Below are 72,089 nucleotides of genomic sequence, written 5' to 3'. Positions count from 1 at the left end.
AGAAATCTATTGACATAACATGAAGTAAGTGCTTGTGTTCCACTTAGAAGTGGAAACTATTCGTGTCTTTCTTATATTGTAAATAACATATCGTGAGCTAAGAATGCTTAACAAGTGCTAAACAATATAATATATAAGAAAGGAAACTGTGATTGGCAAGCCCAATTTCCTGGGTTTTATAACAATTTTTTAATTTGACCTTCATATTGTTACTGTAATGATTTTGTTTATTTTCTTTCTTTCTTTTTTTTGAACAAGAGAAAACAAGATTGACAGTGAGAATTACCATATGCAATGTTGTGTTGTTGTTACATTTCAGGGTTATAACTAAGTAAAAAGTGGCATAATTTGGCATCAAATGTCTCCCCAAGTAAACCTAGGATTTTCCACCGAGCTTTGTTCTCAGGAAATCATCACCATATCTCATTGTAGAAATATTTCCATGTATAATTAATTTAAATATAACATAAAAGAAACAGACTTAAGATGAAAAAGACAACAATCTTCCACCTGACATTCAAACACAAACCAAAGGCATATTTTGGGTTTGGCCCTTGTTTTGATGATCCCAGGATTTATCTTTATTTGTGTTTTACTTGGGCTATTTTCAATGCCTGGGGAGACATGATGTACATTGTAAAATAATGCAATAAAATAATTGAACATATTTCCCTTGTCTCTGGGAGTATTTATACTTGTATACACAGTCACATTAAAAGGACTGGGAACGCAGCAAGCTCAGCTGTAAATTATTATCATGACAGTGTTGGCATGCCACGGCTGCTCTTACACTGAGAAGTGGACTGGGTGTTCCAATGGGATGGAGTGCCCCAGAGTCAGCTGAGAAGTCAATGCAGCTCCCAGAGAGAAGTCCAGAGGACATAAAAGAAAAATGCCTGTGGAACAAAATAAACTAACATCTAATCCTCTGCCAGCAGAAGTTTTATAGAAAGAGCAAAATTAGTAACAGACTGAGAGGTTCTTCTGAGTCGAGAATCAGGGAACAAAGGCAGCCACGCTCATTCCACTGGTTCTCAGCAAAACAAACTTGGCTGCTTACCTTTGTTCTCATACCTTACATGAGACAGGTGATTCAAAAACTGGTAATTTCAACTCAGGAATCTTGGGTAAGTGAAATGAAATAGCTTTAGAATCAGAACATTAATTGGAAGCAAGTTCAATATGATTTCAGAGTCAGAGTTCGGAATTTGGAGCTTCAAACCAGAGCAGACGATTTTGAAGACAACACCGGAAACTTGAAAATGTGCATCCGAATCAGAAGCAGGGCCTCATCCACTTTTGAGGGGAGGCAGAAAATTTCCAACTTTCTGAATTCTCTGTTCGGATTACAAAGAGACCCTGAAACCAAATGGAAGTACTGTCTACTATAGCTGCCTGATGGCAGACAAGGCTGACCTGACTTACTTTCCCTGAGAAGTGGCTGTAAGAGCTTTCGTCAAGAGTGCAAAAGGCAGCCTTGGTTTGGGGGAAAGTGCGTCAGATGTAGGGTCAGAAAACCAAGGTCTGAATTCCAACTCCTTCACTCATCATTTTGGCTGTCAATTTGGTTATTTTGGAAATGTCACTTCATCTCTTTTGGCCTGAGTTTTCATTTTTTAAAATTTTATTGAGGTGACATTGGTTTATAATATCATACAAATTTCAGGTGTACCTCGTTATATTTTGGCTTCTGTACAGACTGCATTGTGTTCACCGCCAATAGTCTAGCTCCCATCTGTCACTGTACATATGTGTTCCTTTACCCCTTGGGTCCTCCCCCCGACCCCCTTCCCCACTGGTAACCACCAATGTGTTCTCTGGAACCATGTGTTTGTTTGTTTATCTCTACATAGGAGTGAAATCATACAGTATTTGTCTTTGTCTGTCTGACTTACTTCACCTAGCATAACACCCTCAAGGTCTACCCGTGTTGTCACAAATGGCCTTAGTTTTCTTTTACCTGGAAAATGGAAGATTGTCTCTCATCCCTACCTGAGGATGAGGTGAAGATGTTAGCTCTTGCCAAGAATTATCCTTACTTTAAAGCTGAGCTCCTTTCTCAGTAACAATCCTTAAAAAACCTCTTTTTGCAGTTGAGCTGGAAGTGTGTTTTTGGGGACTCAGTGTCCGATGAATGTAATTGGTTTGTTTCCAGCCTCTGAAGGTTTATATGTTGGGTAGAACTAGCCACAATACCAGATAAACCCAAAATTGCAGTGCCTTAACACAACAGTTTATTTCTTACAGATATAAAATAGGTATTCCTTACCAACAGGCTGTTATCCTCCAAGTGATAATTCAAGGACCAGGTTTCTTCTATGCTTTGGCCTCATCATCTTCAACACATGACTTTCAACACTGCTATGTATGAAGCTATTGGAAAGGAAGAGAACACAGAAGATATGGCATGAGAAGGTTTTTATGAGCCAGCCCTGGAAGTGGCACATATTCCTTCTGCTCACTTTCCACCAGCTAGGACTTAGGCTCACAGCCACACCTCTCTGTAAGGACAGCCGGGGATTGTAGTTGATTTTTTGCCAGGGGAGAAGATGAAACGGAATGGGTGAACCGCTAGCCAGGGTCTGCTAAAATTTAGGGTCAGAACAACAACTTACACAGTATCTGATCTATAACACAGCCACGTGGATCATTTTGACTAAAGTATCAGTTAATGAGAATAAAAAGGCCAAACTTTTCACAAATCCCCAAAGGACATTAGAAAAAGCTTGTGGCTCTCATTCAGACATGCTGTCTTTCCCCCTTGTCTTCTCACAGGGGCTGGCTGAGTTGCTTGGCTCTGTGTGGGAGGGAGGGCTCAGCTCTCCAGTGGTCAACACAAAAATGCTTCAATGACCCCTTGGCCAGCAATATTTTCTGGAGAATTGCCGCTCCAGGGATGTGGTAAAAAGGCATAGACGAAAGCACAGCAGCTGCTGATTGCCCTCTCTGGAGGAACTTTCCTAGATTTTGGGGAGAAATGTAAACCATAAAACCATTTATATGTGGGCAGCAGTCTGATGGTCGAAGATTCAGGCAAGAGAGATTTTGTGGTCAAGGGCTAGCCTCAGAAAATAAGTCATGTTCATGAATAAATGATTCTGTGGTTCCTGAAGGTATGTGGATATAAGGACTCATGATGTGGAGGGCCATGAATGAGGGAAACTAGCCCATTTGGTTGGCGGGGGGCACAAGAATGAAAGGCATCCAACCATTGAACTATAAGTCCCTCCAAGTACCACATAATTGCATTTCAACAAAGATTTTTATAAACAACTATAACAACGTTGACTACAAACTTGCTAGCTACAGGCTCCCACGTATTTTTATCCCTCATAATTTTTTTTTTAACAAAAAAACTTTATATGTGGTCAGAGAACGATCTTGTACATTGGGAAACTTTCAAATTAAATTCATTCCTCACTCAGTGAGTGACCTTCACTGAGCAGCAGTTCATAAACTTTAATGAAAATTAAAAGTCCATGGAAAACTGTGTTTTAATTCCAGATTCCTGGCTTCCCAGCCCATGCAAGAAATTCCGAATCAACAAGTCTGGAGTGAGGCCTGGGAATCTGGATTTTAATGCCAACCTCATACCCAACGATTTGGGTGTAGCTAGTCCTCACATTTTAGAAAATATAGGCTTAGTGATTTAATACAACCTGCTCATGTTTGTACAAAAGTACGCACAAAGAGTTTTCTGTGACTCTTAACATAATAAACTATCACACGATTATCATTGTCAAGAAGAACATTTGCTCCTTTTATTTATTTCAGTAAGTCAGCAAGGGTGTAACGGATTTAGATCAAATGGGTGAAATACCTTGTGGGCATTGGAAGAGATAATCTGACATAACCCCAGCTATTTTGTGTACTCCATTCCAGGCACTACACCAGGCACTTCACAGTTAGCATGTTGAAGTCTCACAACCATCCTGAGAGGGTGGTGGTATTGATTTCATTTTATAGTGGAGGAAACTGCAACTCAAAGAGGTTAAGCAACTTGCTAAAGTCAGAGAGCTAGTAAGCAGCAGAGTCCAGGTTTGGATCCTGCTGTGTTTGACTCCAGTGCCCTAGCCTTTCATTGGCTCTAGATTCAACCAGAGAGGCTTAGTCTGGGATAGTGGTAGCTAGACAGGAGGCAAGAGCAGGAGATGTGGGGAAGAGCCAAAGGGATGACAGAGGTAGCAGAGAAGGCTGGGGACAGCAAGAGAAAGATGGCCAAAGGCAGATGAGAAGACAAGTAATCTTCAATGAAATTCTGGTGACCAGAATGGTCAAAGGGGAGATTCCTTCAAGATAGATGGCTTTCTCAGGTTCTGGGTCTACTTCCTGTTCTGTTGAATAATGTGTTCATTGCTGTCCTCATTTTATAGATGAGGAGTCTGAGGATCAGTGCGTTTATGCTATCGACTGAGTCACGTAATCAGTTAACAAAAGAGTTGGGATTACAACACAAGTCAGTTTGATCTCAGAGCCCACTCTTTCCAATTCACGATACTCTTTCCCTAATAGAATCCAAATCAGTGTTTTCCAAACCGAATTATTCTGTGAGATTAAAGGAGGATAAGATTAGAAAACACCTGCAATAAATTTTGGTGGTGGCAGTAAATTAGAGCAAAAGTCAGAAAAGACCATGTAATTGAGCATGCGAAGGAAGGGGCTTTTTGCTAATGGGCTTTGTATTAGTAAAGGAAAGGCAGAGAGAAGATAATGAGGGCAAAGAAATGGACAAGGCAAGGAAAAGATAACAAGGGAAGCCAAAGCAATGTGAAAGGAGAAATAGAGATAATTTGTTATTTTTTTACATCAATTCTTTTACATCAGAAGATTTAAAAAATCATGACAGTAAAATTTTGGAAGGGATAGTGTGATAAAACTGCCTCCAAATATATATAATTTGTGATAAAAGCACAATCACAATTCAGTGATCCTTTCTTTCTTTCTTTTTTTTTTTTGAGGAAGATTAGCCCTCAGCTAACTACTGCCAGTACTCCTCATTTTGCTGAGGAAGCCTGGCTCTGAGCCTAACATCCGTGCCCATCTTCCTCTACTTTATATGTGGGACACCTACCACAGCATGGCTGCCAAGCGGTGCCATGTCTGCACCCGGGATCCGAACCAGTGAACCCCAGGCCGCCGAGAAGCAGAACGTGTGAACTTAACCGCTGCGCCACCAGGCCGGCCCCTCAGTGATCCTTTCTTATGTCACAAGCACTGCAAGTTTGACAAACTGGATGTTAGGACACCCTGGGTGAATGTGTATCTGTGGCGGGTGGTAAGGGTCCTTGTGGGTTGGATCTGCCTATTGGTGTGGATGAGGAAGCAAAGTCTGAATTGAGAACATCATCAAATTGAAATTGTATCTTATTTATGTGAATTAATAATAGGGACATAGAGCTGGTATTTATTTTAGTCCCTAAGGAGCTAGAAAAGAAGTCCTTTATTATGAAATAATTACTTTCTCAAGGCAAGAAGATAATAGTAATGTGATGTGTGAATGATTTCCTAATATTCAAAAATCAAATCCGAGGGAATTTCCAAAACCAAATAAAGATTATTTTTGGCTTTCAAACCACTTTGAATGGTCTGTATCCATATTCTCTAATTGGAATTAAAAAATCCAAAGTTGATTGTACGAGGGTCTCCAGAGGCAGGATTAAATGTGATTTTCTTCTCCTGCACGCCTTTGTTTTCTCATTGTTCTATAATTAACACAGATTAGTAAACAAATTAAAAGAGATAATTGTTGCTGAACAGATACAGCCAGTTCTCAGATTCTGAACAAGACTGATTCATGGGCAAATATGTTGATCGTAGATTAAACCAAGTTTTTAGATAAAGATGGCAATTTAAATTCTGTTTTGATTTGAGGTCAGCTCACAAAGACCTCTGTAATTTTGATTTAGTTGAGCTTTGGCCCTGATAAAGCAACCTCAAGTTTACTATCTTTTCTCCTATTATGTGATGTCTGAGACCGGAGAAGGAAGGGCGGAAATGGGGCTGCCTTAACTCATCTTGGACTTTAAAATAAAATATCTTTATTAAACTTTTTTCTAGAAAACATTTGAATTAAGCCATATCCTCACATCCTATTTCTCTATACTATCCCTATACTGTGTTCATTGCAAAGTAATATGTTAGATTGTGGGTAAAATAGATCTGTGGAGATAAGTTTCAAAAATTACCATTATTGATGCCCTTCTTTCTATATGAAAAAATATTCTAAATTCTGAAACATTGACTAACAGATATTTTTAACACATCTTGTTTGTGAGCTGAAAAGTAAATATCTTCCATTTGCCTATGGTGACCATTATCCTAACTGATATATTTGGTCTTCTCACTTATTCTGAATATTATATATGTTCTCATATATCATCAAACTCCCAATAAAGCCAAATTACTTAATGCTACATGAAAGAGCTTATTGAAGGGGGCACACTGTTGGCAATGATGTGACCCTGTAGGGAAGTGCCTCTAGAAAATGCCTCATTTCACATCCAGTGAGAAGATGTCCGAGTCGTAGATGCAAGCTTAGACCTGAGGTTTCTCTCTCTCCGCCCAGCCGTTTGTTCCTCTGAGCTTTGCTGCCTCTCCGCTTTACCTCCCCACTGCTAACTCCTGCTTGGAGGCATCCTCTTCTTTTCTGACTCAGAATCTAAAACTGTACCTAATAGTGAATTTTTCTAGCCTGAGCTGCAGCTCTGCTCAGCTCTGCTTTCCTCTTTGAAGTCCACTCTGCGTTATCTCTGTGGGGAGGAAAGAGAAACCTGCAGAGAGACACAAAGGTTAGCGTGAGAGTTACACACATGGGTGTTCAGGCGCCTGGACATGGGCGCACGTTCCCATCCTAGGGGCCCATTTTTGCCTTTATACAATGGGACTGTCACCCACCTGCCTTAAGATTAAAATTCCACAATACTTATAATTATTATTTTAATTATTATTAATTAAAATTTTAAGATTTAAAACCTACAAGGGTTTTAACGCTAAGAAGTTGTGTTTCTTAAAGCAAACAAGAAATAAAAAAATGTCTAAAAATTGATTCTATAACTACGTCTCAAATAACAGGATTGATAACTCAGTCTGATACTGACTTTGCAATATGATCACTACTCTTTTCATAGAAAATGCCTTTCACATGTAAGCAACAAAAACAATCCTATAATTTTATATTCCATTCGTATAACTCTTATAATTTTAGTCCCATTATAGCATTATGTGAATGACAGTGGTTATTACAATGTCACTGGAATTATCTTCATTTTCAATCAATATTAAATGTGATGGTAGGATTAGAGTTAATGTGTTTGATAGTTTGGCTACTTTGTCTTGAATTCTTGCGTTCCTTTTTCCCCAACAAGATTTTGGTGAAAGTAGATGAGAATGGACCTTGCCAGACCTTGTATTATAGGTGCTTTAAATGCATTTCCACATTCGATCTTTGCAGCAAGCTTGTGAACTAAGTACCATCGTTCTAAATTTACAGATAAGAACAGTGGTGCTCAGAGACCTCCATGATTTGATGAACACACAGAGTGACATCTGACTTTGCTCACACCTAAGTCGGCCTAGCTCCCTTCTCTTTGCACTGTGCTGCCTGTCTTGCTACAAAGTGCCCCAATTTGGCCATCAAAGATCTGGACTTTATTCTTAGGCACGTTACTAATTGTCATCTGAGCTAAGGCTCCTTGCTCTTCATTCGAGTGGGATTTAAATCATCAACCTAGAGATAATGTTTTCAAATGAAAAGCTGTCTCCTCCAATTCAAAAATCATAACCCTGAGTTTTAAGTGAGTATTTCCTCCACATTTCACGGCCGCTGGTCTCTTCTTGCTCTCGTGTCCCACTCGCCTGAAGCATTTGACATGTTCATTGCTAACACTGGTAAGTTTCACTATTCTCCTGCTCAAGTGAGAAAAACCTAGAAAGCTGTGTTGTTCTTTTAGTGTCAGACTCTATTCTGTTTCCTTCCCTAGCTCAACAAGGTGGAGATGAATGAAAGAGCATATGAAGAGAGGATTGAAATTAGAATCAAAGGCCTGGTAGGCTACAGGGGCATGAGATGTCCATTTAACTTACTTGACTTCAACCATATGTATCAGCAAAGGAAAAAATGAGAAAGAGAGGAAAACGTGATACTCTAAGTGACGCTGCAGGATGACAGTATGCTCCAGAGGGAGGTGCACTATGGAATGTGAATCTCCTGTTGCTTCCGCTGGACTCAGTTTCTGTTGCCTTGTCAGGATGTCAGCATCTTAGCATTTGGAGAGTGATTCTGGTGTTTGCAGATGTATTTTTTTGTGTGTGTGCATTTTTTTTTTTTTACTTTTTATTGAGATTATTTTAGTTTACAACCTTGTGAAATTTCAGTTGCACATTATTATTTGTCAGTTATATTATAGGTGCACCATTTCACCCTTTGTGCCCACCCCCCATCCCACTTTCCCCTGGTAACCACTAATCTGTTCTCTTTGTCCACATGTTTAACTTCCACATATGGGTGCAGTCGTACAGAGATTGTCTTTCTCTATCTGGCTTATTTCACTTAACATAATACCCTCAAGGTCCATCCGTGTTGTTGTGAATGGGGCGATTTTATCCTTTTTTATAGCTGAGTAGTATTCCATTGTATATATAAACCATATCTTCTTTATCCAATCGTGCAGATGTATTTTTTTATGTAGCATGGTACCTAAATGCCAACCAGCCATATCACCAGGCTTTCTACTAAGGAAGCAGCAGTGGGTTCCAGGCTGAGGAAACAATAGCAGGAGCAGCAACGTCTTAGACAACACCAGCAGCAAACCGTGTTGGACTAACTGAGTCATAGTATATCTGTATATTATATTTTGTGGATGTCTTGGTTAGCTCCAGCTGCTATAACAATACACCATAGACTGAGGGCTTAAACAAAAGACATTTGTTTCTCACAGTTCTGGAGGCCGGAAGTCTAAGATGAAGGTGCGGGCAGATTCGATTCTGAGGACTCACTTCCCAGCTTACAGATAGCTGCCTTCTCGCTGTGTGCTCACATGGCCTTTCCTCAGTCCCTGTGCGTGTAGGTAGAGAAAGCTCTGGAGTCTCTTCCTCTTCTACTAAGGGCTACTAATCCTATCCTTTCAGCTCCACTCTCATGGCCTCATTTAAACCTAGTTATCTCCCAAAGGCCCCATCTCCAAATACCAGCATGTGGGGATTAAGACTTCAACATACGAATTTTGCGGGACACAATCATTCAGTCAATAACAATAGATGACATGAGATTTTCATGGATAATTCTAATTGTTTATGATTTTTGCCATACATGCTAACTTTAGAAACTAAATCCTTTTAAGATGAAACAGAGTCTTATTTCTCCATTTACTAGAAGAATTTACTCAGATCATTTCAATTCTCTGAGCTACTATTTCTTCATCTGAAATGGTCACAGTTAGTAGTAATGTCCACTTTTCTGGGTCTCTCAGGATTATTTGAATATCCCACAAGATAGAACACGTGCAAGTAGTTTTTAAGTGCTTATACATTTAAGTTATATCAAAATAATTTCTAAAATAGGATAAAGCATTGGCATCTCTTTGAAATTGCCAAATCCCATGCTGAGTTAAAAACTTAGGAAGCTTTTGAAAGAATATTTTAAAGCTTTTATCCGACACTATTTACAAGTTCAGTCATATGTGTGTGTACATATACACATATGTGTTTGTGTATGTATATATACACACGTGTATATGTATACACTGTGTACACACACACATATATATATATTTCAACTCTAAGAAAGAGAAAGGTTAAAAATGACTTCAGTAATGGATTGATTAAGGTTTAGGTTAATTTCAGTTTGCCTGATAAGTTTGTTTATTCCTATTGCAAGTTGGCGTCGGAATTGCCATCCTGCAGCTGTACTCCACAATCTGAGCCCTCTCCACTTGTCTGTGTGTGTATGAGTGCACAGACATTCAAGAGCACTCTTAAGTGTAACTGCAAGTTTTCCTCTGAGTGCATAGTCCTGAAATCTTAATATGCTGCTTTTTTTCCTTCATAAACAATACAAAGAAGTTGACAGGTCTGAAAGGGGCTTATGTGAAAAGATAATTAAGAGCTTAAGAGAGTGTCAAGAGTCAATAGCTCCGCACTGTCAGCACTCGGCGGTGTTACAGGCTATAATTAGATGGCATGGAGGTGTAAGGCATGTTTGGCAGTCGATTTCTGCATGATCTCCAACCGAAAAACAAAGAGCAGCCTCCACGAGCTATCAGGCAAAGTGGGAAACAGACAGACGCACTGGAGTCAAACCTTCCAAGCGTCTCTCTCTGTTCCCAGGGTGCATCATTTGGTGAAGAGCTTCTTTACCTTTCGATTGGCATCTGCATGGGACATTTGGCCAGTGTTCATCATTCCCACAATCCTCTTGGCTTTGGGCTGCAGACCTCCCTTCCGCTCTACGAATTCAAGGCCACTACTGCAGTACCTGTGGGCATGGCTCACTCAACATTCCTGTACTGACTTTGGACTTCAGAAAGTTTGAAATGATATAAGGCAGAGCTAGTTGATTCCTGCTAAGAGGACATTTTCCAAAGAGCTCTGGAAAAGTCCAGAAGAGTCTCTCCGTAAGTGGAGTTGAAAAGTCAAAAGGCATTGCAGGACTGGATCAAAATGCCCTAAATGCTGAAAAGATTGTGGGGAAAAAACCAACCACATGAGGTTCAAAATTAAAAAACAAACAAAAAACTAATTGTAAAATATGTATTTCCAAACAATGTTGTGATTTTCTCCATTATGATGATTTCCATGATTTTTAAAATACATATATACAAAATTCTTCACAGATGCCAGTGCTTCGTGCTTTTATTTGGTTGACGCTTTATGTGTCCATTTGCTTTCTTGGCGTGTTTTTCATTTGAGAGCACAATATGCCTTGATTTTACTGGCAAAACTCCATTTCCATAATGTTAAAAGATAAACTGGGGCTTATTAAAAATTTTAAGAGTTTATTTGAGCAAAAATCAATTCAGATCAGGCAGCATCGAATCTAGCAGATAGAAAAGAGCTCCGAGGAGCCGTACAAACTGAAAGACTTTTATAGGCAGAAGGGGGTGGGATGAATTACTAGAAGAAAAAGCTGGTTGGTTATTGCAAGGTCAGTTTCCTTTAGGGGAGAGCAGGGTTCTATCAGGCGGATGACCTCACCAGTCCTGATTAGATGATTCCTGATTGGCTGATTTAAGATTTCATTTCTGGGAGTCAAAAGTGTAACTAAGTCTTGGTTTGGTGGTGTGGGGCTTAGCATCAGCGACTCCATTTTGTACCTGTTCTCTTGTTTTTGACAATAGATTCCAAAGCACTGATTATATTATTGAGCCAAACTGCAAAGTTCTAGGTAAATACTTCTGCTCGAAAATTGGTCTTATACGTTTCGTATTACACGAAAGTTTTAGTTGAACAACAATATTTAATCATAAAAAGTTTTAATCAATAATATTTTAAGTAAAATATGTGAATTATAATGACATAAATTGAATAAATACAAAGTTAGAGAACACACTACATGAAGTTGGCATGATATCTACCTGTGCAGCCTTAAAACATAACTATTTTTTATTTATTTATTTTCTTTTTGAGAAAGATTGGCCTTGAGCTAACATCTGCTGCAATCCTCCTCTTTTTGCTGAGGAAGACTGGCCCTGAGCTAACATCCGTGCTCATCTCCCTCTCCTTTGTATGTGGGATGCCTGCCACAGCATGGCTAGCCCAGCAGTGCCATGTCCACAGTCGGGGTCTGAACCCGAGAACCCGGGGCTGCCAAAGTGGAACGTGCGCACTTAACTGCTGCGCCACGAGGCCACTCCCTAAAGCATAACTACTTTTTAAATGGTTAGTAATGTATTTCTTGCCTCAAAGAACTCCACGATCAAAAAATAATCCCACAGAGAGTTGCAAATTTTTTAACATTTTCTTCAAATCTTATTAGAATAAAGTTACAAGATACTACAGGTGAAGTTGAAGTCCTCATCAATCTTATTCCCTTCTCTTGTTCCAAAAGGAATTGCTTTCATAAATTTTAAATAATTTACATACATTTTCATGTATGTCTGAATAACAATAGAGTTATTGTTTTTTGAAAGTCATATAAATGGTGTCAAATAAAATGCATCATTTTGTGATTTCTTTTTTCTTTAGTGCTATGTTTTTTTGAGATCTATCCAGGTTGATAGACATCTGGTTTATGTCTTTTAATTACTGTATATTATTTGTTTTTATGAGTAATGACAGTGAGCCTGGAAAGGTAGTTTGGACTGCATTGTGGAGGTCCTCAAGTGCCATATTAAAGACTTCGGACTTTATCTGTGGTGACTGGTGTGGGATAAAGTGGAGGATCACAGAATGTTCCTAAGCATTAAATGGCATGGCAAGATCTGAATATCAGAAGATGAGTATGGGGACAACAAGGAAAGTAGCTTGAAGGAGCAGGACTTTGTGGGATTAGAAGTTAAGACCACAATTCAGAGTGTAAAATAATAGCCCTGTAAGATGTAATGATGGCTCCTGTTGATTAAAATTTAGGTAGTTTCTAATTTTTCTCTTTAGAAAACAAAGCTTCTATGAACATTCATGTATATATGTTTACACAGGAGAGAGTTTCCCCCTATATTTGTAGAATATGAATTATACCCATTTTGGCCAATTTTGCATGTTAATGTAACAGTTTGGGCTTTTTAGCTCACAGAGAACAAAGAGAAGAAATAACAATAATCTGATGCTGTGAATAGATGCGATCAATAAACAGTACTTGAATTCAAATCTGTCGAAACCGAATATCGTATCACTTTCTTAAATCGTTTTCCATAGTTTACCATTCCAGTTGCATTACTTTTCCGAAGTGAGAAATTTTATCAATGATTCACAGCCATCTTTATCATACTTTCAGAGCTCAACAGCCACTCAGAGCCTGAAGAAACTTAAAGATGAGTGTCTACAAAACCAGGTGCCAGGGTCCTTTCTGTAGCTAACCTTAGGATCCAGTGACCCCGGACCTGGTGGCTCTCTCCTCAGCTGGCAAGAGTACCTAATAGGTTTTTTATTTGTTTTTTTTGGAAAGGGAAAGGGGGTGAAGACACACTTAGGTATATTTTGAAAGAATGCAAACATATTAAAAATGGGTGGCTTATATTAACTTTGTGACTCTCTCTCCCGCTCCCAATCAGACTTGAAAGAAGGTGTGTTAGGTTTTGTACCTGTCATTTACTCTTTCCTCATTTTCTCTCACTGAAATCTAACAATTAGTGTGATATGACAGCTGAACTCAAGTGAGAGCATTAGATAGACTGATCAGATCAAGGGGAGTTGCTTTAGACTAAGATCTTCTAAGCTTCTTCTAGAAGGAACCCCTAAAAGCCATCTCTTTCTTCATAACCCTGGACAGAGAGCTGGTTCAGCCCTCATTATATCTTATAGGGTTACTATATGATGCTCTGAATTGTGGTCTTAACCTCTAGTCCCACAAAGCCCTGCTCCTCCAAACTACTTTCCATACTCTCCCCACACTCATCTTCTGACACTCAGATTGCCATTTAATGCTTGGAAACATTCTATGATCCTCCACTTTCTTTCACAGCAATCACCACAGATAAAGTCCAAAGTCTTTAACAAGGCAACTGAGAACCTCTACAATGCAGTCCAAACTACCTTTCCAGGCTCATTGTCATTCATTCTTACTTCTACAGTTAGTGTTCTCCTTGAACATTCATCGGGTCTCAGCTATGCCCTCATCTTTCACAGCTCTTTGCCTTTGATAGAGCTATTGCTGAAATTCTTCAAATGACACCACCTTGATGAAATCTTGGTCAACAGTTTATATCACTCATTTACATATTGTTTATGGATGCTTTCTCTACACAGCAGAGTTGAGTAGTTGCAATAGAGATGGAATGGCCTAAAATGTTTACTTTCTGGCCCTTTACGGAAAAAGTTTGCTGACCAAGCGAATGAAAATGGGCTGTGTAGTGGGGAGATGCAAGATCAGAGAGCAGCACAAAATGCTTCTGAAAATACTGAGTTTAGTCATTACTCAGATTTGTCATTTCAAGAGATTGCTCTGGCCTCTATTTCCATCCACGTGAAAATAAGCATATGTGCATTTATTGTCAGCTTTCCTGCCATTGTTTGATGGTGAGTGATTAAAGATAGTTTGATATTTGGGATACACACACACATATACGTATATGTGTATGTAATTGTTAATTGAGGACATCATTTTGGAAAATGCTAAGAATTATAAATAAAAAATTATTACGCCCTAATCACACTACCCAATGTTTTAAAAAATCACATGGATAATTTTATCTGACTGATTTTCAGAGTTCAGTCAAGAAATTTCAGGTTTGTGTACATATATTCATTACTTGTTGAACATCCAAGAATGACCTGGATATAACTGCAAGGTAACAGTATTATAATTCCATTAAAAACAGTGGTACTTATTACATGCTATCTTGTGTTTACCCTGAAACTCCGTCACCTGATGAATATGCAATTAACCTACTTATTACCACAGAAAACATCTCCTTGGAAATACAACACATCCACATAATTTTTAATCTGATCTTCAAAGGCTTTCTGTGGGAGAAAATAATTTTTTCCCAATAAGATACATTATTGGAAACACAACTGTATGTAGCCAATTCGCTACATCATCTGATTTATTTTAATTAGAGGTTAGCTGCTGAATGTGATTACAGTTATAATTATTACAATACCAGTCATCCACATTTCCATTAGCATTCCACTTGATAGTTAGCAATAAGCAGAAATAAAATATTAGGACTTTTAAGAGAAGAGATTACTAATTAGTACAATTCTCCACTGGCACAAGATAATTATTAATTACAATCATCATGGTAATTATTCACCAAGCTGAATTTCACTGGGCTACCTGTGTGCAGAGTCTCTGCACTGCATTCTAACATCAGCAGCCTCCTTATCTGCTCTGGAAATCCTGCAGCAATATTTGTATTAAATACACAGTTGACTGCACATCAAGTGGAAAGGCAGCTGCGAAGGCGCAGACTGGATCTCCATTTCATTAAAGGATCTCTTCTCTTGGGCAGACACTGCAAGGGGAGTGTGTAAAAGCATAGACCTTAAGAAAGATTTGTCTATATGTTTTCTGATCGCACAGGTTAAAATTGAACTGAACTAGCACTTTCAGCACCGCCTCTTTCATTCTCCTCCTGAAACTGTCATTCGGATTCACAGCAACACTATTTATTTTGAAGGGAAGAAAACACACAAGTACAATTTGAGGATTGTTGATCACTCAAGGACTAATACTATGTAGGTAAATTAGAAAAATATCTGCAGGCACTGTGGTTTTCAACTCGCATCCGCTTCGCCATTGGGGTGCTAAAATCTAAGACCATTATTTAGCACTATGGATATTCTTCTACATAAATGCCTTTATATAAAACCACCACATTCTGCTCAAGGTTTTCTATCTGAAGTGAAAGAAGTTTTGAGAAGGTTCAAAGGGAGTAAGTACCAGATGGGACTCAGGAAGAAAGACAATCTGCTGGAGTGGACAGCACTGGACTAGGATTCAGACAAGAGTCAACACTAGTCTTGACCCTGAACTTACATGGTTACTTTCTTCTGGCAAGTCATTGAACTTCTCAGAGCCTCAGGTTCTTTATTTGCACCTGGGGACTGTGTCTCTTCTGCCTTACTTGGGAGCTCTTTATAGAGTCAAACGAGATTGAAATAATGTTTATGTTATAGAGTATTGTACAAATGTAAGGCAACTTTAAATAATTCAAAGAAACCACATTTAACTAGACTGTTGAATATTTCTTAAAAAAAATAATTTGTGTTATATATCACCGAGTGTATGTTTTTACTCAGTAGACAGAAGGAAAATGCTGGAATTGCCAAAAATGGAATTTGGGTAAGAAATTAGAGTTTCTTCAATCTCTGGATTGGAACATGTTGAAATAAATTACAAAGCAAGGTTTTATTTCCTCATTTTTTGTATATTTGAAAGGAAAAGGCGGAGGGCTGATATTTTGGAAATGAAGAGTAGATGGGTCGCCCCAGCCCAAGGCACGGGGGCGTGGAACAGAACAACCTCTCAGAAGCCGCTTCAGACATGGGATGTGCGCATCTCATCAGCATGCACTCACTTCCTTTGCTGTGGGTGGCTCTGTAGTGACGGCACCCATCAACGTCTTGCTGATTCTAAATGGGGGAAAAATTAAGTAAATTCCAAATGACTTTTTTTCATTGCTGTTCGTGTTTGCTGCCAATGTTTGCCTCCATGCTTGAAAACACGAGCAAAGATTTGTCTTTGGGAAGAGCTCTATTTCTTGTGTTTATATAGCTGCTGCCCTGAAAAGGATTGAGAAGCGGTTGGGGAAGGCCACTATTCAATCCAGGGAAGGACGCATTTGCTCAATGAAATAAAAAATGTTTAGAATAAAAAGAAAGCAACTTATAATTTGGTGTTTGTATTCGCTTACCTGTATTTCTTGAGTTGAATCAGGAACAAAGACAGGTATGGTGCAAATTGTCTTCCGGCATTTTTCATTTTAAGCATTTGGCACGTCCAGCTTATGCAAATATCAGTACTATCAAAGATTTATGGATGCAATCATCATTTTCTTGGTAATTTAATTCTGTTACAATTTATAAAAAATACACGTCTTCTATTCCAGGCCAAATTTCTGAAATCTCTGTCAGGAAGAAAATGCTATAGTATGTCAATTTTTTGCCCTATGAACTGATTATTTTTAGCAGCTTTTATGAGCATAATAACAGTAATTTTAGCAGCTAATTTGCTCAAAATTGTTTTATTCCAAAACCTGAAAGCCCCCAAATCAAAGGGTTCTCTTTGTCTAAAAAGTTAAATCAAAATAAATGTTTCTAGTTAGTTTTAAGAGGAAAAATTAGGGTTTCTTAATGCTCAAATATTTAGTAAGCTCACAAGGAGGTGGAGGGGAAGCAATCTGCCTGCCGTAGGAGAGGGAAAAAATTAAAGAGCAGGATTTTTAAATTGTACCTCTTGACACCAATAAATAACAGGAGAGAGCTGGTACCATTCTTTAACATGCGTGCATACAACACAATCAGCAGACCTGACTCATCTGCCAGCCTGATTGCTTTGTTTAGAATTCCGCTGTCAGAGGTAAGGTGGGGGTGAGGGGAGTTATGTAAATGAGCCCTTCCAAGCTAGAAGAAAGTTAGATTATTTAAAAAAAAAAAAAACTTTTCCAAGTTTAGAAAGTTAGAAGTGTTTTTGTTCCCACATCACATCTGAGTAAGAGTGACTTAAAGTTCTCAGAATCAGGTTAAAAATATGATCTGGAACCCATGGCTATGAATTTCTGCAGATTTTTCAAAGCTTTGAAGGCAACTGTAATCTGCATCTTCCTGCCTTTCTGGTCTTACCATGTGTGCATGTGGGGCTGGGGCGGTGGGGAGGGAGTGGATTTTTGGATGAGATATTTAGTTCCTAATTTCTACACGGGCTGAGTGTAATCAATCAGATTAATCTAAGAAATAAACAGCCGTTGGCCTGAAGGTTATGTAAGGTGATGGCGGCTCCAATTTGCTTATGGTCGAGCAGAATTCACAGGAAGGTACAATATAGACCGTCTGATGCCTGGAAACCTCTGTCTAGTACCCTAACACTGTGGGCATTTTTTCATTGGTTTTAGAAGGTAGTAGGGCATAGGTGTCTCATTCTTTGACGCTGTGTTAACCCAAACACAGGAAGTTATAAGTTCAAATTCACGGCAATTATTGGGGAACCAGAAAGCATGCTTTTCCGGGGCAAGTTTGGTTTTAGGGGCGATGGCTGGGAGGTGGCTTGTGATGGTGGTCCATTCACGCATGGCTGGAGTCCTCCCTTCCCAGCTCTGATCTAAGCCACAACCAGTCTTGAGCTGAGAGCTGCAGGGGCCTGGAAGTTTTTTGAGAAATCTCCACCTCTCACAGTGAGGGAGGGAGAGGGCGAGAAAGGGAGAGAACAGGCCTGAAGAATTCCATTCCCCTCTGGAATGGTGGTCAGCCTAAAGGCCAGCAATGGAGCTCTGGGCCTGTGGCTCTCAGGATTTGTAGAGAACCCGGGTGGCTTCTGCCCACTTATCGTTCCAAGAATGCCTGCTGATCTCCCTCATCCTGAAAACTAAGGGACAGAAGGGTTCATCATCTCTGTCTGAGGTGGAAGGTATCAATTTTTGTCCCTAAGGAGACGAAGAACCAGACAGGCTTGCGGTCTCCACGACTTACCAGCTGGTGCTGGATGGGCCTACAGGGATAGGCATGTCTCCCAGCGCTCACACATTTGCCACTGCTTAAAGTACTAACAGCCTGAGTGAATTTATATAACGATAAAATACCAAATTATTAAACATTTTCTTTATTATTTTTAACATGACTTACTATCATTTTATTATCTTTTAAATGAGAGAATGGAATTCAGTCTGGCTATGCATTGAATCCCCTGTGTAGATGATTAATCTAACATTAGTTAACATTTTTCATCTGGAGCCGTACACGAGCTAGCTCTCAGCAGAAAATTGGAGAGGAGGTGGAGAGTGAGAAAAATACCACTTCTCAAAAGAATGTTAAAGCGGGGGACAATAGTTTTTTATCTGGCTACAAAAGATTGATGCGTCATTGTTGCCTTGATTGTGGAGGCAATGACCCAAATGAGACTCATTTTGAAATGAAAAATGGATCAGATATGAAATATGAACTAAAGCGCACCATCAAGCCACTTAAACTGTGCCCCAGCAATTTGGAATATTTGTTTAAATTATTTTGTGTTTTCACTAATTTTTGCACAGTGGTGGGATTAAGTACAAGTTCTACAATTTATAGATTTGTGTTGGCTAGTTAGTTTTAATAAATCTAAAAATGCTTAGAGCAAAATAAACAACAGACTTTAAGGCAATTATGAAAATTGTAAAACAGGTTTCTTCCAAATCATTTTTACCTCTTTTGTAAGTATGCAAAGTTATTTGATGAATATTTTATAAGTATTGAACAACACTACTCAATAGCTTTGAATAGATTTTAAGAAGCAATATTTGTGAGTGAAAATGTTTCAAAAATCTCGGCTCTATAACAGGTCAAGTCAGCCTTATTTGAAATAATGTGGCTCAAAAGACATCCCATTCTCATTGTTGTCATCCTCCAATTTATCCACTGAAACTATCATGTTAGTAACTAAATCTCAAAACACCTTCTTTTCAAAGAATCTTTCCAGGAACAGGTGTGGCCCCGAAGAACATAAAGCCTCAGGGGAGTGGTCTGATTTTCATGATGACACAGAATTGCCCCAGAAATGAATGATCTGCTATGTGGACCATCGTAGTACCAGTCTATGAGAAAAGCTCTGTGCATCCTTCTTATTCATTATAAGAGACGTCATCAGACACAATGAACAATATTACAAACACTTATGTGACAAATTGAGAGTTTTTAGGGAGATAATGATCAGGTATAAGGACATTAAAAAAAACCCCTCTGCTTGGTCCATTGTGTTTCCCACTATATTTCAGTTGCCAGAATCCCCAAATAAGATTTAATTCTCCCTTTTGAATAATATGTATTTATATTTTTAGCACACCTATTTCCCATCCTTCTTCAAGGTTTTTGATATTTTGATATTTTCTCCCAACTTCTAATGGTATTTCTATGCATGTATTATTTATTATATCACTTCCTATCATTTTTGATAGACTGGGTGTAAATCATAAATAGCTTGTCTTAGCAAAGTCATCACGTAGTTTATAAAATTAATTCTGATGAAGAGAACGCTAAAGAAGTAAATTTATGTGAGTGATTTTTCTTTTTGTTATTTAAAAGCTCTCTGCCAAGATTATTGAAACATATGCTCCCGAATTTTATGACAACATTAAAACACAGATTATATAGAAATTAATTGATAACTTTCATATTAGGCTTATGATCTAGTAATTCAGAATGGTGGATGAAAGAAAGTCAAGTCTTCATTTTTGGGAAAAATATCTGTGCTTAGCAATATATAAGTAAAATATATTTTTTTCTCCTGCCTTTTTCTCCCCAAATCCCCCCAGTACACAGTTGTATATTTTAGTTGTGGGTCCCTCTAGCTGTGGCACGTGGGACACTGCCTCAACATGGCCCAGTGAGTGGTGCCATGTCCTTGCCCAGGATCTGAACTCTGGGCTGCTGAAGCAGAGTGCGGGAACCCAACCACTTGGCCACGGGGCTGGCCCTAAGTAAAATATTTTAACACTTTAAGTGACAGAGAAAATTCCAACCAGCTTGAACTTCAGGAATTCATTTCAGTTACCTATAGAATTGTTGCCTTCTAAAAGTGTCTCTTGAAACCATGTGAGGTCCTTATAAAATCATAATATATTTTGCATGTACCATCACTAATGTCCTATTTGGTAAACATTCTAACTTTGCAATATACCAAGTTTTTTCTCAACTTTGTATCTGATCTATTTTATTCCTTCAGAATGCATGCTTGAAGACTTGTAAATCTACTGGCACCACACAACAACAAGAAATAAACAGCAGATGCCCAAGTTCATCTGGAGATGAATAAATTATAAAACTGGAAAATGAATGACTTGTGTGAGAAAGAACATGTCACTTCCTAGACGTCTGTGCATGTACTTGTCGGGGGTGTACTGAAGCAGGGCGGGCTCCTCCTGTTAGTGGAGCTCAAAAAGCTCAGTGAGGCCACGGAGCCAGGCACTGACAGGAGGACTGTTCAGTCTTCCACTTCAAAGCTACTTAACCAGTTGGTATCTGAGCTCGCTATATTGCTGAAATCTGACCTCAGGCAAATATTAAACTCATATGCTTCAGTTCCTCACAATTATTTAAATCATATCACTTTTATTGGTTGCAATGTGGAAGGGAAAAACTCTCTGACAGAAATTCTCATCTCTTCCTCCTACAGATGTGGCCAAAAATATGGTGGATCTTCACTGCTGACACTTTTCTCAACCTTTCATTGGTGAGTCAATTGCCCAGGGATCTTGTTCACAGGGAGGTTTTCATTCAGGGTATCTGGCTGGGGTCTTGGATTCCGCATTTCTAGCAATCTCCTAGGTGATGTCCATGCCGCTCATCTGTGGACCACACTTCAAGTAGCAATATGTCTAGATTATAGCCCTTTATAAATGTTGTCTGTGGTCGCTTTGAGATTTTTGATAGAAGTTATTTTGGAGCAGTTCTAAAGCTTACAGTAGATTAAATTCCATGCCATAATGTAATGTTACTAAAATATAAAACATAACTAGCAGTGGAAGTACTTCAATTTTAATAGAACTGACCTGCAATGTGAGGAGGATGTACCAGAATAAATTCTCAGGCCCCTAAACTTCAAAATAATTTGAATCTATCACTCTAGTCCATGTGCTATAGATATAAAGATAAATACATTTTCCCTTCCTCCAAAATTTTAGCTCCTGGCTCAGTGTCAGTCTCCCCAATGCTACCTCTGTCATAAATCCTGCTGATTTTCCTAATCCACCTAAATGATTCCAGCTCCTTGACTTCTCCAATGATGCTCTCTTCCACTCTACTTCAGCCTCATCCCTCCAAAATCTCAGTTCTAATCACTTCATTCTTTAACCATCACCTCCTATTTTCCACTCAACCACACTAGTCCATCGATGTAAAAAATCCTGTAATCTAGGGGGACGTATGCATTTTCCCATCCCTCACCTCCTCTTGCTCTCACTTCCCTCTTTATCAGATTTAATTCAATGATCTATCATGTAACCACTCCCTTGTCTCTCTCTTGTTCATTTACCCTGTTTGGTAAAACCACAATGGTGCTTGTAGTATGCTGAATAATGGCCCCGAAAGATATCCAAGTCTTAATTCCGAAATCTGCGAATGTCATCTTATATGGCAAAAGGGACTTCACAGATATGATTAAGTCAAAGATGCCTGAGTGGGCTCTAAATGCAATTGCAGGTGTCCTTATTGGGCAGAGATGGAGGGAGATTTGGCACAGAAGGCTGGAGACTATACGGCAATGGATGCAGAAAAGGATTTGAAGGTGCTACACTGCTGGCTTAAAAGATGGAGGAAGGGACAATGAACCAAGGACTGCCTCTCTAGAATCTGGAGAAAGCAAGGAAACAGCTTCTCCACTGGAGGCTCCAGAGGGGGAGTGACTCTGCTGATCCCTCAACTTTAGGCCAGGGAAACTGACTTCAGACTTCTGGCCTCCAAAATCGTAAGAGAATAGATTTGTGTTATTTTAAGTCACTATGTCAGACTTCATTTGTTATAGCAGCCGTCGAAAAAGAATACCCTGCTTAAATCAACTCTGCCTACTCTGTACTTGCTCCCGCACAGCTACACATGATGGTGGAGAAACACACAACTGTGCTGGCCAGTCTCACTTTAAACAGAAGTCCTCAAATGAGCCTGTATCTCTGCCCTGAAATCCTATTACGCTAACCTTCCGTTTCCCACTCTTCCATTATCTTAGAGGATATTTCCTGCTTCTCTCTCCTCAACTTTGGAGTATTTCTAATATATCCTAACTTTCAGCTGATGAGTTGCTATTTCACTGAAAAAACAAAAACAAAAATAGAAACATTCAGAAACAAACTTGAAGAACTTCAGCAAGCTTCCACCACCTTCCAGCAAGCCGTTAACCAACTCTCCCCCTTTACTGTAGATGAACTTTTCTCACCCCAAGCTAAGACCAACATCTCCACTTCTATGCCAAATGTCATCTCTTATGCCTACTCAAGGACATATTCTCTTCCTTCTTCTATACCAAACAACTTTTCTCTTTTGACTTGCCCATTGCCAACAGCCTAAAAATCCTATTACTCTTCTCTCTCAACTATAGCTTTAGTTATTGCCTCCATTTTACCATAAAACATAACAAAAAGTGTCCATTCTTGCTGTCTTTACTTCTCTTCCCATTATCTCTTAATCCTACTGAAATGAACTTTTACCCCATCATCCAATAAAAGTGCTCTTGTAGCACAACTAGAAGGACCGGCAACCAGAATATACAACTATGTACTGGGGTGCTTTGGGGAGAAGAAGAAGAACAAGAAGAAAAAAGTGCTCTTGTAAAGGTCACCAATGGTTTTGATATCTCTGCATCCAAAGGCAAATTCTCAGTCCTCACTTACTTGTTCTGCCAGTAGCATTTGACACAGTTGATCACTTGCAGCTTTCTGAAGCACTGTCTTCAATAGGCTTCCAGCACAAACACTCTCTGCTGGTTTTTCTACTATCTCATCAGTCAAACTCTCTTCCTGACCTCTTAACATTGGGCTGCCTCCAAGTGAAGTCCCTGGACCCCACTTCTTCTCTATCAATACTCACTCTATTTATCTCTTCCAATCTCACAGCTTTAGTACCATGTCTATACTGATGAATCTCAAATTTATGTATCCATCTTAGAATCTGTCTCTAATCCCCAGATTATTTAACTGCTTGCTTAATATCTCTACTCAGGTATACAATAGACACCTCAAATTTAACATATCTATTGAAAGACTTGGTCTTCCTCACAAAAATCTGCTCCTTCTACAGTCTGTTCAATCCCAATAGATGATTAACTCAGTCTGCCCATCTTAGACCAAATATATGGAGTCATTCTTCACCCCTGTTTTTCTCACATTCCACACTCACTGCATAAGCAAATCTGTCAGCTCAATCTTCAGGTTTTTTCTAATCTGAGCACTTTTCACTATGTTTACTTCTCCCACTGTGATCCTTACCACCAAGAGATCTTGTCTGGATTATGGTTATATTCCCAGCTTCTTCCCATTCCCAAAATTTATTCTAGACACATCGACTAGAGTGGTGTTTTTAAGAACCTGATCCAGATCATGTCACTCCTTTGCTTTAAATCCTTGATTCTGACTTTTTTTATAGAATTTCAGCCAAACCAGCCTCCCTCCTATTTCTTGAACACTCCAGGCACACTCACACTTCGGGGCCTGTGCACATGTTCATTCCTTTATACTCTTCCTCAGATATCCATGTAATTTGCTCCTTTGTGTCTTTCACAAATGTCAGTTTCTTAGTGAGTCCTTCTCTGAATGAGTCCTTCTCAATTTAAATGTATAGCCTCCCCATCCCCATCTCCATTATTTTTTCAATAGCACTCATGACTATCAGATAGCCTATAATTTTTTTACTTATTCATTGGTTTATTGTCTCTTTCCCCCTTACTAAGATACAAAACTCTTGAGATCAGGGAATTTTGCCTATTTTGTTGGCTGCGGTATACCCACTGCATAGGACAGTTCCTGATAAATAATAAGCACTCAATGAATAATTTTTAGTGAATGGATGAATGAATGAATGAAATAAGTTACAGCCACTGCCCTCAAAGAAGCAAGTGTAAATAGATGAGTCCCATGAGAGTGGAAGGAGACGAGCCAGTGGTGTGCACTGAGTGTGCTCTGGGGTGACAGTGGAGAGCTCAGGGGGTATTTCAAGGATGATACAAACACTTCAATCACATTGAAGAGTTTGAGCTACCTCACAAGAGTGCACCATTGGTTTTTTCCTGTATTTCCCTTGACGTCTTTGAACACAGAAACTTCCTTTTTCCTTGAGAAGTCAGATCCAGGAGTGAACAGATATATGGTAATATTTCATTTTCAGAAATGAGTGGCTTTTGTGAAATTTTAAGTATTATTGCCAGATAAAGACCTTCAATTTTTTTTCCATTGTGTGTGTGTCTTGGGGGTTAGAAATGGTGGGCAGTACTTAGAAGAAAGGAAAGTCCATAACATAGCATCTTGCATATTCACTATCTTTTTTTCCCCTAACTTTTTATATTGAAAATTTTGAAACTACAGAAAAGTTGAAAAAATAGTACAATCAACAGTCACATTCCCTTTATCTAGATTCATCAACCGTTAATATTTTACCATATTTGCTTATGTATACATTATCTCTATATGTACATCCGACTCTTTGGATGCGTTTTCCCTGAGTCATATGAAAGTAAGACAGAAACATAACATTTCACAGCTACATAGTTCAATATATTTCTACTAAGAATAAAGACATTTGTTAACCACAATGCTATGTTCATACATAAAAATTATAATTCAATAATATCAATGTTATTTGGCTTTAGTTCATTTTAATCTGAAACACCATTCTGCCCACCATGTTTACTTATTTGTTTTCTATGGCATTAATTTTTTTAAAGAGTCCAGGTAAGTTGCATTGTGGAGTGTTCCCACATGCTGTGTTTGTCTGTTTCCTCAAATTTAGATTCACATCAATGTTTTTGGTAAGAACACTCTCCAGGTCCCACACGTACTTCTTCCTGCTTCACCACAGAGACGTATGATGTCAGGTTGTCCCACTATTAAGGTAGTGACCGCCATAGCTCTTTATTGCAACGGTACACGTTTACCATTATCATTAATAAGTAATCTATGGGATGAGAGTATCCTTCTTAAAAAGAATTTTTCTGGAAAACCTTTTCCATATATTGATAAAAGCACCTGTAAAATCCTGCAACCTTATAATAGCATGATGGTGATATGAGTTGAGGACTAGGCATGCTTCCTAATGGTGGGTACTCCATTTGTATCCTGGGTTGTTAGATCATTTGATTATTTTAAGAATCCTTGTGCCCTAGCCAATCTTGTGAGAATCCGGGCTCTAGGAAAATAGTTAGGGCAATCTGAGAGACAAGACATGACGGTGTCCCCTGACTCTCAAAGACATCTATGCTGGCCCTCTTGCGTTTAGAATAAAACCACTACTCATCCATTCCCCAGTCATCCTGGGCCAATGGGTAGCTTGTGATGGGGTGTTATGAAAAGCTTCGCTTTACCCAATGCCAGCGTAGCCAGAGAGTTCAGTGCACAGAAGAAAATGATTTGGTTCATCCTATTCCATAGGTATTAGAAGGCTGGATTTTAAAAATTATTCTTTTTAAAAAATACAAGAACATTCTAGGAAGCAAAACAAATCATTCATAATAGTACTATCTAGTTTCAAAAGCACTAGTCTTATGTGAGTAGTGTCCTCACTATTAAGAAGACACATTTGGAGTCAGAAGACTTGACTATGCGACAGTGAGAAAGCTCTAGGTTTTTATTCCTACTTTTTTTTTTTATCCAGAAAACAGAAATAATGATGGTTATGTCACCGAGTTGTTATAAAAATTAAATGAGACTATATGTTTGATGGGCACGGCACAGTGCTTGGTTTGTGCTAGTAAGCGTACAATGAATATGTTTCACTAATATTACAGTTTTTATTGTGTAGAAGTACATTCATTTTTACAAAGGTGGAAAAATAGTGAACACATAATTTTGAGGAGATCGAGATCTTTCTCCTGTTTCAAATACAGGCTTACACTTAGTTGTCAGAGTAGTAAATTTGGCATTTTCCTTGCCTTTATTTGGCTTATTGAATAGACAATGATTACTTTTAGACCAAATTTTAGAACAAACTTGCATTATAGTGTAATTTACACATGGCCACAAGCATCATTCTACATTCTCATCTTTAGAATGAGATTAGCAATAACTATTTTTTTAACACCTGTGGAAATTTCAAGAAGGCTAATTCTGCTTTAGAAAAAATAAGTTATTAACAGTTACTAATTGTCTAAACAAATAGAAAATTGATATTTGTTTCTTGGAACATATGACAAGAAATCAAAACAAAGTTGAACTGTGTGATTTAATATGTGCTCAAAAGAGATTAGTATTTTGGATTCTCTAAATAGTGACTAGCCATCCAAACAAAACAGTGCTTAGGGACTCTCGACAGGTTCAGAAATTTATATTCTAAATGGTGTATAGTAAAAAATATAAATCCAAGTTGTATTTGATCTGAATTAGTCTTTTGGAAGTGATTGCATGATATGCAGATGAGGGAAAAGATACAGGCAGAGGAGCCCCAGGGCTTGTGGGACAGCACTGTGACTATGCCCATACAGAAATAAGAGAGGTGAGTCTTTCTTCCGCTGGTCTCATTGGACTGGGTAGAACAAAGAAACAAGAATTTTTTTCACCTCCACCTCCTGTTTCATGCTCTTCTTTTCTGACCCATGCTTAAGGATATCAGAGCTTAAGCACATTAAGACACAGACATCAAGACTGACATCTCAACATTGTTGTCTCTAGCAGCAAGCAAAATCCAGATGATGTCAGTGGTTTGTTCAGCCTTATCTCCTGATGTCATCAGAAAGTGTCAGAATTCTGCAGTAGTTATTTGTTGAAGTAGGTATATTAGGGAAGAGGCGTATGAGTTACTCCTACCACTATCTTGTGAATCAATTGCTTATGAAGACATGGATAGTATGATCTGTGTGTACCTGAATAATACTGAGAAGGCTGTTGGTTTGAAAGCTCCAGAAACATCTTTTGACTCCTACTGAGCTATCCAAATGAATATGTGTGGAGTATTAATGTGAGTGATAAGGATGGTGACTTTTTTAATCAAAAATGTTCTCCTAACATACATCCTTGCGATTAATGGAGGAAATTTCATGTATGGAAAATGCTAAGATTTCAGATTTTGTAGCAATCAGGATAATTATTGTGAATATCTTGGGATATATAGAAAGGTGTATGCTAATCACATTTGGAGGTAGTTGAGAAATTGTTAAAGGCTGTGATATAGTGACGCATAGGTGGGGAGTAATTTGGAAATTTTGGATCTAGCCTTGAAAATCTGGTTTTGTTAGTGCTGGTGGTCTGGGGCCTTGGTTTATACAGAAAACTCCCAACAGTCCAATCAGTAAAATCTGTGACATTATATCAAGTAGCTTTTGCTGGATAACAGATCATCCCCAAACTTAAATGTTTAGGACAATATTCAGTTATTTGGCTCATGATTTGTGGGTCAGCTATTTGGGCTGGGCTCCACTGGGCGGTTGTTCTGCTCTCGAGCTGGGGCTCTCTCAATGGATCTATGGTCAGCTACTGTGATGGCTGAGGTTGGCAGCCTGGGATGGCCTTGAATTGTGACAGTTAACTTCTCTATGCAGGGTCCCATCCTCTAGCAGAGTAGCTCAGTCTTGTCCACAAGGCAGCTGGGCAGATTTCCAAAAGAGCAAGCAGAAATGTGCGAGACATCTTAAGGCCTTGACTCAGAACTGGCACAACTGCACTTCTGCCACATGCTACTTACCAGAGAAAATCACAAGGCCAGCACAGAGTCAAGGGGTATGGAACTAGACTCCACCTCAATATGGGAGACACTGCAAAGGCACATTAGAAAGACTGTGATGTAGGGAGGGGAAAATTGCTACTATTTTTGTAAATAGTCTCCTAAAGCCTCCTTCAGGGGACTCAGGTTTAGTTTGATCAGAGGGACTTTGGCTCTTTCCAGATCTATTCAAAAGAAAACCACCCTTTTGAGCAAAGATCCTTCCAATGATCTTCCAGGAATAGGGAAATACCAATGGTCCAGTGTTGATCTCTTTCAAAGGATTACACTCATTAATAGGTGTGGAAGCCTTGTCCTTTGATATAGTATGAAACAGTTCCACGGGTTAGGTGTTTGGAACAGTCAAGAGTTTTAAGATGGGTCAGGAAATTGGAAGGGTCGAAAGCTTGTAGTTAAATTGTAGCTAAAGCTAGCTAGTGTTCTTGGCCGGTAGGGGTGCGTTGGCCAGTGGTAATATATTCAGAAACAAGGGTTAGGCTGGATATTGCCTTGCATGATTCTCTTTTGACTCTGTACAAAATGCTTCATGCTCATTTTTCGTATTTAATTTTGCCTGTAAGCTAACTAAAATAAATAGCAGTGAAGTGTAATGTTTTGAAATAATCCCATAGTTTTCAAGTGCTCTCGAAGTAGAAAGCAACAGGGCTCTATGCGCTTTTCTCCACCGACTTAACACTTATTGTTTGTGCTGCCTGGAAGAGTTCTCTTTAATTGATACTTGGCTTGATATCATTTTAAATTATTAAAGATTGGAGGTGCTCATTAACTGAGAGATTAAAAGACGTGGTAGACACAGCTAATTATTAAGGGCCCAAGAAGGGACATGAAATGCATTTTGTCTAAGGCTTTAGTGGATTGTTAAAGTAAATGAATGGTTTAGTGATAAACCAGCAGGAGTTAATCAATTGAGCAAAGCTATAGGGAAGCTATTTGGGTCTAGATTTGAAGGGTTTATAAGTAATCACAGTTAGAGACTTATAGCTGCTCCCTATTTCTTTAATTTTAGAACCTTGAGCTGCTAATTGGTCAAGAAATTGGGTCCAAGGTCTAGAGCTAATGATGAGTAGAGGAAGGCAGCTTACGTGTCTTTGCGGGGAAGGTCTGCATTGCTAAACATTAGCAGGTCAGAAGTTGGAGTCAATTCTTTTGTGGCACAGGGTGATTTAAAGGCTGTCATGAATCATTCTGGAGGCAAACCTCTGAGGAGGCATATTTTTAACTTCCTCACTTCCTGAACTTTTCAACCTCTCAACTGCTCCTTTAAGTTCCAAATCATGGGCAGTGTATTATTTTTGCCTGCTTACTAAGAGGGAATGTTGGTTGTTGACACAGCCTCTGCTGGCCAGTGAGATTAGTAACACGATACAGAGATTTTCACCACTTAAAAGTCACTGGTTCAACGTGGCTCAGATAGGTAATGACTTAAAGTTATTCTGACCTGACAGCTGTTTAGAGGCCCATTTGAACTGAACTATTTCTCGGTTCGCCTCCAGACAGGGGACATGTTGCTGCTGTGGATTGCAAAATGTCATCTCTGTTGGAATCTCACAGAGCAGCAAGTCTCAGTGTTGAGTCATCATCAGGAAGGCTAAACAACATGTTCCCCAGAATTAGGAACATTTGGCCGGCTTTTGTGTAAAGGTTTGGAGCCCTGAGGAAAAATAATATCGAGTTAGTTTCTCCCCAGAGTCAAAGTCACTCAACTTGCAAGTTTAATGCCATTAATTAGTTCAAGACACCAGGGCATCATTTAGGACATTACTAACAATCGATGAAAGCTTCAGATAAGATGTGTTTAATGTCCCTTTCTTGGCCCTTCAACCATCAGCCACATCTACCATGTTTTCTAATCACTTATTTAATGAATATCTCTGGCTGGAAATAAGTGTCTGCCAGACACTTAAGGAGTGATTTAGGCACTAGAGAAGATGGGGTTCAGAGGGTTTAACTCACTGAGGACTCAGTCATTTCCAGCTTCACAAAATTCACGTTGAAAAGGCATATAGTTCAGAGACAACAACCCAAGCAGATTGCAAAGAGTAGTGTGACATGTCGACGAAAATAATTCATACCAATCTATAAATGAAAATTTGGGTGAATTTATTCTGCGCTGAAATCTGAGGACCATCGCCTGGGGCCTTTCTTCCCGAAGGAAGAAGGGGCACCAAAGAAGTGGGGTGTACAGAGTGGTTACATACCCCCAAAGAGGATGTTTAACATAGGATTGAAATGTCCCTTTTATGATAGTCACAAGACTGCTCTGTCAGCACAGCAACTGATGGACACAGCAGGTAGGTCTCCTGTCTTGGTGGACACAGCAGGGTGGCAGGTCTGTTGTCTCCAGCTGGGTGGTCACAGGTGAGCTGGGTGGTCAAAGGTGAGTGCAGCAATCAGTTCCTAGCCTAAGGAAAGATGCTTATCCTTAAGGAAATGCCAATGTAGGGGGAAGTTGCACCTTTATCTTAAGGGCATTTGTTCTTGCCGTAGTAAATGTTTAAAGTGGATATACAATGCATGCTCAATGGCCATGTCAGGCCCTTTTGGAAAAACAAAGTCAGGCCGAATTAGGTTTACACAAAATGGCTTCCTCATATACTTCAATATATCCTATTGCTTGCCATTTCTATTTGTCAGAGAGTAGCATGGGATGGAAATTAGAGAAAAGGGATATGACGCATTGGTTAACAAGAAAACTTTCTTTAAAAACTGCACGCATTTAAAGTGGTTGTGACATGAGCACATGCTCTAATTGCAGGGTTTCAAGTCTTCAAGTGTAGCTCTTCCTCCACTTGTGTGCCTGAATATACATCGGGGACTCTAATAATACTTTCCGTGACACAACTTTTCTTTTATTTTTCCTGTTCAATGATTGTCGTTATACCCAATGCATGCGTATTGTAAGAAAAGTAATAGCTTATTTCTGATTTCATACAGAGCTTTGTGTGATGTTAGTGCAAAGTATGCAAAGAACTTCATCTGTGGTGTTGATTTCTTATGTCTAATCTTCCCAAATTATAATGGTCAAATCTGTTATTACGTATCCTCTCTCATTTATTTGTGTTTTACCTTTGCAGCTAATCGGCACTTCCTTTGAAGCTAGCACACCTTTCTTTTGTTATCTTTGTACCCCCTCAAACTGCTGAAGATCATGCTGAGAATGTGGTGAGTGGCTGATCAATGCATTTTTAAGTCACTTTTCAACCCCCTTGAGTGTAAAATTAAATTTTCTTACTATTATTGATATTGTAGGGGGGGACAACATACTTCTCTTCCCTTTTAGATTCTTCTGGCTGGCCTAAGAATTAAATTGACACAAGACAAAATAACCGGAGAAAATCAAACAAGTTAAATAACATGGATACACAGGAAAAACCTAGGAAAACTGAGTAACTTACCAAAATGGCTGAAGTCACCACTTTAAATGCCATGTTCAGCCAAAGACAAAGGAGGATGTTAGGGGTAGTGGTTTGGGATTTCAGAGGGGAGGAAGGCAGTTCACATGGAGATGGAAAAGCAAATGTTTGGTAAACAAATGTTTGTCATGCCTTGCAAAGACAATGAGACATGGAGAGGACTTTGATCAAATAGGCCTTGCTAGGTTCCTTCCTGTCTACTACACTTAGTTCATATTATACTATAGTTGTCTATGGTATTAATTCCTTCCTCAAACAGGCCTTCTATCTTAAATTCTTTTAGGCAGTTAGGGGGAAGGTCAATTTTTTGTAAGTCTATTGTTCTTAAAAATAATCAAGCAAAAGAGATACATTTTGAGGTAGCAAATTCTGCTCTCTTACACCATTTGTCACACAGCCCAAAGTTTAAGGCAGGAGGAAGACACTATGATTCTTCTCATCCTCTACCCACCCTATTTATGGACATAAGACATGAGTATAGAAAGCATGTGCCTGATGGTTCCCAATGTTCCATGTTTTGGCAGGCCTCTGTTTCACGTCAAATAATGAGAACTTACAAAGTGGCTTAGAAATTATATGTGTTCAGTATTGTGTAAAATGAATGCTTTAAACAGAGACTCAAAGTGAAGCCAAAGGAACTACTAGACGATAGAGCCCTAATTCTACAGTCTACATTACATTCCTTAGGGATCTAAGCAAAGGAAATAAAGCAGAGAATTTCTTTGTTTTGTCCCTTCTTTACTCAAAATCCGTGTTGCAGGGGGCATTCTGTGCTGGGCTGAAATGTGCAGCCCAACACATTTTGAAGCCACCCTGATCTTCCTAATGCTGTTTAATGTATTTTTGTGTTTTCTGTATTAACAGAATATATTTTCAATTTTCCTTTCCCTGGACTTCTAATCATCCTTCAGAACTTTTCTCGTATTTTCTTTTCCTTTCAATACCTTTCTCTAGCTCTACTCCACCACTGTTTGCTTACTTGTCTGTGTTCTGACTAGACTTTGGTTTCATCTTTACTATTGTATATGTAACATTGGTTTGCAAATGTGTGTTTATTTCTCCGTTTCTCCTTCTAGTGTAGGAACTACTGGGCAGCCAAGATGAGATCTGCAATTGTTATATCAATGCTTCCTTCTTTACCCTCCTCCTTCCCAGAGCCAGAGATATATACAGAGGGCTACATAACACCTAATGAGCATTGTTTAATGTACTGAATTTTGGAGAAAAGAAAGATTTTATTTAAAAATTTCAGAGGGAATGTGATTCAGTATTAATATCAAAATTAAAGTTTATTTTCTGTTGAAAATTATCTAGCAGTTAATGGGAGTTTTTAATGTGTACATTGCAGATCAGATTGACATAATATACAAAATGATTCTAGATGTGATAGTCCTCACTTGAAAATGATAGAATTAATGTTGTCTGTTTTTAAGATGGTTGAGGGATAAGAAGAATTATAATGCACTTATAATTAATTAAAATGATGATTTAGAAGCTACTCATATGATAATCTATCATAAAGTAGTTTCGAAGGATGAACAAGTAAACCAATTAAAACTATGTCTAGTAGAATAGGTGAGAGATTGATATTTAAGAAAAAGCCAAGCAATGGTGTGTTTTGATTATTGTCAAATTCACTCTTAAGTTGATAACTTTATATGTTGTTGGAAAAGCCTCAGCTTTTGCTGGATTCCCTCAGGTCTGCACTCTATGACTTGTTAAGTAGCTTTGGTGTTTTAATGACTTGTTGCAAATCTAAGTGTGGTCTCATGGACCATCAGCATTTGTATCATCTGAGACCTTATTGGAAATGCAGACTCTAGGGCTCCACCCAAGACCTTTGCACCAGCAACTCCGTTTTAGCAACTGTCCCAGGTGATTGACATGCATATTAAAACCGAGTAACAATTGTCTTAATGTGTGTCATTGAAATATGCATGATGATTATGGAAGATTAAGTCCACTTGAAAAAATAATCAATTGCCGTTTTCTTCCAGGAAAGTCTAGGTCATACATATTTAACACAACAGCTTTCTTGATGCCTTTTCCTGGGACAGCAATTTTTATCTGAAAGTCAGTTTATATCTTCCAAATTTATTGTACAACTGACAGAGAAGCAAAAGGAAAAAAAAAGAATACCAAATAGTCCAGTTAAAATAACAATTCATTTCCTTTCATTCTGTGGAGAAGTAACTTTTTCAATCAAAAGTTTAAAACACAGGAATATTTATGGAAGTTGCTAGCATCTTTAGTTTAGGTATTTTCATTTGTCCAAGCAGTATTTACAGAGCAGGAACATTAGACTTTTGATAGGCATAGAAAATCCTGCTCAAGGAGTATCCGGTTGTATTAGATCATCTGGGAAACTGAGGAAGCTTGGTACCTGGGTGTTTTTGATTGACTGGTGTTGGTGGAACCTGAGTGAATGGTCCGTGGTTGCATCATGTTTTTCTTCTGTTGTCATAGCTGTTAGTTTCATTCAGAGTTTACTTGAATTTTGGGTGGAAGTATCCACGTAGTTTCCTAGAAGCAAACCGTGTTAGGAATAATAAAAACCAAAGAATGGACTCAGTGAAGGAACCTGGTATAGCCTATCTTCTTCCTTTTTCTTTTTCATTAAAAAAAAAAAACAAAAAAACTGGGATTCTTGTTTCTTGGAGAAACTACCCATGCAATTACTTTGTCCACATTGTGAAGTGCAGAGGGATATGAGGCAATATGATTCTAGGGCTTATCAATGAGGGATAATAATACCAATTGCTCAGCCCAACTATAAAGATATTTGGCTTTAGAATATTCAAAGAGTCAAACTCATGATAGTGAGCCTGCTTTATTCTGATTGTTGTAAAACTACTTCCATTCCTGCTGGCAGCTCGAACAGCTTTCTCTGGGAAGTCCTCCCCAGAAATAGTTGGTTTTTTCCCTTCCTCCCCTTTAAGTCAATCAAATACATGAAGCTCCTGAGGTTCACCCCCTACTGATGTCCACATCCTACCCCATTTAATTGCAGTAATGGGGAATTCCTTTGGAGCTATTCTGAGGGATGGTTTAGCTACTAGGAAGCAGAGACCCTTTCGTGCAGCAGCGAAATATAAATGTCTCACTATAGCCTTTTGCTTCCCCTTCCCTCCCAGGACCTGGAGCATAAGATCAGATCAACTCAAATACCTTAGAAATGTTGCTTTCTACTGGCAGTTATTATTTTGTTCATTTTTTTTAAGTGACCTTATTTTTTTTCCTTGCTCCTTGTTGCACTCACAGCCTAAGGCTTAGAGAAATACAAACCCATCCCCACACACATCCAGACATCTGCTTGTCATGCCTTATGTTTGTGTTTTTGACTGTTTGGAAATTAATTAAGAGATGTTGATTTCAAAGTGCTTTTTTCCAAGTTTCTGAAATATTTAAACAATTTTTAGACATTTTTTTTAGAATGTCCCCTTTCTCTCTGTTTGTAATAAGATTAATTATGTGAGGTGCACCGCTGCTTATCCCCATGAAAGAAAATCTAAAACGAGGGATTTCAGCTTCAAGAAGGCTATTTTGTCCTGTTTCCGATGTTCTAAAGGGATTAATTTACCATATCGTATAGCCCTGGAAGACTGTGATAATTGAAAACATCCATATTCATTGCATGTTCAAAGGGATCTGTCCGACTTTGTAATGTAAAAAGTGCATTTTTAACCTGAACGGGGACCTGCATCTGCTATTGCTTAATCCTATTAGTCCAACAGTTCCAAAGCTTTAGTGTATAATCATTAGCTCGTGTTAATCCTGAGACATGCCTCCAGCTTCAGCCTGTCAGAAGGAATCCCTGCAGGGGAAATGTGGAGGTGCTGATAGCGCGACACCAACTAATCTTATCTTAAACGCTAGCAGCAGCCTCTATCTGCGATAGCCAGGGAATTAAAAACAAATTTTTTATGGGTATTGGATAGCAGGGTGTTCCTCATCCCCCCTCCCCATGCCTCTCTCTCTCTCTCTCTCTGCTTCTCCCTTGTCCTAGTTACTCTAGACTCTTTGTTAGGGTGATGCTAGTGGTGACAGAACAGGGATGAATGGAAAAGGGGTGGGGAAAAAACATTTAAGATACTTACTGTTTCAGCAGTGGAAGCTCCTTGCTAAGTCACTTAGAATATTTGCCAAGTCTTCTCTCATTTTTTTATTCCTTGACGTCAGAAAGTCAAGCCAATCCTATGCTCTGTGCTGTTCTGGATTATAATGTAAGATGATGAAATGTGTCTTTCAGATGTCGCCCCCTCTCATGGCATGGCCTGAGAGTCTGAGACCTGGGTGCCCGGGCATTAACAGACTCTTGCCTGAGAAGTCAACTGCCAGAGAGTGCTAGGCCATGAGGATTTTATGCGCGGGGAAGAAGACGGCGATGGGGAGTTGGGAAGAGGAGAAAGTGTGGGTTTGGAGGTTGCTGTAAGAGGTTTATAGAAATGTTGTCCCTGAGTAGAGTTTAAAGCTATATGTTTCGGATCAGAGTAGAACGTGAGTAAAGAAGACCTTCACTTTGGAAGTGGAGATTTTTTGAGAGTGAAAGAGAACATTCAGTCATTTATGTAGCAAACGTGAATTTAGCAATTACTATGTGACTATCACTGGGTCCTATCGTGAGTGTGGTTCCTGCTCTCATAGAACTTAGAGTGGTGGTCTAGGACCTGTTGGTAAACCAGTGACAAAGAAAAAATAAGCACATAAATACGTGATTACAAGCTGCGACAATGGTAAGTGCTAAAAGCTAAGTGCTTCATATTCTGATATCTATCTACCTGGATGCTATAAATCCAGCTTAGTCATCAGTAAAATGCCTCCAAAGGCACTGGGAGCTCTATGGTCCTCCTTTTCATACAATTTATTTAGGTGTTACTACTCACCTCCTCAAAAGCCTGGAAATAGCCAGGGGGTGATAATTTTTCTCTACCCATCTATATTTACCCTGTATTAATTCAAATTCAGGAGTATTTCTAAATTCAGGCATCTTTGCAATGGCATAAATTTTGGCAATATGATGTAGATATGATGCAACTGATCATTAAAAATGTCATTTTACTTATTCTGGTATTTACCATTGTGTGATGGTTTGTATACTCGTGGTGGTATGCAGGATAAACAAACATGTTTTATTTTAGTATTTACATACATCCTATTCAAGCCACCTTCTTTTTGTGACAGTGATTTGGAATTTCCCTTTGAAATCCATTTAACAAAAAGACAGTGAATTGTCTTAAAAATGTTAAAACAAGTTATCAATAGTATAGGAGTTGTGAACATATGGCAAATAGCTTGAATACAGTGCTTGGATAAATTACCAACAACTACACTACGAAAGGACTATTGTTGGTAATGCGGTCAAGATTGGTAACTATCCTGTCATAGTTGTGAGGGAAAGAATTGTACCTGCTGCAAGAATACACAGCTGCCTTGGTGGAGGAGCTGGGCCATCAGGTGACGCAGTGCTCCTTTAATGAATGTCCTCAGTTGTGAGCTGTGTTGCGAGTAAGTTGCCTAGACAAGATGAATGGTGGGAACAACAAAGAGCAGATTCTGGGATGTGTAAACTGAAGGATGACCGAGAAATAAACTTTAGTTTCATTTTGGTCAATTTCGATCAATTCATTTATTGTTTTTAGTTTATGATAGCAAAATGCAACTATATGTTCAACACCTTTTTATTACAGCTCCTGAAGGAAAAAAATAAGTTTTTGTCTAGCTCCTAAATACCTCCTTTCCACTCATTGATATTATTGCTTTTAGGACAACTGTAAAGTTATAGCAGAACATGCTGTACAAAATGTCTTCAAAAAACCCATCACATCATTTGTTTCTTCAGCTCCAAGAATATGTCAGGAAAATCGCCAGCAATTAGATGTCAGGTGTTATCTGGATAAAAATCTACAGATTAGTAACCTTAATTTTTCACTTTTCTTTTCCTCATAGGTCATTACTTTGCAACTCCATTGAAAGCGGCTCCTTAGAGTTTATGAAAATTAAAAATCTGGAATTAGATTTATTCAGATTATTAGACAGTATGCCACCCAATCACCTAATACTTACACAGCATGGTGCCTGCCAGTGCCTTGCTTGAAACTGTGGGAACAGGAAGACGAAGTGGACATAGCATTTCCCCTCCAGGAACTTACTCTTCAAGAGAGGGGAAGAAATACGTACTTTTTATAAAGGGTAGAAAGTGTAAAAACAGGAAGTTTGGAGAACATAATATTGTTGCCAGCTGGAGAGATAAGGAAGCGTTCTCCATCAGTGCTTGCCAACCTGATTGCACGTTGGAACCATGGGGGGACCACTGAAAACTATCAGTGTCTGGGCCTCACTCCCAGAGACTCTGACTCAAGGGGTTTAGGCAAGGCTCAATCATTACTAGTTTTTAAAAGCCCCCTAAGTGATTTTAATGTGCAGCCAAGGGTGAGAACCGCTGTTCTAACCACTTGTCAATAAGACCTGGGTGGTTTTGATAATTTTTAAGTATAAAACATCCTGTTTCTGACTCAAAAGAAAATGTCTGGATGGAATAACTTACATGGATTTTATATTTTCTCAGCATTGATATGGACCACTTCACTTAAAATAGTTGGTCAAACGTTTTCCTTTATGAGATTGTTGCAATGTATATTCTAAGAATTTATTTTGACTAAAGACTGGCTTCGTTCCTACAAGGCACGACATGCAATAACATTCCTTAGCACGTTGACAGAACTTTAAAAAAAATTATTTATTTACAATGGATACAGATTTTATCTACCTCTAAATGTGAGTTGATAAAGAAACAAAAAGTTTTAATATTCCTTCAAAACTCTAAAAGTTGATCAATGTTATTTAAATTATTTTCAACTCTATTTTTCCTCCATATGGAATCCTCTGCCCTTAATGAAGATCTTTAGGCTTAATGGTCATAGTGGAAAAGCTACCATAAACAGCTTTGAAAGAGGAGCCATCCTGAAACTTGCTTATTGTAATGGTAGAATATTTCAAAAATTATCTTGAAGTTATCAAATTGGCTTGCTGGATTTCTGTTGGCCCGATTACTTCTATGAAGAGAAATTTGGAGGCTGGGAACAAGTGTTGCCAAATGGAGATATATGAAAAAGATCTCTTATTTTCTCTTAAGGACACCTCATCAAACAGAGAGCTTCCTGAGAACTCAGCCTCCAGCATTCTGGAGAAACTAATGTAATGCTGACTTCAAAATTGTCTAGTTTATTCTTCATTATCGGTTTTCTTCAACTGTGCAAAACCTGGCTCATTTAAAGAAACTTCTATTCCCTATTCTTTAGTGGAATGGGAAGGGCACTCAAGAGGTTACCAAATCTAGGTATGACTGCATAATCATGCAATGGAAGCCCATTCTATTTTTTAAATTCTAGGAAATAATCCACAAGGAATGAAATACAGGGCAAAGGCACCAGGACCACCACGTTATCCTTTTCCCAGTAGGATAAGTATTTCATTATTTATCCTGTTCTTTGTTGAAATAAACAATAGCTTCTCAACAGCTCTTCCATGATCCCTGTCTTGAGGGTAAGTAATTGGGGAGGAACTTGCTCCCCCCTCTAACAAAAGCAGAAAAGCTCTACTTCTGGGGTGTGCTAGGGGGCCAATCTAGGCCAAAATATTGAAGAGTCACATATATGTCATTTTAGAGGCTTGTGACAGAGACAGTATTGCCCACCAAATTGTGCATAGTTGCCCTATATTTCCCTGTCTGCTTAGAGTGAGGAAAGGGTACCATGACTAGTTTGAGTCAGGAAAATGTGAATACATGAGTGTCAGTTACAGAGAGAAGGAGTGAAAAGCCCATGGGCAATTTCCAGTCTCTCTCTCTCTCTTCCCATAGCATGGCAACTGAGAAGGCTGCACATTCCAGACAGTCAATCACAGGGGGATGGCCTTTTGTGTGACAGGGTTACTGGAGCACAGCCCCTTCCTCTGCTCCTTCACCAACTACCATGGGTCATATAGTGTGCCTGAGAAATATTAAACCATTGAGAATTTTGTATTATTGCTACTGCATCATAGCCTAGTTATCTTGACTAATACGATCTATGACACGGTAATACCAATCTTGACTAACCTTGGCTCTTCTCTGCGTTAAATGACTAACTCTGCACATCCTTTTTACTTTTTGGAAGTCATATATAAAACAATCACTGCCACCACTAGTGGCTGTCGCATCACTCTCTCTTCCTCCAGGCCTCAGTTTGTTGGGGAGAGACTGCAAGGAGGCTGAGGGGGAGTCTGTCTGCTTCATGTCCAAGGGAAGCATGTTGCTAATGCCCTTTCTGGGGCTTGAAGGAAATAATTGGACTCATTAAATTGCTTTTCAGTCTTCTTTTCTTTAGTCTAAATAACCCTTAGGTTAATTAGACATGGTTTCTAGCCTGGAGAAATTTTTCTGTGTGTGGTTAGTAATGGAGAGAATGGTCATAAACTCAGTCATTAAATTTCAGTCTTACAAATGTTAAAGAATGGCAAACTACCTGAAAAGTGTCTGGAAAAATCAATAGCCCTTGTGAAACTAATATCTTATATCAATAATTCTGCAAATATTAGGTTACAATCGAGATGCTTCTGTTAGAATGACAGAACAGTAGGTCCCAGTTGATGCCTGGCCAAATGTGCCATTCATTAACAGAATCGTGTACTGTTGTGTGGTTGTTTCTCAGTCCTGGCTGCACAGATATTTGCATTTGCTTTAAAAATACTGTTGCCTGGGCCTGATTCTAGATCAACTGAATAGGAATCTCTGAATCATTCTAATATCCAGCCAGGGTTGAGAACCACTGGTGAAGTAAACGAGAACAGCAAACTAGAGTCAGAATCTGAATTTGGATCCTCTCTTTTTATCAGCCATGTAACTTCAGACAAATCCTGTAGTCTCTCTCTCTGGACTTTGGTTTTCTTACTCATATGACAGGGATAAGAATATTCTTTCTTCCTAAGTCCGAGTATTTTTTTGATACTAAAAAAATAAAATATATGTCAAAGTGCTTTGTAAATTACGAAGAGTAGAAATAAGGCATTTCCATTATTATTATGGTCTCATAGACATGGCTCAATCCCATTTCTGATCATTTTATTGAAGTAGTAAGAAATAAGTTAATTAAGTGAATATGTTAATAAATTATCTACCTGGATATTAGTGCCCAAGAGATAACCAAAAACCCAAATGGAGTGACTTTGCTGGCAGACAAATTCTCCCTTTCACTTGGATGTCCTATGTTTAGAGAATGAAGAGGCATGACAACATTTTGATGAATTACAATTCTTTGGGTCTATTCTGGGCATAGAGGAAATACTGACAATGTCAGAATGGCTGTTATCTTTGTGAGCTGACTCCTTTCCATTTTTCTGGAGGTCTTTACTTCAAGGACTATATACCTAAATCAGGATGTCCTGCTCCACCCCACCAAGGGCAGAGGCAGGATAGGAGTATAGCACAGGGGTTTACTTCCCACTTTGTATTTTGATGACACAGGTTTGAATCTTGACACTGCTATTTGCTAGTTGCGTAAACTTGGGTATCTTACGTGCCCTTCTTGCACTTATTAAATCTTTACTGAGTTCCTGCTACTACCAGGCACTCTGATCAGAGAAGAGAAGACCAATATGAACAAAAAAACACCCTCTGTTCAAAAAGTTAACAGTCCAGACAGAAAAGACCAACAAGCAAAGGTACAATAATTTTTACCTTGAGTGTTATTTTGTAATCAGGCTGGTCCAGTCCCTGGCAGAGAAGCTGTTCAGTAAATGGTAATAAATATTGTCATTATCTGTTGTCCTGGCTGTGCCCAAACCACAAGCCAAGGGACATGATCCTAAGCCATCGGCCTCAGCAGGGCAGGCGGTGGCGGAATGTTGCTTATCTCCACCTTCCTGCCTCTGGCCGCACTCTGTCCGGGCTGAAGGAGAGCAGCGAGCTCCTCTGAGTACACAAAAGACCTTGAAAAGCCTGCCCTTGACCTCAGCTGTCCCTGCTGGCAGAAGATCAGACTCATTCTAAAGCAGATCTATCGCTTTGGGTTTTCTCCAGGGCCAACGGGGCACGATTCCAGATCACGATTTCGGGACTCATCCTGGCCAGCAGCAAGCTGCCTGCTGGAGTTATCCTCAGGAACACTCTGGCCTCCTGAGAATCACCCAATCAAAACGCCCGGGAGCAGGGCCAGCCTCCCTCAGGCCTTTTCTGGTCTTGCTGGGACAGCAGTTTTGAGCCAGCACCTATTCCACAATGAGAGGTGAGTAGAGGATCGCCCGGGCATTAACCAGCTCTCTCAACCATGGCTCTCTTTTATGGGTTCCTTATAGCAAAATTAGTGAAATAATTTTTTAGAATCACAGAGACGCATTCACATAATTTGAAAATCATAATGTTTGACCACTCATTTTAAAAGGAGGACGCAAACATTTCTGGATTAGTGAAATTAATTAACGGCATTTTACCATGTTATCTAACGACAGAAGATTCTACCAAACTACAGCTTGAATCTGCTTGTCTTGTAAAACCTGCAAGTGTTCATAGTTGAAACAAAAACAAAAGGGAAAGGGAAAAACATCCTCCCTAATAAAAGAGAATAATTGAGACACATCTTAAAGTGGAATTAGTGTTTTTTTGCTTGTTTGTTTTATTTTTCCATTTTCAAGCCTGACCTCCAGTGCACCCATTCGTTTATCTAAAGACAGTTAACCACATCACTATCAGCTCGACATTCATGATCTGGAGATATACTGATTTGAAGGAATGTCATTCACTGTAGCTAATTAAGAATGCTTCAGGGGTCAAAATCCTGCTGTGGGTTTTAAGCAGTTTAAAAGACAGAGGTTGTCTGTATGGGATCATGGGCCACAGCGTGTGTAGCCTCTGTTTACTTGCTTCTCATAGAGATACTTCCTGAAAAATACACCAACCTGAGCTATTTAGGGCTGTGACATCCATGCAGTAAGATCTCCTCAATAGTCCGCTTCTATGTCAGAAAAGCTATAAAAGTGTTCAAATCAAAATAGTAGCATTTGGTTGAAGATGTTTCCCCTTCTCTCCCTGCTCATTTTTCATCTTCCCAGAGGGCTCCCCCATCTCCCCTCCTCTGCTATTCTTTACTCCTCTCACTTTGTCTCCTTTCTTGACAAGAAGGAGTGCCTCCACCGGGCCAATGCATCAAGCAGCGACATCAACAGAGTCTCATTCCCTCCGACAGACGTCAATTTAAAAGGCAAGAGAAGATTTCCAGGCAGGGGTGAGGGACGTGAATGGAATTAGTCATCATTACCCTGAAGCGATTCGGGCTCACGGTAGCTGTTGCCTCATCAGGCTTCTCCTGACTATGCCCTGAGGATCACCCTCATCACTCTAAATAGTCATGACACGGCCGATGTATGGGTTAAAATGATGAGCAGGAGAGACAGGCCTATCCCAAAGTAAATAGACTGAATTAGAGGCATTACAACAGTTAATATGTCAGGTCCCTGTTGGGAGGCCATAGATCCTGTGTGGTCTATTTCCCCCGCATATTGAAATTGATTGTGCCTTGGGCTATGGTAGGGTTGATGGGGGAGGGGAGCTGACGATTCATCCTTCCAGTCACATGGATCAAAGTAAGCAGACAGTGTTATGTGGAATTATTTGCTCTGAAGGTGCAGGAATAGAATTTAATAGAGCAATGGGGTATAATGAAAGAAGCCATGAGTCTTAGCCAATGTCTCCCCAGGCCACACCAGCCGAGGAGTGTAAATAAGATCGTGCTCTTACCCAAATCGTATTTCTCTGGCTCAGCCCTCTCTAAAACTGCAGGAAAGATACCCTCTTTTTCAACCTCCCCACCTGGCCAACTGTTTCTAGGAGACCTCGGGGGATGCTTTCAGTATTTTTGAATGCTGTCCTTTTGGCCTCCATCTCTGGGGTTCTCCTCCCCCACTTCTGCTCACTGTGGTGATGTCTGTCAGGGGACCAGGGGACGCTGTCAGCTCCTCAGCCAGTCTCCTAGGTCAAATACAAAGGGCATTGTTGCCACTGTCGGCACTGGCCCTGTTGCCTATAATGCCACACAGAGTGTCAAGTCCCTGCTCCTGTACCTGTCACCAATGCTTTTAATCCACTTGGTTCCCTCTTAAGCTCAAAGTGAATTCAAGGCCACAGTGGCTTCGATGGGACTGATCTTTTTGCTTCTACTCCCTCATTACTGCTAGTCCCCACTTCCAAGTTGTTCCAATCTAATCTTCTCATTTTTTACAGGTGAACACACTGAAGCCCAGAGTGATCAAATGACTTGTCTGAGGTCACACAGCTAGTTTTTAGTCAAATTGAGATTAGAGGTCCTCTGATTCTTTCTTCATTCTACAAATACTTATTGAGGATCAACTACACGTCAGCCAAAAATACCTGCCTTCATAGAACCTACCTTCTTTTTGAAGGGAAACAGACAATAAAAAATATTAAAAATGGATTATATGGCAAGCTGGAAATCAATAAATATTTTGGATAAAAATAAATCAAGGATAGAGAATAGAGAGTATAGGGGGTGGGCATTACAATTTACATAAGTTGGTCAAGGAAGACCTCATTGAGAAGGCAACATCTGAGCAATGACAGGAAGGAGGCAAAGGAGCCAGAATGTAGATATCTAAGGGAAGAGCCTTCCAGATGCAGGAGACGACAGGTGCAAAGGCCCTGTATCGGGAGCATGACTAGTGTGTCCAAGGAACAATGAGGCAGCCCTGTGGCTTGGAGCAGAGTGAAAGTCAGGGAGTTGGTTGGGAATAAGATCATGAGGTCAGAGAGAGGTGCTGGCCAGTGAGAAGGTAGAGGGCGCAATTGTGTAGGGCCTCATAGATTGTTGTAAAAATTTGCTTTTGTGCAAACTAAAAGGTTTCGAGCAGAGAACAACATGATCACTCTGGGTGCTGTGTTGTGAGTAGAGAGCAGGTGGAGGATGTCAAAAGAGGAAACAGGGAGACAAATTAGGAAGCCATTGCAATAATGCAAGGGAGACATGATGGTGGTCCTACCAGAAGCGGTGAGAAGTGATTGGGCTGGGGATACATTTTGAAGGCAAAGCACACATGTTTTCCTGATAGATGGTTGTGGGCTGTAAGAGAAAGAGAGGAGTGAAGGACGGAGATGACATCAACTGACATGGGGAAAAACACAGGAGCAGGTTTAGGAGTGATGATCATGAGTCATTTTTGACTGGATAAATTTGAGATGTAAGTTAGCTATCCAGTAGGAGATGTTGAGTAAGGAGCTGGACGTACAAGTCTTGAGTTCACTGGAAAGATCTGGGCTGGAGTTTTAAATTTGCAGATACACAGCACAGAGATAACATTTAAGGTCATGGGATTAGATGAGATGATCAAGGAAATGGGTGTAAAGAAGAGACGAGGTCCTAGGACTAAGCCCTGTGACACTCCAACTTGACTTAGAAAGACAAAGAAGGACCAGCAAAGCACACAGCATCCTGCTTTCCGTTTCATGGTAAGGCCACATACGGGGAGCATCTCCTCAGTGATGAGGAGCTCCTAAGAGCATCAACCAGTGTTCTCCTCCTTTTTCCTAACACTAATTGTCATCTACCCCCGCTTTCTAGCTATATCATCTAGGCTTGCTTTTTCATTTCATTCCTACCAGATGCTGGGTACTAGATTTAATAAGGTGTGAGTTCCTGGGAGTGAAGAAGGGCTTATTTTACGTATCTGAACGTTGCTCTCCTGATACAGATCAACTGTTTTGTTTGGACTTTGTATTCTACAATAGAAAGGGGCAAAGGGCACCAGAGCTATTTTCTGTTGACAGAGTTCATCAGACTCTGCTGATTTCATTTGAATTAAGAAAGAAAAAAGGAAAGAAGGAAGGAACGGAGAGTGAGTGAGAGAGAGAGAAAGAGAGAAAGAAAGAAAAGAGAGGGAGGGAGGGAGGGAGGGAGGGAGGGAGGGAGGGAGGGAGAGAGAGAAAAGAAAGAAAGAAAGAAAGAAAGAAAGAAAGAGAGAGAGAGAGAGAGAGAGAGAGAGAGAGAGAGAGAGAGAGAGAGAAAGAGAGAAAGAGAGAAAGAGAGAAAGAGAGAAAGAGAGAAAGAGAGAAAGAGAGAAAGAGAGAAAGAGAGAAAGAGAGAAAGAGAGAAAGAGAGAAAGAGAGAAAGAAAGAAAGAGAGAAAGAGAGAAAGAGAGAAAGAAAGAAAGAAAGAAAGAAAGAAAGAAAAAGTAACACAGATAGGAAACCTTTCATTTCCAGGCTGGAAGAAACTTGTTTAGGAGCATTCATTCTGAGGATGACACTAGAACAGAAATAGGCAGGATGGAAATTGAAATTACGTGTTAACCTCTGCTATAGAACACGTTTGTACCCTGTTCGTTTCCACATTGCCTGGCCACATAGTTGAACTCTCTATGGTTTGTCCTCTTTGGGGAAAAATTAAAACAAGGACTGTAGCTGCAACCTATTTTAAGGAACCAGAAGGCTCAATTGCAGGATGGAGAGTTTAAGTAAATAAAAGATACGAGACCATGATGATTAGTGATTCTAGGGTAGGCATGAAAATCTGAATTTTTATGTGAAATTTCTCAAATTTTAGTATTAATAACTATTTCAAATACTTTTCAAATGCAGAGAGACCCAAAACATATGCATATACTCATACACACACATCTGTGGACCACAACTCTCTCACAAGCAAAGAGTATATTCTACAAATAATGAAGAACTCCTTAACAAACCATCACGATAAATTACCTGAGGAATCCATTTCTTGGTAATAAGATTCCCTACTTAAAAATAGCAATAACAAAGACAATTATGAAACAGAATAAAATATATTAGCTCGTGCCCTGGTGTTCTAATGGTGAAATTTTAAGAATCAATCCTGCTGATTCAGGAAATACTTGTATGGGATGGGAACCATCTTCTTGCCACTGAACCACTGAGTCAGTAGTTACTTCCTTCACTTCCAAGTGAGACTAGTCTTAACATCACATCAAATTAAAAATAAAACAAAGTGAAATAGTGATGAAATCCTAAAGTTCTCAGAACAGAGATTCTGGACTATCTTTGCATTCTTTTCCAGATAGAGGGTGGTAGGAATTGACCTAAGCCAATTTGGCTTTTCAGCATTTTTCAAGTATTTTGGTAAACATCAGAAAAGATTAGAAGTAGATGGAAGCTATAAGGTCTCTTCACCAGATGGTATTTTATGTTGAAAACAAATCTTAGACCCAACGACAATAATCCTACAACAAGTAGGCACTATCTATTCTAGTAAGTCTGGGGAAACCTCCTTTCTCTGTCCTCAGGCACTTCCACAAGCACCTACTATGAAAGATTCACTCTGAGGTAGAAACCACTATTCTGAGACTCACTCTCAGCCAATGTCTAGCTGGGTCAGTCACAATTATCTCTAGAAAGATGCAAATAGGGCAAGGGCCTTCAACATTCCTATAACTTGGTTAGGCAACAATCTCAGGGGCTGGCTGACTAGTCCTTCTGACCAATCATATATCTTGAACACTCATTTTGCCAGTGAAAACTGAACTCTTACGCTAATAAAAGAAACTACTAGCATTAGATCTCTTTATTGATACTTGAAACTCTTACATAGCAGTCACGAAGTATGCATTTTTGAGTAGAGACCTTCAAATGCTAGCTTACCATTGGGATGAGAATTCAGATAGAATTCTCCAAGTGTTAACAGATCTGAGGGTGTAGCTTAAAATGAATTTATATGTTAGTACATTACACTGCATTTATTAAACCATGGTACATACACAATATAACGGTGGTCCTATCTTCCGTCTATAGACAAAGCACAAATACTCCTTCAATTTGGATTCCTACCATCTGCATATCTATAATTCAGAACACTCATGTCACTGAAGATTGTGACAACACTGGCTTAGAAAGTTATCTTCATTACAAACAAGGAAATTTCCTCTTGAAATTGGTATGAACATTTCTAAAGCCTGATTCTACCTATCAACAAAGATACTTCTTTTCACTCTGTGGGCTACTATGTTCTTTATGGTTAGATCAAAGATACATGTCATACTTCTATATTTATGCAAATTAAAAAGCAATCAACAGTTGCCCATGTAAGGAGCTTGGAAGTTGCCACTCGATGCTAACAAAAAGTAAAATGCTGGACTGAAAATCAACAAAATGTGACAATACCCAGGAGACTTACCAGGAAAGGCACAAACATTTCAGACGATATGTGGGAGGAGAAAAAGGAGCAACATGAAGGATGAACTGCAAATACAGAGTTCCCTAGTGAGAATGCATGTTCTGTTGAGACTAGAAAAGACAAGAAAAATTAGGAACATTTGTAGTAGCTTCTGGACCTGACTGAACAAAAAACATCTATTAGGTTATGAAGTAGTATGAAACAGGATACCAAGAGAAAACTTGCTTGCCATGACTGGAAGGTGGGAGAAACATTAAATTTTTCTAGCCTATGAGCTAATTAAACCTGTGACCTAATTCTTATTCTTCTCTAATAACCATGTGTGAAGTTACTCGTGTAACTTAATTTCCTGAATCTTGTACCCACCTTTCAGAAGTAAGAATGGCATAAAAACGGAAGACCATAATTATTTTTCTCTCACAAAATATCTTGCGTGTTTTGTTTCCATGGAATATTTAATTGTAAGAACAGGAAACCAGAGTAAAGACAATTTGGGGAAAACAGTAAGCAATATTCTTATTTGCCTGGTATCAAAACTCTTCATTTTGTTTTCTTCCTGGTTTTATCCACAATGACACCTACTTTTATGTAGATTGATTACGACACACAATTTTTATTTTATGTATTTTACTAACTTTGCATTAAATTTAAATCCATTCCTTTACAGATTTCATTATTACTTTTGATGTCTTTCTATACTATGCAATGTTGTATACATTTAGAATTAAATGAAGTACTAACTTCTAATTAAAGTTATGACCATGAGAGTCTGATATTTTAATTAATATTACGCAGACTTAAAATTAGCCTCTGCACGCTTCTGAGGATATAAATTGCCTCTATATTATATGAATGTATTCTCATTATGAAACAGACATGATACAGAAGACTAGAGAGACATAAAGGAGACATGGACACGTAACAACAAAGTAAATTATACAAAAGCCTGTCCTGTTTTTCACTCCTCTTCAAGGACCATGGCAGTTTCAATTTTGGTGTTAATATTTCCAATCTTTTCTTTGAATTCAAGTATGGATGTGTATGTGTATATGTATTTTATTTTATATAATTGTCACAATATCTGAATTATTGTGTAACTTGCTTTTTACACTTAGGTCATGGAGATCTTTACATGTCAGTATATATTTACGTACAACATTTTTAATCATTGAAATATGTGAACGGTATTGCTATATGTTTATATAACTATTTAATTGCTGGCCTTTTAGTTTCTTGTTCTAAATTTTCTATTTTAAATAATGATACAATGAACAATTATTAAAATACATCTTTGTGAAAATGTGACATTATTGCTGTAGGATAGAGACCTGTAAGCAGAACCTCTGAGTTAATAAGCCATTCATATCATAAGTTTTATTGAATATTACCAAGTTTTTCTCCAAAGAGACCTGGCCAATGCAACACCATAAAAAAAGCCAGAATGTGCATTTACTAAAATCTCACCAATATTAAATATCATCATCCTCTCTAATTTTCCAATTTAATGTGAAGGATGGTATTTTTGTTGCTATTTAAATTTTTATTTCCCTGATTGCTACTAGTCTCTTTTGTCTAATTTTAGGAAAATTGCTGGCTCATATCTTTTGTTCAAATTTCCAATAAGATATCTACTTTTGTACTACTTATTTCCAGGAACTCTCAAAATATCCTGAATGGTAACTTACTATATGTTAAGTGTATTTTTAGTTTCCTCTCATAATTAGTTAATTATTTAAATATTGATTTCTGATGGCTTTTATTTAGAAACATTTTCGACTCTCCCTTTTTTTTTTGGTCAGGAAGATCAGCCCTGAGCTAACATTTGTTGCCAATCTTCGTCTTTTTGTTTGAGGAAGATGGCCCCTGAGCTAACATGTGTGCCAATCTTCTATTTTGTATATAAGATGTCACCACAGCATGACTTGTCTGTGCCTGTGATCCAAACCCACGAACCCCAGGCAGCCAAAGTGAGGTGCACAAACTTAACCACTGTGCCACAAGCCAGCACCTCAAGTCTACCTTTTTAATCAAATCATTTGTGGGGTTTTTGCTGTTGAGTTGTATAAGATCCTTATATACTTTACACAGCAACCCCTTATCAGATATATGGCTTGCAAATATTTTCTCCCATTCTGTGGGTTGTCTTCCATTTTGTTGATTGTTTCTGCTGCTGTGCAGAAGCTTTTTAGTTTGATGTAGTCCCACTTGTTTCTTTTCACTTTTGTTGCCTGTACTTTTGGTGTTATATCAAAAAAGTCATTGCTAAGACCCACGTCAAGGAACTTCTCCCATACGTTTTCTTGTAGGAGTTTTATGGTTTTAGGTCTTATGTTCGAGCCTTTAATCCATTTCAAATTAATTTTTGTGAGCGATTTAAGAGAGGAGCCCAGTTCCACGTTTTGCACGTGGATATCCAGTTTTCCCAACATTTGCTGAAGAGACTATCCTTTCCTTATTTGAGTTATTGGAGCCTTTGTCAATGATTAGTTGACTGGATCTGCATGGGTTTTTTCTGGGATCATTATTCTGTTCCAATGATCTAAGTGCCTATTTTTGTACCAGTATCTTATTGTTTCAATTACTATGGCTTTGTAACATAGTTTGAGATCAGGAAGTGTGATGCCTCCAGCTCCATTCTTCTTTCTCACAAGCACTTTGGCTAGTTGGGGTCTTTTGTGGTTCCACACAAATTTTAGTATTGATTTTTCTATTTTTGTAAAAAATACCGTTGGAATTTTGATAAGGATTGCAATAGATCTGCAGATCGCTTTGTGTAGCAGGGACATTTTAACAACATTAATTCTTCCTATTCATGAATATGGGATATCTTTCCATTTGTTTGTGCTTCTTCAATTTCTTTCATCAATGTCTTACAGCTTTCAGTGTACACGCCATTCATCTCCTTGGTTAAGTATTTTATTGTCAAGGAGAAGTCTGATGCTAATATGATTCTTTTTCTTTTGTAGGGAAGCTGTCCTCTCTCTTTGGAATATTTTAGAAGTGTTACTTTTTAGTGTTGGCTTGTGGAATCACAATTTGATATATTTAGCTGTGAATTTGTACTCATTCTCTAGGTGGATGACTTTGTGTCTTTTTGTTGGCTCTGTAAAAATTTTTTATTATTTCATTGATTACATATATTTCTCTATTCTCTGGGTTTCCTTTTCCTGATGCTCCTATTAAATGGATTTTGGGTTTAATAGATCTTTTCTCTGTAACTCTTATTTCTTCATACCTTCCATTTTTTCCTTTCACACCATGTTTTGTGAAGTCCTTTGGCATGATTGTCTGGCTCACTAATTTACTCCTCAGTCGAGTTCACTTTGCTATTCATCTTACATTTTGAATTTATTTTTATTTCCATGTTCTTCAGATTATTTTTTCATAAAATATTCTTCTAGTTTTATAGAAATGATAAGCAAGGCCGTATAATCTCCTTATGGACCTAGTCTGCTTGTTCCATTAAATATTTTTCCATATGTTAGTTTTCTTATTATTGAATTGGGGTTCTTTCTTTCATAGTTTTAGTTTCCTTTAGGTATTTGCCAATTCTTAGTTTACCTGCTCATATTTTTCAGGAACATTTCCTGTTTGCCTGTTGGCGTGTGCATGTTTTGACTATAGAAGCTAGTGTTTGGAGAGATACAAATTCTGCAGAACATGGTGTGCTGGCATCCTGTTTTTCAGTTTTGGAGGTACTCCCTCCACCTTCCTCAGTGTCTCCAGCTACTCTGGATTTAGTGCTCTATTCATTGACAGTTTTGGGAACAAACCCCGTTACTTTCTCCCCTCTGGGTATTTGTGCAAAGTGGTAACTCAGGTTGATGATTACCTAAAGCCCCGTTATCATTGCCTGTATCCTTTGGTCCTGAGAATCCTCTCAAATCTCTCTGATCTTCACACCATTTATTTACTCTGTATTTGTATATGTTCATGACAATTTTGTGTAGTCTTCAGTTCCTCTTTCATTTCTATTGGCTTTCTATTCTTCAGGTATTGATCAAAATTTTGTGTTCACCCAAGGCATCTTTTTTGTTTCCTGATAACATTATAAAATATTTTAAACAGTTTTCATTTCATTTCAAAGGATTTGGGGCAAGGGTGAAAGTGGTTGCTTGTGCTCTGTCCTCTCTACTTTAATAACTTTGCAGAGAAAATCATATTTCACGGGCATAAATCATAGAGCAAAAACCTCAGAAGTAGTTTACACAGAAACACATGGTGATGGTTCATGTCTACTTTTCAGATTGCTATTACAGTGAGAGGAAGGGTACAGGAAGGTAAGCATGAGATTTCCAGAGACTGATTTGTCTTCCAAGTCGTGTAGTAAATCTTTGGTCCTTGGTTAGCCAAAAAAAGAGAAAGCCAATGGTATAGTAAAGGATAAGCTAGAATACAAATCAAAGGAATGCTTCATAATGAGCCAAACAAGTCTTAACACAACACCTCTTCCAAAAATACAGGACACAGATGAGTATTCGATGACAAAACAGAAGTTTGAAAATGATAACCATGTTGAAATGCAGGATTTTGGTTGATTGCAGAATACTATTTACTGACAATGATTGACATTTCATTGCAGCCTTCAGTGAAAGAGATTGTAATTACATTTGAACTAAAGCATTAGACCAAAAATTTTCTATGGTAGGTAAATAATAATCATTTTACTTCTAGAACTCCCTCAATGTATCCACCCCTAGACTCCATACTCAGAGAACTTCAGAAGCCACTTAAAATATATTCATAATTTAAAAACACAGAAAAGTTCAACACATTTAAAATCAGGCATTATATGCTATTTTAAAAAGTCTATTACCAAAAGTGCACACTGGCATCGTACAATGTAGAAGCAATCCATTGAGGTCAATTCAACTTTAGGAATTTTAGAAATTTGAATCCACCTCTATGTATTTAAATTTGAAGCTGAATGTCAAATGTAATAGATTATTACAAGTGGAAGGACATGGAAATTCATTAGGCTAACATCACTAGCATTTTAATTATCTAGAATTTTTAAATAAACATGATTTTGGATTTAAATTATATTTTTAATTATTGCCAAAGATGGCTGCATGCTAGAATCACAAAGAGGGCATTTTAACAAGCGCAGAACCTTGGGTCTTAGAGATTTTGTTTAGTTGGCTTTCAGAGGGGCTTGGGAATTTAGTGTTGAAATCTCCCTAGATGATAAATGACATGTAGCAAGGTATCAGAATCGCATTTCAGAAAACTTTCTGGATTCTTCACAGTCCCTTCATTTAGAGAATATTCACCATATATATTCTTCTTCTTTGTTTTTTACTAGATGGTCTAGAATTTCCCTCAAAATACTTCAAGATCCCAATTTTAGAGAAATAGGGCACAAAAGTTAACTATAGCAAAAAATGAACCTATCTCTGAGAAACCTAAATGGCATTAAAGGATCCTTCTCTTTTCTTTCTTTTAACAAATGTTAGAAATACCACCCAACAGAGAAAAATAAAACCCACAGAAAAGAATAGCTTTTGTAACTCTCATTGCAAGTTTACAAAAACAGGAAACATCTGAGCTCTAGCAAATCCTTTGATGAAAACTTACAATACTAACTCCTCAAAAAGAGAACATAAACTAAGTCTCTCTTCTTCAACTTGAGCATTGACTGAGTTCATTGCCATTGTCTAACTAAGCCCTACGAATCACCCACAGACTTTCAGGGTTGCTTGTGGTTGTTATTGGAGTATCCAAATTTGCCTTTAGTCTTGATATTCTTTTTCCATTCATTTTTAAACTTGCAACAAAACTGAAACATCTCACACTTTTTTCTTTCTTTCTCTCTTTCTTTTTTACCCAGTGACTATCAAGAGGGAAGAAAATGTACGTTTAAATGCTGTGGTCTTTTCACAAAGTCTATGAGAGAAGAGACCTAAACTGTCCAATTTTACCACTTTACTCCCTATATCAAAATCTTTCAAAGGCTTCCCATTTTCCTTAGGATGAAATAAAAAATCCAGTATGCTGGCTATTCTCTGTTCGCCATCTCCTCCTCTCCAGTTTCTCTGTCCTTCTCTGCTCTGGTCTATGGCCCAAGAAAGACACTGGATGGGAGGCATTGGCAGGGCATGAGAAGAGAGGGTTGGGGGTATTTCTTTGTTGCTGCCTCCCTGCTTCTGCCTTCCTCCTCTGCCAGTACTGGTGGTACCCTTGCCTCCACAACTCCAGCTCCCGCAAGCCTTCAATAGCTCCGTTCCCTCCCCTGTCTCCTTGGGGTGGGGACAGCTTCCTGCTATTGCTGCTTGCTGTGTGCCTGACCCTTGTTTATTCCCTAAATACTGCCTACACATCTGTAAGTATCCCTTTAATTAAACCATCTGAGTGAGTTTTGTTTCCTCCTAGGACCTTGACCAATAGGATGACTTTATAAGGTCCTCGTGATCTAACCCCCACCTACCTCACCCACATTTCACTCTGTATTCCAGCCTCCATTTCTCCTACTCCAGGGCACGCACTGCTTCCTTTGTCTGAACTGTTCTTCCCCACGCTCTTCCGCTGGCTGAGTTCCTCCCTCCCATCCTTCAGGTCTCCATGTTTTTGAAATGACTTGTAGATCAGAACCAAGAAGTTCCCAACAAGTATTTGACACTTAGTAGGTGTTTTGTGGGTGAGGATAGTAACACCCATGCAAAATGCTTCATCAACAAGTTAGCCCAGGGAAATAGCTATTGAAAATACAGATGAAATTGCTGCCTTGTACATTTTTTTTTATTTGGTTTAGTAGAGTGGACATACTCTGGAAAATCAAGTAAGTTTGACCCCAAGCTTTTTTTAATATTTACTAGACGTATTGCATCCTTTCAAAATTTTATAAGAAATATCTTGGGGGCTTAAGGAGGAGAATGCTTACATATACTATGTAATAAACTTACATTCTCCTCCTTAAACCTCAATATATTTCCTATAAAATTTCAAAAGGTTGCAAAGTTTGTTGTTATATGATATTGCACAGTATATGTAAATAAAGTGGGAAGTAAAGTGAAAGAAGCGGAATGGCCTAGAATATTAATTGTGGTTACAAACTGGGTTTAACCTGCTTGGTTTTGAAGAAAACCTATGGAATCAGGAGCAGAAAAAGTTAAACTGTTGATGACCACCATGTGCCATAGGCTGTACACAACGTACCTTTTTAACCCAGTGACCCTTCAATTTGATCTCAGTCGGCGTTACCAGTGTTCATGAGGGTCTTAATTTCACTTCTGTCGATCTCCTGAGGAGTGAAAGCGCTCCTACTTTATACTTGTAGAGCGTCTCACCCCTTTCTGAGCTCCTCTACATGCATTCTCTAATCTTGACCCAGTGAGGTGCACAGAGGCTCAGAGTGTTAGCTACCTTGCAGATGGCCACAGAGATTGAATGGGGAAGAGTTTTAAAATAAACGTGGGTTTTCTGTCATGAAGTTTGGCCTTTCTTTCCCTGATTCCTGGTGCTGCTGCACATATCCCTGATTATAAAAAATTTGGCCTTCATCTTTTCCTCTGCTTCTGAAAACAGACTTATTTAAAAGGGAAAAGGAAGAACCAACATTATAGTTAGGCCTAGACAAAGAAAGATACATCTCTTTATTTAAAGTGCCGAACATTAACATCTAGCAAATAGTAGATAGTCCACAAATATTAGTTCTCCTGTAAGAGAACTCTGAAAAATGTTCAAATAGACCAATGGACAACTGAGAATTTTGTCTCTTGGCAAAACTTTGCCACTGATGTATGAGCAAAGCATAATAGTCCCAGATAAAGGGGTACAGTATAATGCCCTTGGATCTGATGTCTTTGCTGAATTAGAACTTAAAAAAGTTTGACTATTAATTTTAAGGTCATTTATTTAAAGAGAATCTGGATCGTTTTATTTCTTGCCATAGATTATCTGCTTAATGAAGGCCATCAAGTGCATTACAAACTCAATTAAACACAGCAAATGCATCTGTATGTCACTGCAATAATTGCTTCCTCCTGTGGTCTATAGAAGCCAGGGTCAGAACATGACACAAGGTGATTGAGTCCTTCACCTATGGCTGGTTCGGTGGCCAATTCCATAAATTGGTTGGATCTCCTTTGTTTAGAAATACCACCTACCATTTGAGCAGCAATTGTTTGTAATAACGTGGTAAGATTAGCAGGTCACGGCCAGAGTCTTCTGTCTACCTGCTGTTGCGGTCACCAAGGCAGGTGGATGAGCGAGCAGAACCCTTTTCTTTGGCGGTTGCTCAAAGTTGAACCTCTGATTTAGCTCCTTACTTCCATAGCAGGATCAAGAGCTAGTGCATAAAACCCAGATCCCTCATTGACCAGTGGTCCAATGAGAGAAGAATTATTATAAGTGTGTGATGGTGATTTTTTTTCCCCTCTAAAGCCAATTGAGACATTTAGCTCATTTGGTTTCTTGCAGAAGTGGAGGGAAAGAATCAGGGGAGGGAGAGGGGCAACAATCCTCTTGAATAAGAAAGCCAATCATCAGGTGACATCTCTGGCACTAGCATTTAGTAACCGATAATTGCTGTAACTAGGGCCACCGAGCTTTGCAAATGTTATCCAGTAAATTTTAATTAGCACCCGGGGGATTGAAAAGTTTTGGAATAAGCTCTTGGGAGAAGCTTCCCCAGCCAGTGGCAATGTGTGCTGAGTAATTTTAGATCAGCTGGCCTGTCACAGCGGATCAGTGTCATTGCCCCACTTATCCTGAGGAAAATGCACCTGCTTCTACATGGAAATAAGGTGCATTATCTGCCAATTTGTGTGGCTTATTTCTACTGATCCCCAGGTTGGACGAGTGGGGAGTGCAAGGACTAATGGAGGAGCCCTTGGAGGAAAGAAGGAGAGTTAGCTACCCTTCAAGGGCGCACACTGTCACAGGCCCTGAGTGGCTCCCGCTTCCTCGTTTGGTTGTGTTGGGACCTCCCTTGGGGCTGTATCAAAACGGGGTGGATTTTGCTGTGAGAACTGATGATGCTGTTTTGCAATAAAGAAATATGTTTCTTGCTTTCTTTTTGTATGGGGAACTTTTAGTATTATTCTGAAGGGTAGGGTATGATATTAGGTATGGAGGGACACTGATTCATGACAGGGAAGCTTCTAAAGGCTAAACCAAAATATTGGCTGGAAATGTTTAAACAGAAACAAGTATGTGCAAATATGAAATGTACAACTCATTGATTTTTTTAATTGCACAGTACATGAAATGCTTCCTAATTGTAAAAAAGTCAGTGAATACGGAAATATTGAGCTAATGTTTATAAACAAACTATTTAGAAGTCACTCCTGCTAAGCAAGTTATGTAGGCTATTTTTATCATCCCTACTTGTACATAGAGAAAATGAACTCAGAGCAGTTAATCGACTCGTCCCAGGTCATTCAGGCCTTATGTGGAAATCCCTGGTTTTGACCTCAAGCAGTTTAACTCGAGAGCCCAGGCTTTCAATAGTTCTGAGACATACACGTTTACCCGTATGCGTGCACACGCATGCAAGATGAACAAACACACATGTACACACACACATGCACACATATTCATATCACCTTAATGGGGATGCATCCACTCGTTTTTCTCGCTGATTTTAACCTGCTTTAAGAGCAAGGATTTTAACGTTGAATTCAATAACTGTAGCAAATATTTTAAGATGTACTTCAAGAACGGCCTAGGATTAGCCATCAGGACAATGCACATAGCAACCAACATGAGACACTACTTCATCCTCACTAGCTTGGCTATAATCCAAAAGTTAGATAATAAGTGGAGGGGAGGATGTGGAGAAACTGGAACCCTTAGACATTGCTGGTGGGAATGAAAGAATGTAGCCACCTTGGAAACCAGTCTGGCAGTTTTCAAAAGGTTAAACACAGAGTTACCATGTGACCCAGCAATTTCACTCCTGGGCATAGACCCAACAGAAATGAAAACATATGTCCACACGAAAACTCGTACATGAGTATTCATAGCAGCATTCTTCACTGTAGCCAAAAGGAGGAAACAACCCAAACGTCCATCAACCGATGAATGGGTAAACATAATGGGGCATATCTGTACAATGAAATATTATTCAGCCGTAGAAAGAAATGAGGTAATGATACGTGCTACAACATGGATGAACCTTAAAGACGTTGCGCTGATTGAGAAAAGTAGTCACAAAGACCACATATGATTCTATTTTATGAAATGTCCAGAACAGTCAAATACAGGAAGACAGAGAGCAAATTAGTGATTGCCTAGAGCTGGATGGAAGATTGTGCTGTGGCAGCTAAGAGGTGTGGGGTTTCATTTTTATTTTTAGGTATGCTTTTTTTTTTAAGTCAGGAAGATTGGCCCTGATCTAACATCTGTTGCCAATCTTCCTCTTCTTTTCTTTCTTCCCGAAGTCCCAGTACATAGTTTTATATCCTAGTTGTAAATCATTCCAGTTCTGCTATGTGGGATGCTGCCACGGCATGGCTTGATGAGTGGTGTGTAGGTCCACACCCAGGATCCGAACTGGCAAACCCCAGGCCACTGAAGCAGAGCATCGCAGCTTAACCACTCGGCCACAGGGCTGGCCCCTGAGGTTTCTTTTTGAGGTGGTGAAAATGTTCTAAAATTGATTGTGGTGATGGTTGCACAACTCTGTGAATATACTAAAAGCCACAAAATTGGACACTTTGAGTTAATTGTATAGTGTGTGAATTACATCTCAAAAAATTGCTAAACAGTAAAGAAAAACCTCGTATCTCTGAACGTTTTAGTTGGATGACTTTGGTGGGATGTGTTACTTCACTTTGCCAACTCCCAGTTTCCTCATTTGCAAATATGAATAGTCATATGTCTAATTCAGACTTGTGAGAATTAAAGACAATGCTTGTAAAATCTTTGGGGCATAGTCGATTTCTGATAAATGATAGTGGTAGGAGCAGCTGTTGTTATTAATATTGAATTCCATTTGGGGGCCGGTAAAAGATGATCTGGAATGTAGAGAAAGTAGAAAGTGAAGGAAAGTTAGCACTGAGGAGGTGACAGATAGGAAGACAAGGAAAAGGACAGTCATACAGGGTGAGTGGGAGAGAAGGGAGGGGGAAGTCATGTGGACATTGAGAAAGGATGGAGACGAGGAGTGCGGTGGGACAACCAGGACACCCAAGGCCAGTGGGTGAGCATCTTCGTAGGAAGAGTACTAGGAAAGTTTGTTGTCCAGGGTATCCAGGTCTTACCACTGCCTAAAAACCATGAAGCAGTTGATTCATTGCTTCCCAAGTCTCCTTTGTTCTTGATTCTTTAACACTCTGGGTTTTCATCCTTCTCTCCTTGCACCCCCACCCCATCACACCCTGCACTCTCATTATGATGGGCTTCTCATCTGGGCATTTGCTAGATTTTTGAGCAGGCAATTTGATAGGCTCTGTGGATGGTCCACGAAAATAAAAGCAAGTGACCTAAACAATGGGTGTGAGGGCAGATTACATGTAACCAAGGGGTAGATTAGGCTCAATTAGGAATTCATCATTTCTCAGCTTTATTCACAATCTCACCCTTTTGTTTCCTCTCACTCAGAAACAGAATATTAAAGGCCAACACTCATTTGCCCTTGTTAAGGGAGTTTGGGAATGCAAAATGGAATAGTGATCAAAAACCAGACTCAGCAATCAAGCAGATCTGTGTGATCTCCTGCAAATTATTTACCTTCTTTGAATTCTTTCCTTAAGGTCTATTGTGGTTATTTTGCAGGGTTGTTGCTATTTTAAAAGGTAAAAGATGCAAGCTGATAGCATAACCCTTGACTCACAGTAATTTCTTATGTGCTTATTTTGGTTTAACTTCTTTTTCTACTGGTTTATCACTCTGCACATTTAGGTATTCACTTTACCAAACAGAAATAATATAAATCCCTTCTTCAACGTATGCAAGAATGAGTGATTGATCCAAATTGAGGCTCAACCTGAAAGCAAAGTAAGTTTTTCTGGTTTTGAAAAAAAAATTTCTTTATATACATAGTGACACAGCTATGTGCATTTGGTAGAGAGTTGTGTGTGTGTGCATAAATAATATGCTTTATTTCCTCTGAAGTGCTGATACAAAACCAGAAGTACAAAAATATCACATGGTATTTTCACTCTTACTGGAAGCACCGACAATCTTATAGGCTCACATGTCAACTCAGTTGTCTGTGCTTATTTGTATTAGATATTTATCCAATCTGTATTTTTTTGAGCATCTTAGCATCTCATATAGGATTCCTCAAATCTGCTGCAGAAATCAGTTTACTTTGAAGTTTTTCAACCTAGGTTTGTGTCACACTTTGATTTGAATGAAGGAAGATGAAAATACATTTATTGTCACCTGTGGACTTGACCATCTATTATGCATTGCAAAGGTCACAGAAGAAATAGACCAACCTTCATCTCAAATTTTTAACTGTAATTGGAGAGACCAAAAAAAAAGCATGAAATTGCTGGAAAACTATAAGTTATATATATGGCAGTTCTAGCATTTCGGAAAGAAACGTTTTAGATGTGCTAGGGCAGGAGGGAAGCTAGATGGCAAGATCTGAGTAGATAATTTGACAAATAAAAACTGGTGCTCATATCAGATGCCAGGAGAAGGGTGTTTTTCTGTGATTTTTTTTGAGGCAGATTAGCTCTGAGCTAACTACTGCCAATCCTCCTCTTTTTGCTGAGACAGACTGGCCCTGAGCTAACATTCATGCCCATCTTCCTCTACTTTATATGTGGGACGCCTACCACAGCATGGCTTTTGCCAAGCGGTGCCATGTCCACACCCGGGATCCGGGCTAGCAAACCGTGGGCCTCCAAAAAGCGGAACGTGGGAACTTAACCGCTGTGCCACTGGGCCGGCCCAGAGAAGGGGTTTGGTGTGGTCATAACAAGCATGTTATAGTGTTGCTATTTTTTTCTCTTCTTTAACAATTGTTCTTCTCCCCTACTTCCTCCTCCTCCCTTCCTTCTGTTTCTTCTTTTTGAGAATGTGCTATGTATCAATTTTAAAACATTTTAGGATCCATCCAAGAGTTTAGGTTGAAGTTTGGGGTATGTCATACTGTTTATATGCTCCAGACCATATTCAGATGTGTATCCTTATCTATATTACCTGCTGGTAGACATTTTCCAAGCCTGGATCACTTTAATAACTGCCTTGACTTTCTACTTTACTCAGGTTATACTTAACATACTAACTAATCTTTAAATAACACTAAAAAGTTTACCTAGAATTCCCACAGATTATCTCATTTGATCTCACAATTATCATGTCAGGTAAAATCTTATTAGCTCATTTTACATATAAGATACTGAGACTCAGAATACATATTTTCCCGAGATTGCTCAATGATAAAATTAGTGCTTCTAAGGCCCTAAGTATCCTTTAAGCATTAAGAAAAATTACACGCAAGAGAAAAGATTGTGAAATGTAATAGGACGAGAATGGCACTTTTCTGTTATCTTGGAATTTCAGCAAAAGTTCTAAAGCTGTGAAGGGTATAAAGGGTGGAAAAGTTTTCCGATACACTGAAGGAAAAGTTTAATGTAACCTCGCGGGATTTGCTGGAGGTGGAACCCAGTTCAGCTACCATCACTCCAACAGTCCTGGTAAGGGAAGGTCAGGCATTCAAAAGCAGATTTGGTAAAGGAAATTTCCTTTGAAGGAAATTGACAGCTCTCTCTTCTCTCCCTTAGGGAGGGGGGTGGGGACTTCCTCCCTTGATGCCAAGTGAGTGGGACCCGACCACTGAACATTATGGTGGCTGAAAGAGGGAGAGAGGCTACTCACTCTGGCTTGAAGAGTGCTCAGACTTTTAGGTGTCCTCCAGAGCTGCTCCGGGAGTGGAAGACAATTATTCTTGGGAGGGTTAGAACTACGTCCCTCGAAGCTTGGAGAGGGGCATACAGCCCGGTATTTGCCTCTCACATGGAAAAGTCTGAAGGTCCGAGGCTGATTGGAGGTGACTGCAAAAACGGAGGGGACAGATGAGCAGTCGGGGAAGCTGTGTTTTCCCAGTTTGGGTAGCCAGTATCTGTGTTTTCCCATAGGACGCTGTGAGACAGCCAGGCTTCAGGCATCTTAAAAGGATCTTCACTAAGAAGGGTATTGCATGGGCATCTCTTAGAGCCAATTCACAAGCAGCACAGCAGAGCCTACACTTGGACACTTACAGTGACAGACAGAAGACAGTTGCTAGCCACGCAAGTACTAACACCTCTGGCTGGAAGCAGCAGAGTAGGTGGGAGACAAAGGTGAGTGAAGAAACCAGGGGCCATATTCAAAAGATTTCACAATTGGTGGGGCACGTGTGCTGCCGACCCAGAAAGGAGGCCTGTCAGGGCTGGTGTGTGCTGGCAGAGCATCAGCCTGCAAAAAGGAGCTTTCGTTTCTCCTTCCTCGCTGCTCTCCAAACCTTAGGTCAGACTTGAATGTGGGGAACAGGGGAGAGGCTCTCTATTGTGATATTAAGATTTAGGTTTAGATTGAAGTCAATGTTTTAATACAGAAAATGAACCTTTCCAAACTCTTGGGCCTGTTCAACGTGACGTCTGGAGGAGGGAAATTTCTATCTTACAGAGCTTCTCAAAGCACTGGTGGGCGAAATTAAAGCTAATGCTCATGGTACTCCACTGAGTTCAGCAAGCTTACTAAATGACTTACATGTCACAAATTTGTTTTTATAAAATAATCAAGAGCTATAGAGGAAAAACGTTTGACATGACCTTGGCTAGCATTCTGTAAGTGAGACATGGAACCGAGGTCCATGCAGGTGAAATGATTTGGCCAAAGTCGTGCACACAGTTCAATAGGGGAAACACCCATGAAAACACTAGAATGAATACAGGGTTTCTGGAGCAAGGTCAGACTCCCCGTTTACGAAATGAATGACATGTTGAACTGTTTAAAGTTACACAACACACATACGTGATTTCTCCTGTAAACAATGGGAAAAGGATAATTTATTGTAGCCCCCAGGACTAAACAAGATTTTTGGTAAGACTCTAAAGAAAGTAAAGATAAAAGGAGGAAAAGCTTTATCTTATATTGTTACAAGTTCACTCAGTTTTGGAGGAAATGCTGAGGGCTAGCAAACAGCCAGCAGAATCCAATTATTAAAGAAAGGAACCAGAGCCATCCCAGAGAATGAGAGACCAGTTAGAGTAATAGTGATCTCCAAGGAATGATCAGCGAAAATATTTTGGAGGATCCAGTAGGATTGGAAACAAGCCTTTTTAATCAAACTAAGCCAATATGGGAAAGAATGCCTCATGCGTGGAAAATGTTGTTCTTAAGGAGAAGACTTTTTTCTTCTTTTTTAAATTATTGATGGAAAACACTTCACTTCTCTTTAGTTTGTGTTTTTCCCGTGGTGCTGTACTTTGATACATGACATCATCTCTTTTTATTAAAGAAAAAGTTCTTGCCTTGGGGATAGGTCTCCTGTTTTGGAGAAATTTAGGAAGAAAAAGCAGCAGTGTAAGAACTAACTGGACAATTAGAGCTTCTCTCATGGAGGTCACATTTTAATGCAAATATACAGTCAATTGAAAAAAAGTAGTAAACTGTTGTGCAAAATCTAGAGCGCAAGTAAAGAGACACCGGGAATTCCAAGTGAGGCTGAGAGAGAGGATGAGTAGTAATTTTAAAGAGTAGTCATCATTGACATAGAAAGAAATATGGCGGGAGAGCCTGGATTCTGATCTGGAACAACAAGTACATGTGGCATGATCCTTGGTTATGTTTTTTCTGCTACATCAAAAGAGCAGCAGAGTTTCTCTTACAACGTCACTTCTCCCTGCCACACAGCTAGATGCTGATGAGGTGGCTGGTGGCATCTGAGCAGGTTAGCCTAGGCAGTTCCTGTTTCTTGAATCAAACGTGTATGGGGAGCACCTATGCCACCACTAACGAATTACTGCTCAGTTTGCTTGCGGGTCCTCACAGCTTCATTGATGTTTTGTCAATAAAAATGTTAGTGTTCTCAACAGCTGGAAGATATGATAGGCACTGGTCCAGAGTTAGTCCATGGTTCTCAATTCTAGCTGCACATGAGAACCATCCAGGGAGCTTTGAAAAATGCAGATGCTAGGGCCCAGGGCCAGAGATGTTGATTTAATTGGCCTCCAAGGGGCCAGGTATTAGTATTATTAGATGCTGCCCAGTGTCACTGAATGCAGACAGAGCTAGGGCCCCAAAGGTGTGCCAGGCAGCCTGCAGGTACTTTCAAAGGAATGTGTTGTGGGATTTAATCTCACAACACTACCACAAAGGCATTGGGGATTCTCATTTTGCAGAGAAGAAGACTGCATTTCTGAGAGAGGCCATGATTTTCCCAAAGCCGCACCACCAGGGTGTAGAAGGGTGTATTTCATATGTGACATCATATTCAGAAACTGTGGGTTGGAAAAACTAATTCAGTTCCACTCAAACAAAATGGTTTATGTGTGAAACACTTTTCCACCATCTGTACCTCTGAAAATAGAGTGGCAACTTCCATTAGAGAACTGTAGAAAGTTTGACCCCAAATGAGCAACTGATAAAAAGTGAAATTAAATAACATACTCAGTTTTAGAGAGGTGATCCTAAAATAGGTATCTTAAAATTATTTCTATTATTTGCTTTTATATTTATACATTTCACAGGACAGATTCAGCAAACTTGGTTTTTTAGTGTTTGAAACAGCATTTTTTTTTCATTATTTCTGAGCAAGATAAATCCAGGAAGCCCTAGAAAGTTCATGCAATAGGTTTTTCTTCCTGATGGTAACACTTGAGTAGAGTAAAATATTGATAAAACAAAACTTGCTTTTATTAAGAGATTTTGAATTATTGCTTTAGCTATAAATAAACTACAAATATAGAGGGCATTAGTACATTGACTTAGACAAACATGACTGCTCCCCATATTATGGCCTCATTGCATGCCTGTACATATGTGAATCTTTGTACATAAAATGTCTCTTTTTCAATTGAAAGGTAATTTTTATGTGTGATAAAAGATACAGAAGATAAAAAAGGGATGATAGTGAAAAGAAAGCACACTTGACAGCTTAGAACCATCGCTTCCCAGACTTACTCTCCAGAGTTAAAGCTTTTTACCAGGTTTGCCTTTTGTTTACGTGGCTATCTTGCTAGCAATGCTTCATGCCTCTCCATACATACAACACATGAATTTCTCATTTACATGAAGAGCAGCATAGTGAAAAGTCACACCGTTCTGCATCTTGTTATTTTCACTGAGTAGTATTTCTTGGGAGTCATCCTCTACCAGCACAATAGACCAACTTTGTCGTTTTTAGTGACTACACAGTGTTCGATTGTATGGATTCACCACAGTTTACTTAAGCAGTAGCCACTGAGGGACATTTATGAGTTGCAAGTTTTTGGTGTTATAAACAACACTGCCATATGCTCTATGAAGTGTTTGTGCCAACTTACACGTCAGCCAACAATGTACGCATGTCTGCTCCCCTACACTTTGGTCAACTCTCTATTATTACATTTTAAAATTATTATCTAAACCCAAGGTGAGAATGCTTGCTTATTGTTTTAATTTCTGTCTAGTACATTGAATAATAGTGGTTTTGCATTCATATCTAAAAAGCAGTTTCTATTTCTTTTTCTGTGAACTGCCTGAAACTGCTTTTATCTTTGGGAAGAGCGTAAAGATAAGCAACAATGCAAATACCCATGTACCTACAATCTGGCTTCACAGGTAGAACATTATCCGTGCCTTAAAAACCCCGTGGATGGTTCCCATCTCCTCACCACTCAAAGGCAACCGCCATTCTGAATGGGATCTTCTATTCTCCTGCTTTTCTCAATAGCTTTATGATATCTGAATCCCTAAACACTACATCATTCAGTTTTGTATGCTCTTGAAGTTTATACATATGAGATCAAACTATGTGTACATATTTGTGACTGATTTTTTTCACTCAAAAATATTTTTACATTTATGTATGTCTAATATGAATATTGGTGTCTTTTAAGTATTCTGAAAAATCCTCAGGTATTAGCTTTTCAAAAGTTACATTCCCCATTCTACAAGCCCTCATCCTATCTCTGTCTTTTAATTTCTTTTTAATATTTTCCATTACTTTATTTCTTTTTATTTATTTATTTTATTTATTGATTGATTGATTTTATTTTGAGGAAGATTAGCCCTGAGCTAACATCTGCTGCCAATCCTCCTCTTTTTGCTGAGGAAGACTGGCCCTGAGCTAACATCCATGTCCATCTTCCTCTACTTTATGTGTGGGATGCCTACCACATCATGGCTTGCCAAGCAGTGCCATGTCTGCACCAGGGACCTGAACCTGCAAACTCCGGGCCACCAAAGCAGAATGTATGCACTCAACCACTGCACCACCAGGCCGGCCCCATACTTTATTTCTTTATGTTACATTTTAGAAAAAAAAATGCATGCATATTTTAATATACTAAATCTCTCTTCAACTATTTAGTCTGCTCTTTAATTATCTTTTAAATTTTTTGAATCCATTTTCAAAATTTCTAGAATACATGTTTGCTTCTTTTCATATTTCTTCTTTTTTTACAGGTTTTTCTTTGCTTACATTTTAAGACTTTTAATATTTTAAAGTGTAGCAATACAATTATTTTATAATCTTCATTTGATAATTCTGATATCTGAAGTCCTGCTAAATCTGGTTCTCCTCTCTGCTATTTATTCTGACTGTCACACATGGTGCCTTGAACTCTGCTATTATAAATGGCATCTTTTTTACAATTCGCCTTCTAATTGTTAGTTACTAGTGTACAGAAATATAATTGATGCTTGTTTTGTATACTGATTTTTATCCAGTGTCCTTGCTAAATTCATGGAGTAATTCTAATTCTTTAACTATACAGTTTTGGGATTGTTACACACACAATCATTGTAAATAATGACAACTTTCCAATATTCCTTCATTTAAACCTTTAATTATACCTTTTATTTATTGTCTTGCTTAATATCATTATCTACGATCTCTAAAGCAATATTAAACAGAAATGGTAATACCAGGCATCTTTATCTCACTCCTAATCTCAGCTGATTATCTTTCAATATTTCATCATTGTCTATTTTTGCTATAAAGTATTTATAGATACCTTTTAATTGATTAAAAAACTTTCTTTATCACTAATTTTCTGAGAGGTCTTTCTTCTTTTATTATGAAAGAATTCTTAATTTTATTAATTTTTTTGCATCCTCAGAAACATAAAATGATTTTCAGTTATTAATCTAAACCTATCTAGATTGTGATATATTATTATTTTTATATAATGTTGGAGTCAATTTGTTGATTTTTGGTTCAGGAATTTTGTATCCATGTTCATAAAGGAATTGGCCTGTAATTTTCCCTTCTTGTTATGACATTTTTAGGTTTGGTATCAAAGTTCTGCTGGTCCACAAAAATTATTTCAGAAGTATTTCCTTTGTTCTATCTTTCACAAGAGTTTTTGTAACTTTGGCTATTTTCTTCTTTGGTAGGATTCACGGGGCAGCCATCTGGGCCTGCAGTTTGCTTTGTGGAAACATTTTTCAAAACATTTTCATTGAGGTATAATTTACATACCATAAAATTCACTCATTTTAAATGTAAAGCTCAATGATTTTTAGTAAATTTACAAAGTTGTGTGTGCAGCTATCATCAAAATCCAATTTTAGAATATTTTCATCACCTCAAAATATTTCTCATGCCAATTTGTAGTAATTTTTATTCCAAACCCTCAGTTTTCATGTGTTTATTTACTAATTATATATCTTTTCTGGAGCAATTGCTATTCAAATCCATTGCCCATTTTTAAATTGGGCCACTTGTCTTCTTATTATTAAGTTGTCAGTGTTCTTTTTTATGTAATCTGGATACAAGTCCTTTATCAGATATATGATTTGCAAATATTTTCTCCAAATCTGTGGTTTATCCATGCATTTTCTTAAGGATATCTGTTGAAACATAAAAGCTTTTGACTTTGATGAAGTCTAATTTATTAATTTTTCTTCTTTTTAAAGATTGGCACCTGAGCTGACAACTGTTGACAATCTTCCTTTTTTTTTCCTATTTTTTTCTCCCAAAAGCCCACCAGTACATAGTTGCGTATTTTTAGTTGTGGGTCCTTCTAGTTGTGGCATGTGGGATGCCGCCTCAGCATGGCCTGAGGAGCGGTGCCATGTCCGCACCCAGGATCCGAACCAGCAAAAGCCTGGGCTGCTGAAGCGGAGCACACGAACTTAACCACTCAGTCACGGGGCTGGCCCCCTAATTTTCTGTTTATAAATCATGCTTTTGGTGATGTATCTAAGGAATTTTTGCCTAACTCGAGGCCACAAAATTTTCACCTTTTCTTCTAAACGTTTTATAGGTTTAGCTCTAGGATTTAAGTCTGTGATCTATTTTGAGTTAATTGTGTCTGGTGTGAAGTAAGGGTCTAAATTAACCTTTTTATGAGTGTAGATGTCTAATTTTAAATTAAAAAGGTTGGAAACACCAAATGTCGGTGAACATATGAAACAAATGGAACTTGCATAAATTATTAGTGGGAATCTAGAATGGGAGAATCAATTTGGAAAAATATATACCAGTTTCCTATAAAATTTCATCCAAGCAATTCCATGTTTACCCAAGACAAATGAAAACATATGTCCACAAAATAAATTATACATGAATGTTCATAGCAATATTATTCATAGTAGCCCCAAACTGGAAATGGCTGAGATATTTGTCAATAGAAGAATGGATAATCTGTGGTATATTCATATAAAGGAATATACTATGCAAGAATAAAAAGGGAAATAAATCTCATTACTTGTAACTACATGGTGAATTTCAAAAACATTACGCTTAGTGTAAGAGATCATACACAGCCAAGTGCCTATTTTATGGTTCCATTAATAAGAATTTCTAGAAAAGGTGCTAATCTATGATGACAGAAAGTCAGAACAGTGTTTGTCTCAGGTTAGAAAGGGGTGAATATTGACTTAGAAAGAGAGTGAGAAAACTTTCTGGAGTGATAGAATGTTTTGTATCTCGATAGGGGTTTCAAATACTCTGATGTATATATTTGTCAAAGCTCAGTGGATACACACTTAAGATCTTTGTATTTCACAATGTATACATTTTATCTCAAAAGGAGGAAAACTATTGAAAGATTAACTAAACTCTTGTTAAAGATATACATGCTGAACTTTGAGACGCAATAAGTATAAGATGGATTAATGGACTGATAGAGTCATGACTGAATTGATCAATACGTATTAAAGTAAGTATAGTAAAAAGTTAATGACAGAATCTAGGTGGTAGGTATGTGGATAATCATTGTAAAAATTTTTAACTTTGCTACATGTTTGAAAATTTCTTTAATAATATATCTGGAAATAAAGAAAATCATGCATTCTACTCTTTCCTCAAGTCTGAAACAGCTTATTTTCCTGCCACAGAAAGAAGGGAGAAATCTTGGATTCACTTCAAGACATGTCCCAGAGAGGGCCTTTCCTCTTCCTCAGACACTTATCTGTACTGCAGGATGAGAGGATGTGAACCTTTAGTCCACATTTCGTCTAAATTAGTTAATCTACTTAGGGTGGCTCCTTTGTTTAATCACGATAATATCCAGGGGACTTCAAAGCATATCTCACTTAATTCATCCCTTTCACTTATTGAAGCCAGTGAAAAACATTTTTTGAGGAATTTACTGTCTTTGTTTCAAAATTTTCGGTTATGGAGTTATCGTATAGAACACACAAAAGCCCCCATAATCCAAAGGAGATGAAGTTATTGTCTCTGTTCACTTTGTTTCTGTTGGTTCAAATGATTCTCCTCTCCATTTCATCAATCACAAAATGTTTTTTGAAAGCCTTCCATAAGCCAGGTTCTAGGGCCACAAAATCAAACAACTGATCATATCCTTGATGAATTTAAAATCTACAAGGTAGAAGACTCTTATGCTTTTCCCTGTAATTTATTGTTAAAATATTAAATCTCTAAATGAAATATATTCTCCACAAAACCTTCATACTAATGTTATAAATGTTTTCATTTTTCCACATTGAAATTTGTTTGTCATTATTTACATTTTTACATAATTTCTAATTTTGTATACTTGACTTTATATCAATAACATTTACTTACATATATTACCCTGGAATGACCTCTTGTTTTATGTATGAGAGAGACCAGGAAACAGGGCAATAAAGATGGCCACAAGCAAGTTCTTTCAACAAAAAACCAAGCAGAATGTTGTGTAGACTTCACTTTCCAGGAACTGGCAGCTTTCTCACTCTTATCTGTGGGAGAGCTAGGCATGTTTGACTTTATTACTCTCATTTTTCTACATTTCCTAAAACGGCTACAGAAATAGAAGCATTTGTAATTGTAAGCCCTGTGAATATGTAGCAAATGTCAGGCTTCTTTGAAATGTATTGGCATACTTAGTTATTTTTCAGCTATTAAAACTAAAGGGAATAAATAAAATGACCTCTCATTTGAACAGAGAAAAACTGTATAGCTTCTTTAGTAAAATATTATCACGGCTTACTTTTTGTTGATTCTCCACGAGAAGGAAACTCAAAGGTACTGATCAGAATTCATGAGTCTAGAGGGTACAAAAAAGGCTTGTGAATTGAGAGTTTGTCTTGGAGAGATCTAAACACTTATAATCAATTCTTAATTACTTAGCTTCTTGTCTTTATTTGCTTTTTCTCAAAAACAAAGGTTATTTATTCCAGAGATGGACAGCTGGGTTTGTGGAATATGTGTGAAGCATTGCTTGGGTTGGAAATATTACAGATCAAATAACATTGTCACAGTATCTGTTGAACCAGTAGTCCTCTGAAATGGAGCAGAAGCTATGAAGGGCTTTGTCTTCATAATTTCTGAAAAAAAATAATACACTCATGTCTGAAAGCAGGTCTTTTTATTATCAATTTATAGATGTGATATTAGATAGTATTAGTCCAAGACAAAACTTAATCTGAAGGCATTTTGTTCAACATGGTTGGTATTAGGCTAGATGAGTAGCAAAACTCAACAAGGATTTTGTCTACTAGCAGGAAAGATCTCAAACAAAAAAACGAGTAGAAGTGACTTGTTACAGAAGTAGACACAGCAGGAATTAGAAGTAGGGATGAGGTTAGGTGTGCTATTTCTGAATGTGTCTTAGAAGCCCTCAGTTGAGTTGGAACCCATGTGTCAAACCAGAGGAGGACTCTTGAGTTTGGGTCTAGTGAAGCACTGAGGCAGATAAAGGCAGAAGGTTGGAGAAAGGAGGAAAAACAGATGCCACTTCATTTATTCATATGACACATTTTTACTAGGAGCTTGTTGCAGCTGATGCTGCATCTCCAATGGTGAGAAATTTACCCATAGTCTTGGTAGCAACCGGTCTTGGCAAAATTTCAGAAGAGCTTACTAAGTGAATTATTTACATAGGTTTGAGCAGGGTTTAAGGAAATCAGCAAGGGACACTGCTGGACTCCAAGGCTAGTAACAGTGAGAAACCATTGTCACCTTAAAGGGAAGGGGTGGTTGCGGTGAGAGGGCTATCTGATAGGAATGGTGGCATTGGGTTCGAATGTGTAGCCAAACCATGATGACCTAGTATAAACAGGATAAAATCTCCCTCTCACTTCCTTCCTGTTCTTCAGTCACCTGAGAATGCCTCCCACTGCCCATACCCAACTGGAAGTGAGAAGACAAAGGTGGCTGCTGATATGGGTCAGCCTCTCGGGGCGGAGAGTAGAGTGAAGAAGGATGCACAGGGGATACGGGCGAGTATCAAGTGGAAGATAACCAGCAGAGTTCCTCCTCTCATGGAGCTTTCATTTTAGGGCAGTGGTTCTCAACAGGGGGAGATTTTGCTCCCTCAGAGGCCATTTGGCAATGTTTGGTGACAGTTTTTTAATTGTCATGACTGAGGGGAGGGGTGTTACTGTTATCTTGTGTGTAGAGGACAGGTATGCTGCTAAATATCACACAATGCACAGGACTGCACACCTACCCTCACACACACACACACACACACACAAACACACAAGCACAGAATTTTCAAGCCTGAAATGCCCATAGTGCTGAAGTTGAGAAACTCTGTTTTAGTCTAGAGTTTAGTGTAGGGAAAAAAATATTTGTCAAATGATCACATACATGATTATAAAATTATAAACTATGCAGCATCCTATGAAAGAAAGTCACATGCTGCTCTAAGAACACAGGGTCAGAGGAGGCTTCCGTGAAGATATGAAGATTAAACTAAGATTTAATCAGAGATGAGTCAACCAAGAAAGAGGAGGGGAAGAATAATCTGGGCAG

The sequence above is a fragment of the Equus asinus genome, chromosome 23, assembly GCF_041296235.1.
Source record: "Equus asinus isolate D_3611 breed Donkey chromosome 23, EquAss-T2T_v2, whole genome shotgun sequence".
NCBI classification, from domain to species: Eukaryota; Metazoa; Chordata; class Mammalia; order Perissodactyla; family Equidae; genus Equus; species Equus asinus.
Note: the sequence above shows the minus strand (reverse complement) of the source record.